A 72089-nucleotide genomic window follows, 5' to 3' on the forward strand; every position below is an offset into this window, starting at 1 on the left:
TTGCGTCATTCTTTTATCGTCATTTTTAGCAAAACAAAATTCCAGTTTCGTACGAAAAGAAACATTTTCCATTCCCGAGATTTTCTACAAGTTAACGCTCTTAAATTCTTTTCTAAGTACCACCTTTGGACACCAGTATAAACGCATAAATTTGTACGCACGTAGAATTTATTTCTACAATTCGAGCATTTTATTGGAAACAAGATGTAATTGACATTCTCATGAATAATGGTCCTTTTCCTCTGCTTACGAAATGTGAAACTATTAAGTGTGTTAATATTCTGAGTGTGTATGCTCATCCATGTACATTCATTGACAACGCAGTACCATTTGTTCTTCTTGAAAGCTTCTGAAAAGGATGCTGGAGATTAGACGTGATCCCAAATTTTTTCTTCTTTTTTTCCACATCAACGGTTTTTGCTGTATGATGTACTTGTCGTGTGGTTTCCAGATGATCTGAAATAGTTTATCTTTGGAACAGTAGACATAACAATCAGAATAATGCCTCAGTAACCAAATCACTTTTTGTATAATTATTGCATCTGGATAAATTATTTTCAAACAAAAAAGAACCGACTTCAAAAACACCTAGGAACTAAAATGCAAAAAGTAATTGATTACACTTACATACCATTTCCTACCCAAATGTATAAATCAAATTTATTTTACAATTCCAGTACAAAAATTAACTAAACTAAGCACCCAATTGTAAAATAGACACTAATTTTAATTACTACACGATGAATCATTTTAATACCTAACTAATTATATACGATCTCTTAATAATAACCATTTGAAGTCGGGGCCTCCTATGAACTACTACCTAACGTAACTGAGTAGGTTTAGTTTTAAAGACTTTCACGTTTTGTTAAATTAGTGTTTAACTCAGGATTTCGTGGATTGTCAGTTACGTTAGGTAGTAGTTTATAGGAGGCCCCGACTTAAAATGGTTATTAAAAACTAAGAGCTCATATATAATTAGTTATATATTAAAATAGTATAGTAATTAAAATCAGTGTCTATTTTACAATTGGGTGTTTAGTTTAGTTAATTTTTGTACTGGAATTGTAAAATAAGTTTAATTTATACATTTGGGTAGGAAATCGTGTGTAAGTGTAATAAGTTATTTTTTGCTTTTTTAGTTCCTAGGTGTTTTTTGAAGTCGGTTCTTTTTTATTTGAAAATAATTTATTTTTTGCTTTTTAGTGGTGTAAATATAAAATATGTACGTAGGGTAGAGTATGTGGTACACTCCTGACTCTTTACGTACATCTCGAGTGAGAAAGCGTCGAGCACAGGAGTCTGAAAACGAGTAAGATGAGCAAAATAGAGAAAGAAATAGTATGCGTTGTGAAGACTTTTTCGCACCATAGTAGCTGAGATTCTTCTTACTGATGCTACAAAGTGTTCTTTAACGAGCAGCAGCACAGTAGTGGTTCTTCTACTTCGGGTAGAAAAAACTTGAAAAAGGGTCTTCTACAGGTGTTGTAGCTCGTGGTCGACCTGGAACAGGTCTTCTGGACCGGGGCCTTCGCGATTCTCCTCCTCTACTGCTCTCTTTTTCTCCGGGCCAAACACTGAGGGGTTGGAGGCACGTGTGACGTCATTCGTTGAGTCGAAAGGTCGAAGAAGTGTCCAAGTTCAAATCGGATTTAAATCAAATCGGTCAGAATATAAATCAAAATGGATTTATATTCTGACAAAGTTGGACACTTTCAAATCAAACAACAACGATAACATTATTCTAGGAAGTAAATATGCGTCTATTTTAGCAAATATATTTCTTAATACAGGCCCGTGTCCAGGATTTCATAAAGGGAGGGGTTTTTGCAGGCCTGTCAGTTCAAAATATTTTGTTTTGAAGGGGAGGGGCAAAGCGTTTGATCGATACATTTTATCTGAAAAAACAACAAAATATGTACAAAAATGCTTAAATTCATCATGTTTGCAGGGATGTGCCAGTTGCGACAAACTGCTCCAAAAGACTGATAAATGAACTTTTCTGCTCCAAAATCGGACAAACTTGCGCCAAAAGTGCGATTTTGCATTTAATGTTGCAGTTCCTTCAACATATTTGGCAGTTTTTTCAGATTATCATCAAGTTTAGGCATTTGGAGCTTGTTTTTACGATTTTTTTATATAGCCCCGATTTTTTGCGCATTTCAAAATCCGATTGCATTCGCTTTTGAAAAATTCAATCGTTTTAAATTATTATGTGATCGTTCCCTTTGAGTTGAAAAATTTTGCATTGGCCATTATTTTCAACCATTCTTATCTTTTGTTTTCAGAAGAGGACTTGTAAGTTCGTCTTCTTGCCACGCCCACTCAAAAATGTCAAATCTAGTTGCATCTGAATTGATTTAAGCAAATGCCATGTGTAAAAATTAATATTGTTCACCAGTTTTTAATCTTGGGTTTCTTAAGATTTTAGGACAGAAAGTTGATCCCTAATTTTGGTTGGAGACACATAAGATAGCAAAATTCGGGGTTATTCTAATGCTCTGGCGATGAAAATGCAGACATTTAAAGTTTCTGAGACTCAAGCATTACTTTCCATATTCTGAGCCTGCCTCAAAATTTTTATTTTTATTTTTTCACATGTATTTTAAAATTCCTTTTCTTATGACATCATTTCTCAAAAGCATTTTTTTTCATTGTAATTTCATTATTAATTTTGTGATTAAATATCAAATAGTTAAAAATTAAAGGTTTTAATGGTTTCCTTTGCTTGATTTTCAGATTTGTTAATCAAGTAGCTCCGTATGTAACATATATGACTATGTGTATAAGGTCAAATGTTAGTAAATAACTTACAGGTACTAAAAAAAAAAAAAAGATTAATAAATAGCTCTTTAAAACTCACTTGTAATTTGTTGAGGTAAAGTTTTTAAATTTAACTATTCTTTTTTGCTTTTCTTTTTTTTTTATTAGCCTTTTTGAATATGTTTTTGAGTTTTATGTATATATTATCTTGTGTCTTTTACATATATGTATGAACTACATAAAGGCAAACAAAATTTAAAAATAGATATCAAACACCAAAACTTAAATGTGAACAAAAGCAGTGATGTATTAAGCAAAGTAAATATGTGAGCTAAATTTAAATGAGTGTAAGAAAAAAGTAGAGCAGGACATGGCTTGTTTTTTGTGAAAAATATTAGACAAAAAAGAAAATAAATAAATAAATAAATATAAAATAAAAATAAACAAATAAATAAATGTAATTAAAAGAGCTTCAATTAGTAGTTGGAGTGTTGGAGTTACGGTTTTTTGCATCCTTAATCTCCTTTTTTATCATTTTATCATTGTCACACATGTTTCTGTGCGTGGAATATACATAGTTGCTACAAATTGATGCAAAATTTAACTTTTCGCTGCTGCAAGCTGCTCCAAATTTGCAATTTTACTGCTCCAGGCTGCTCCAAATTCACCGTTTTACTTCTCCAAACTCACCATTTTTCCTGCTCCCAAAATTGCTCTAAAAGCGAGTTTAGGACGGCACATCCCTGTGTTTGTAAAATCCAGGGAGAGGGGTAGCAATTGACCCCCCGAGATCTCCCAACTGACAGGCTTGCTTTTGGCTTCAATTATTTTCATTCTTAGTTGCATTGTCAGGAAAACACACTTCAGTGAGCAAATAATTCTTCACTGTTTAAGGTCACAATGAGGGGCTTAGCAGTTTGGAGCGGAGGGGGGATGGTTCAAATTCACAGAAGATTAGGTTTTAAGTAATATACTACCTATTCTATTAATGTATTTTACACACAGCAGAACCTCGTTTAGCCAGCGCCTGTTTATCCGGATCAAATTTGTAGAAAAAATATATTTACGTAAATAATCATTTAAAATTATGATTTCAAGAACAGAAGGTTTATATGCGCCAAATACTCGGTTTCATTTCAATTAAGCATGCTACTGCAAAGGACGTACAATAAAGTATAGTACTAATTTAGCAAACAATATGATATACTTTGGATGTAAGCCCAATACTATTGCAGCTGAATTATAACTGATGAAGTAATTGAGAAAAAATGGTATGATATAGTTTTGTTAGAAAGCATTGTTTTTTGGTGCAATGAAAGATAAGTCTGCATATTTAAGAACATTATTGATTATTATTAGGATTTTCGTTTATTAGGATTGCCTTTGGTCCTATCTATTCCGGATAAATGAGGTTGTATTGTACATGTAAGGATCGTTATGAACCCCACCTCCCGGAAGGAAATTTCTCGTTGGGCAAGAAAACCTCAGTATTTATCCATTTTACTGCTTGTTTAGAGTCAAACCTATTATCTGTTTATAGTGCAATACATTGCAACAAGTACTGAGAAAAATTCACAAACTCTTTTATAACATATATTTTCAGGTTTTAATATTGTAAGATAATGCTTAGCAAACTAAATAGGAAGAGTTTTGATGCAGATGTAAATTATATTAACAAACGCAATTACTATGCATCTACAGAGCGACAACAGTTATCGCTTTTTGTGAAACGCCCCAGATCAAAACCCCTTATGAGAAGCAATATTAAACAAAGTATTGACAGCCCATTCAACTGTTCCTCCATTTCTGTTTTTCCAAAGTATGATTTTAGTTGATTAAGAGAAGAAAGTGTCGTAAGTTACCAGGCAACTTCAAAGAGAATGCTTTTTAAAAAAAGTTCTGTACACAAATTTGAACATTAAAGCTAATTTTAAGTCAAATATGCACAATTCTTCATTTATTTTTTTATTTTTTCTCTAATGGGAGGGGTTTAACCCCTAAAACCCTCCCCTTGGACACGGCTCTGTCTTAATAATTATTCTAAGGTGAGAAATGACAGGAAGAAAGCGCAAAATAACAAAAGAAAACTAACTATTTTCACAGGTCAATGAGTTTCAGTTGCAAATGTTCCGTGAGAAATCTTCAAAAAACCAGCATTTCCTCAGTGGGCATTGATCAATATTTAAAGTAATACATATGCGTATTTCATTTCAAACTGTGACTATCATTTATACAAATACAAATACAAATACAAATGTGACGACCAGCAACAGGCTCTGGGCCCAGCTAGGCTGGTCCTAGTCAATTAATTAGTCCCCAATGAAGATCAATGGCCCTCTTAAAGCTATCCACTCCCTTGCTCATTACCGCCTCTTCCGGTAAGCTATTCCAAGTACCCACGACCCTGCTAAAGTAGTAGTTTTTCCTGATTTCCAAGTTAGCCTGATATTTAAATAGCTTAAAACAATGACCCCTTGTCCTGCTTTCCCCGCAAAAAATTAATCCATTTACATCTTTCATTTTGATAAATTTAAATAACTGAATCATGTCCCCTCTGACTCTCCTTTGCTCCAGGCTATACATATTAAGCCTATTAAGTCTGGTATCATAGTCTAAATCTGAGAGTCCCCTTACTAATTTAGTTACCCTTCTTTGAACCCTTTCCAATACAAAAATATCTTTCTTCAGATAAGGCGACCAAAACTGAACAGCATACTCCAAATGAGGTCTTACTAAACTCCTATATAAAGGCAGAAGAACTTTCTTAGATTTGTTTGAAATAGATCTATTGATGAACCCAAGCATTTTGTTGGCTTTGTTACTAGCAATACTGCACTGTTGACTAAACTTGAAGTCCTGATTCATAAAGACACCCAGATCCATAACATTTTCTGCCTGATTTATCACTGAACCCTGTAAACGATAGCTCATACGCTTATTTCCATGACCTAAGTGTAGCACTTGACATTTCCCTACATTAATTGCCATACCCCATTTATCTGCCCACTTAGTAATATCAAAGACCATATAGCTTCGCATAAGACCGGACACTCCGGTAGAGATCAATGCTTTCGCGTTTTCTCCCACTTCAATGAAAGTCGTTGAGCACATAAAAAAAACTTCACAGGCGTGTTGGCGATTGAATTTTGGAGGAAAAAATGTTTTATACTGTGTGCAGCGATTAATCGCCAAGTTCAGCCACTGTGCGTCGTGCGCCGTGTGCCGTGTTTGAATCGGTTCTTCTCCCCTCCCTCTGGCGAAGGGTGGTAATTATATGGGCATTTAAGCCTCAGAGAGGGTCATTAAGAAAAAATGAAAGCAAATAAATAAGCAAAAGGAACACAGAAGTGTGTTGTATCAATAACAGACTGTTTACGAAGATGCAAAGATCTTTCTCATTTCTTTTCTTGCTGTTTTATTTATTTTTATTTTCCTTTTTTACTGCATATTTATTTTTATTTAATTCATTGACTTTGTATTTATTTACTTTGTGAAGCGAATGCAGAGATGTATTTTCATTTTTGTCACAATTTTTTAACTTATAAATTTTATAATTTCTCTATTCACATTATAATTTTTATTTTTTTCATGTCAACAAATCTTGTATTACATTACAATTAAGTTCAAGATGTCAAACTAGCAGAAAGAAAAAGATGAAAATATAATGTATTTAAGTTAAGGAAAAAGTGTTTGAACACAACGTGGGCTTATAATCTGCCGACGGTTAGAAAAGGGTTATGATCCCCATGACTTTCGCCTCGTATCCCCCTGTTTAATACCGAATATTGATCGCGTCAGGGCCGGATTTAGAAGAGGGAAGGCGGGGCAACTGCCCCGGGGCCTCCACAGCAAAGGGGCCCCCACAATAAAATTTTTACAAAATATCCTTTTTTTTTTGGTATTTCTACAAAGAATGATTGCACAAGACAATATTATTATGGATACATCAGAAAGGGGAGTGGGGGCTCCACTCCTTCGTTGTCCCGGGGCCTCCACACTTCCAAATCCGGCCCTGGATCGCGTGAATAACAAATAATTTAAAAATAGAATGGCTAAGTATTTTGTATTCAGTTCAGATAAAATTATCGACGAAACTAAAGTATTATTAATGCATATTTTTTAATTTTTCGCTAATATTTTAGGTATTTTGAAAAGTATTTGCTGTTAATGATTTTTTTAATGCACATTACACGACTCTATTCATAAGCTTCTTGTACTTACTATTAAGGAATCGTGTTCTATCACGTGTTTTATCCTTCCAGCTGGTTTCCAAGTGTAGCAGGAAAACAATGTTTTAAATGGGGTGGTTTCCTTCAGTCAAAAATACTACTTTTAGTCATTGAAATGGATAGAATGAGCAAAAAAAAAAAAAAAAACATGGACCAAACTACACAAATTAAACTAAAAATTTGGATTGTAGATTTTAATTAGGTTTACTGTTTTTAATCGCCTGTTAATCTGTCGATGGGACTGAAAACATTTACCCTTGTGTTTCATTATTTTTTACAGATTAACCCTGAAACATTTAAACATTAAAACGAGAAAAGAGGGTGATGAATTACGCACGCACTATACAAATGTCCCAGTAAGACACCCAACCCTTCTGCCATTAGACCGAGTTTCCAAAAAATCCGACCGTAGGAAGAGGGAAGAGGGAAGAAAGTGTAAATGGAGTTTCAAGATTCCGTAAATACACTAAATAACACCTGGAATCAATTAGGTCTTGTTATCATTCTTGCGGGAACCGAAACGGTGGTTAGTCAGGGGTGGTTACAGCGGCGTACGCAGACAAATCAGTTCGGGGGGGGGGGGGGGGCTGAGCTCGAAAGTCTTTGAGCTGGGGGGGGGGGGATACTTATGAACTGGTAGCTAAGAAAAGTTCATGTATCGCTTTTCTGATATCAATACGAATGTAAGATTTCAAAAATACATCATAAAAAAAAAACTTGTTCTTTATTATAATTTTTATAATTAATTTTGAAAATTTCGGGGGGGGGGGCTGTAGCCCTATCAGCCCACCCCCTGGGTACGCCACTGGGTGGTTAGTATCCCCATCCTTTATTCCTACTTTTTCTTAGGAAAGGAAGCAAATAAAAAAGCAAAAGTATTGGGAAGTTTGTTGTATCAATAACAGTCTGTTTACAAATATGCAAAGAGTAAAACCAAGATCTCTTTTATTTATTACTTTGCTGTTTAATTTATTTTTATTTTCATTTTTTATTGCACATTTATTTTTATGAAATTCATTTACTTTGTATTTATTTATTTTTGAATCGAGTGCCGAGATGTATTTTCATTTTTGTTACAATTGTTTAACTTATAATTTTTATTTCTCTAATCAAACTTCGTAATTTAATACATGACGGCAATTCATGTATTAAATTGCAATTAAGTTGCAATTTATGGAAAGTAGCATTCATGGGGGATTATAATAATTAATTAAGTTAAGTTAATTATATTAAGTTGCAATTATGGAGGGAGGGTCATGACCCCCATGACCCTCCCTTGTATACCCCTGTTTAATACCAAATATTAATCGCGTGAATAACAAAATACTATTATCCCAACAGTAATTTTTTAATTATTTTTTTAATGTCCGATTTTTCAAACAAGGCATGGTCTTGATGACGTCACAAACGATGCTCTTTGGCGCATCATATCACCGCATTTTCAAGTTATATCGTTGCCAATACACGTGAATAAAGATGCGAATTAAGTGTTTAGCTCTGTCAATGGCAACGCCGAATGGCTTCATCATTTGTGATGTCATCTGGCAGAAGCTTAAATAATGAAAGCGCACCGATTTAGGCTTTTTTCTTTTAATATTAAACTTAAACAAATTAGTTTAAAAATTGTTAGATCCTACGTTTTTAAGCATGCTCTTCCAGAAAAAAATACTTTTAAAATTTTGGAAATGACCCCATTGTTGAACTTATAAGTTTTATTTTTCTAATCACATTTTGTAATATAATACATGACGACAAGTCATGTATTAAATTACAGTTAAGTTACAATTACAATAAAGATGAGAAAGTAGCATAATGAAAAATAGGGAAACATAATGTATTTAAGTTAGCTAAAAAGTGTTTAAGCAAAACGTGGGCTTATAATCTGTCGACAGTTTGGGAAGGGTCATGACCCCCATGACCCTCTTCTTGTACACCCCTGTTCAATACCAAATATCAATCGCGTGAATAACAAATAGTTTAAAAATAGAATGGCTAAGTATTTTGTATTCAGTTCAGATAAAATTATCGACGAAACTAAAGTATTATTAATGCATATTTTTTAATTTTTCGCTAATATTTTAGGTATTTTTGATGCATATTTGTTAGAATACGTTAATAATTTTTTTAATGCATATAACACGACTTACTTCGTAAGATTCTTGTGCTTACTATTAAGAAATCGTGTTCTATTGCGTGCTTTATCTTTCCAACAGGTTTCTAAGTACAACTGGAAAAAACAATGTTTTAAATAAGAATTATTTCTGAAATCCGCAGTTACATATGGTTCTTTATTTTCCTTCTATTTATGTTTAATTTCTTACATTCAGTCGAATCGGATCTTTAATCGACAACCAATTGATTTTTTTTCTTATTCCTCCTTTCATGGCATAGAATTCAAGGATACCTTCATTATAAAGTTTAGTAACCTAATTTCGTTCTTTCATGTTATGTCCTACGACTTGGCGAAGGTTTTTCAAAAAATAAATAAAAAGTGAAACAAAATACTAATAATAATCATTAAAATTATCAAACTGCTGTTGTTATAAATCTCATTAAATTAGGATACATAAAGCAATAGAAATAGATTTTTTTCTCATTCTCCATCCATCCCAGCGCCCAAGCGTTGGTATCTGAGCCGTAGAAATGTTGCATTCTACTGTAACAGTAAACGTAGATATAATTCCTCCCTTTATTTAGCCTACCTTTCATAAGTTATTTTTATTTGCAACTGTACAGTTAAGAAACTTTGTTCATCGGCTCTTTGGGACAAATGCAACACTTATACTGCTGAAAAGTATGAAACGAATCTCACAGGAATGCGTTTTTAACGAACTAATCTTGTTACAACAGGTATTTCAGCATTTTAATATTTGAATTAATTTCGAAGAAAAAAATTTCATTTTCAGGATAAAATGATAAAAAACAAAATAATAAATAAATAAAGCATATGTTATAGGAATAAATGATTCAAAAAGAACGTGAGCGAGTACTTAAATGTTTCAATTTTTTATATTATACAAAGATAAATTATTTAAAACGGTGACTACTGCTTATTCAAGGGGACTATAAATTCTATATTTACCGGATTATCAGTATTCAAATGTGTTATTCCGAACTTTATGTATTTCGCTCACTCCTAAAAGAATTTGACCATCAACCCCCCCCCCCCTAGAAATCCGGAACGTTTTGTAGCGTAAAACAGAAGAAAGTTTTTCTTTTTTTTTAATTTCTCATGTCAGTAAAGGAAAAGAAACAATTTTTTTTAATTCTGAATTTTGAAACTGAATCGAGTGAAAATTTGAAGAAACACAGAAAAAGCAATTCTAGTTCTCATTAACTATAAAGCATATTTGAAATTTAGACCCTTAAATAGGACTTTCTGCTATCTTTCCAAATTCAATTTTGGGTCGTCCAGGGTCAAGGCAGGTAGGTCCCTTATCAGTTTGGTAGACTTTCCCTCCTCCAGGAGCGTGCACAGAAATTTCGGGGCCCGTCACAAATGACTTTTTCGGGCCCCTCTCCATATTGTTTACCCGTATTTTCACCCCTAGTCATAAAAATATTGGGCCCTCTTCAGGCTCGGACCAACAGGTGTTCCTTCTCCCCCCTGTGAAAGCCCCTGCCTCCCCCCCCCCCCCCAAACTCTTATAAAACTTACACTGCACCGATTTCGAGCCGGGGACTCTCCAAGGACCGGGCCCCAAGTTTCTGATTAGGCTATTATCTGGTTACCAAGATGTGCCAAATTCAGCTCCTTGATACATTCTGAGTAAAAAATGTAAAAATCATGATTCTCGCGTTTTTGCAGCACATTTTTCCAAGATGATTTTTTGTGACTGATGTGTTGCTATTTTTTTAATATCGGATTCAGTAGTTTGGAAGTTCCTCTGCTATTCCACCACATGGGATTTCAATTCGACACAGGCTCTTAACTTGACAATGTTCTTATGGGATGAGAACACCTAAGAAGTTTTTTTGTGAAGGAAGTAAATTAGTGTGGTCGACGATAAGAGTTTATAGATTCTTTTGTGTGAAGCCCAGGGTAGGAAAAACTCTTCTGCCCCTGCTTCTGCGCTGTCTTCGGCTGCGAAGGAGAAAGGACAATAATAGGAGATAACAAAGAAAAATTGGTGACAATGAGGCAGATAAGCAAAGCTGTGGACAAACGCGGGAAGATTTCACGCAAACGGCTACTGCACTTTGAAATACTGATTTACACCCTGAAGATGAACTCAATCCTTTGAAATTTGAATGCAAGGCAGTTCGGTATGGAGTTAATGTTAGCAAGCGTAAGTATAGAATTATGAAAATAGTTTTGAAAGTCTTGTGATTAAAAAGAAAAAAAAAAAGTAGGTTTCATCCACAATTACGGGGTTGCGTGACATGAAATTTTTAAAAATTTAACTGAAATTTTAAACTTAAAAATATGTTTTTCCAAATTAGATTTATCAACAAATTAATTAACATTTACGCAATTCATGTACATACGTGTGCGTGTGTTTTCCTTTCAAATTTCACGAAATCGTAATTCTAAGCGAAGGAAATTTTTCAAATTGAAGTCGTAAAGTGCGAAAAAGGCCAAAGCAAGCCATCTTTTGTAACAAAGTATAGAAATTCGAAACACTCTTCCTGGCATTCATTTGAATTTTGAGGTCTTGAATTCAAATTACGGCCGCGATAAAAACCATTAGTAGAAACAAGAAATCCAATGAGCAGAGTCTCAAACTAACCCCCACACTCCCTTAGTTCTATTTTTACTATTTTTTCTAAAAAAAAGTCTATGAAATAGTTTTAAAAAATCAAAATTTTTTTGGGAATAACGTTTTGAAATTTCCATCCCGTTCACTGTTGCGCCCCTGGAGAGAGTTACTCCGGCCAATCCCTATTTACGCCACTGTTTACAAAGATTACTTTCACAAATTTCTCAAATGTAAACTATATTATTATACACAGGTATACCATTATTATATCAGGAAACCCATAATTTATGGAGCCGTCTCATATTTTGGCGCCCGGGATGATCCCCCCGCTTGCTCTCCTCTTCGCTGCACTATTTTGCAGAAGTTGATAAGGTTTAAAAAAACTTCTCAGTCATCGACTACATTACTTAATATTTTTTATCTCGCAAGATTTCCCTTCAATTTTCACTGTGAAGTGGGCGACAAATTCGTTAGATTGAATGAATTTACAATTATTTTTTAAATTCTCACTCCTGTTAATTTTGTACTAGGGGGCTCCACTCCCTGCTCGTTTTGTTCGCCAACCTCCGCTCACCACTTGTGGCGCGTAACGATTGGTAATTTTAATGCTTACTCCTTGGTGTCCTCGGGACATACAGGGTTCATGATATTCTCAAGACTGGATGTTGAAAGCCCAAAGCGGAATGGCTTTCTCTGGATGTTCGATATCCAACGAGACCAGTTTCGACCTGAGACATTCCTAATCCAGAGGAGATTGGGTTAAAAGACACACAGACAAATGCGTGTTTACCTAAAAATTTATTTCTCGTTAAAAAAAAAAATGTCTACAAAACTGATTCATTTTAAATCTTAATGTAACTTTCTTGAATTTTTAGATCTCTTCTATTTCAATTTATTTTTCTTTTACTTTGTATATTAATTGGGTTAAAAAAACGAACTATAAGTCAAATAAATACTTATGTGCAAAAAGTAAAATGAGAAATAACAACGCCAAATAGCACACTTTGCAGATTACTGCAGATACGTGTTTCGGCGTTACAAATGAATGTCCTTTTCAATGCAAAAGAAATGAGCTCATGTTTGAAAAAACATCGGAGAAATGGTTAGGTTTCTTTTGTCGGGTGTCTTTTCAACCAAAAGCTCATTTCTTTTGCATTGAGAAAGCCGTCCATTGTAGCGCCGAAACACGAGTCTGCAGTAATCTGCAATTCAGTCTGTTTGACGTGGTTATTTAATTTTCACGAACAAATGGGGTGGTTTCCTTCAGTCAAAAGTAGTACTTGTAGTCACTGAAATCGATAGAATAAGCAAAAACTATAACTTGGACCCAGAAAATACTTTCATTTTCCCAACACTTATTTTTTAATTATTTTTTTTAAATGTCCGATTTTTCAAACAAGGCGTGGTTTTAATGGCGTCACAAATGATGCAGTTTGTCGCATCTTTCACAACGTTTCCACGTTGTGATAATCAAGAAGCGAATTAAAATTGCGCTCTATGCTTGCCATCAACCATATCGTTGCCAATACACGTGAGTAAAGATTTTTGTTTAAAATACATTTTGATATTTGATCTATTACTGCATCTTTTTTTTTTGGCACAGTTTGATTTGATCAAGAAGAAAAAATTTGAACTTAAAATTAAAAAATTCTTAGTAGTTCACAACATCATTTTTTTTCTTTTTTTTTTTTTTGTTTGTTCGCAAAAACTTAAAGCATTAATAAGAAAAAGCGTTGGAATTAAAGAGGCGTGTAGAAAAATTATTTTGTTTAGTTTTAGTTTTTGACAGCCCACTCCAAACGTATTTGTACCTTAGACTTTCTATGGCATTATGAAGAACACATCGCCGCTTAATCAGCGTCCCATTAAATAGATTTTCAAAAGAATGGGAAGAGGATGTAAATTGAGTTTCAAGATTCCGTAGATAACATCTGGAATCAATTAGGTTTTGTTATCATTGTCGCGGGAACTGAAACCGGTGGTTAGTATCCCCGTTCTTTCTCCCCACTTTTTCTAAGAATTCTTAGTGTTGTAACCTTTACGCCAATTCCAAGAATCTCCAGTTCAACTTGGCGGCTATAGCTCTGAATGTCAGTTTTTTTCAAGCACCAGTTTTCATTCTACTTACGCTTGTTTTTCTTGCCATGCGTAAAAACCGGTCGTCGAGTGTCCAATCTTCACTAGTTCTATTATCTTTGGTCGAGTGTCCAATCTTCACTAGATGAGTACTTGGTTCTGAGTAGGTACGAGTAATTGAGATGTCTCAATCTACCATTTATTGCTTCAGCTATTTTCAGTGTGACTATATCGGTTTATTTTCTGGTTTTCCAATTAATGAATGTTTATCACATCTGGCAAAACTTTGACCCATGTTCAGGGGTAACTTCGGGTTCAGGGGTCCATGTTCGGGGTAATCAGTCCAAAGTAATGAGCGAAAAAAGTAGTGTACACGAAATATTTTGCTTTTTGTTGGCAGGCGGTAATGTTGAATTTTTTGAATTGCTCAAAAACAGTTTGAAGTTAAATATTTTTTAATCGCTGTGTTCTTAGTTTAAAATTTGCTTTGAAGAAGTTGATCTGACTGAAATATTTAACTTCATCAATATTTATTTTTTTAAAAAGTAGATTTTTCATTGCTGAGTAATTTTAGGCGAATGTTCCGACCGATACGCATTCTTCGCTATCCCACCCCTCCAATTACTTTTAATTAATTAATTTTTTTAATTGCAAGTCTTTCTTGTATTTAATGGTATTTTTGCGAGAAATTCTCCCAGCGTTTGTGCATATCCGAAAATTATAAAACAAAGAATACTCTAAAATAGGTATCTAGTCCTTTTTACTCAAAGGACACAGTGTAAATTTTAAAGCAAGGCGGGCCAGCAACATTTCAATTCAGATAGTCAAGTCAGTGCCCCCCCCCCCTCCGTACCGACGATTTTTTAATTATTATTATTATTATTAAGCTCTCAGTGGAAGTTTTCGATAATTTCAAAGTCATTTTTCTTTTAAAATGATTTAAAAGAAATACATTATCAAATAAAAAATGGTTTTTTTCTGTTTGTAAGCTTTCAGTGGATCGTACAGAGTCCGTTCGCTGGCCGTAAGTTCGAGACTCCTGCTCTAAAACATACGAAAGTTATTGTAGAACCATTTTTAAGGTTCTGACAAAACCGTTCAGCTGTTTGAAAATCTATTTTTAAGAGGAGGGTTTGCTTTTATACCTTGTGACACGGTGGGTTTATAGATTGTGAGTTATGGCTGTCTATCAAAAAAAAGACGGTGAAGGAAAAAAAATCCCTCCCTAGCCTAAAACTGGCTTGTAATTCATTCAAGTGAGAAGAGGATGCACTAGATAGATACTTTATTCCCGGGCGTCGTTGACAGAAAACGATAAAGCGTGGGCAAGTTTTATTTTTGAAAAGAGGCTCGTTTTAGACCTCGAAAAATGCATGAGATAACACTAACATTCTGTATTAAATTCATCATAAAGTAAAATCATGTTGAATTTTAAAATTGTATAAACCATCAAATGTTATATCTATTACAATGCGCAATGTGACGAACAACCAGAGGGCATAAAAAATTCAGCTAATTGCCACATTCTGCAACAATGATGTATAAACGCTTCTTTAACATTTTTCGATTCTGTCTCAGCTCAGATTGCGGGATGGAAATTTGTAGCTTTATGCCATGGATTTTTTCCGCATTACATAAAAAAATCCATTTCATTGTTTTGGAATAGCATATCTATTTGGTTTCCGCAGGGCTAGGAACAGACTATCGTTTTAGGGCGGGGGGGGGGGGAGATTATTCTGAAGCATATAGTGTTTTGGGTACTAAAAAATTCTGAAACTGATTGGGTATCGATAAAAAGCACCAAAGCGGCCAGGAACAAGGCATCTAGTAGTACATAAACGTAACTAATTAATTTCATAAACAATGAAAGGAAGTAGTATTTCTAACATTTACTCCTAAAAATAATTAATTAGTTGAAAAGATTACTTAATATTCTACTGTTTTACACATTACTTATAAAGTATTTGAACACAATGCGGATGAACAATAGTGCCGATGGTTAAGGGTGATCCCCATGACCCCCCCCCCCGTACGGTTTCCCCATATTTATCCGAAGTAATTACTATAGAGTTTATCACATAAAATGTGCTCTTCGAAAATATAATTATGGCAGAGAAATATGACGAACTACTATTGATTGTACTACTAAATATGACGACTTTACTATTTGAGAAAATTTATTGAAAATGTTAAAAAAACTGAAAATTGCCAAAACTTCTACTCATTTGTGACAAAGGAAAGAACTATACCGCACACCGCAAAATTTTTATGGGAGCTTAGTGCCACCAATGGCACCTAGTCCGCGCAACTCATCATCGAAAATAGAAACTACAATTTTTATTAATTTTGGCTAAAAGCATGAAAAAACAGCATTTGGTCGAAATTTCAACACAACTGTGGAAGATCAAGAAATTGTGCAAAAAAAAAAAAAAAAAAAATCAAATTTTTTATGTGCACTTTGCTCTACCAATGCCACCTTTTCCGCCCTACCCATCATCGAAATAAAAAAAAAGTTGTTTTTCGGCCCACCCTATTAAGCATTTGGGCATCGTGGTTTTGACATAATGGATTTAAAGAATTGTTACGCATTAGGTGCCAATAGTAGAGGGGCTATGGTAGAAAATATAGCCGGAAACTGAATTTTGTGATAAAATCATGAAACTTGGCATGCATGTAGACAATGTACTAACAAACATATTTAGAAGGGGAGGCAATTCAAAATCCCCCCCCCGGCAGCCATTTTTGGTCAAAAATCCAAAACTACTTTTCTTTTTTATTTTTTGAAAAATACCCACTGTATCTTCTTTTGGGAGTTCTATTATGCTTACTAAAGCGTAAAAAGTCATCAAAATATCTCTAAACCTCCTAATTTTAAAATTAATTTTAAAAACTTGATTTTTTGAAACAAAACTTTAAGTAATCAAAGTCTTTAACATTTCTTGAGGGGTCGTTTGAGAAATGTTTTTTTATGCATTTTAAAGCACTATGTTAAGGAAAATCAATTCATTTACAGTAGAACGCAATAATCCGAACCCCAGAAATCCGAAACATCAGAAAATCCGAACCTATGTTTTAGAGTTTACGATTAAAAATTGATACAAAACTAAGAATAAAAGTAGAAATTAAAAACCATAAACAAAGCTAGTAATTTTTCAAAACTTTAAACAAACATTTGAATTGTTGTTTAAGAATAAATACAGCACTTTGATTAGTTAAAACGAAATCAATTTTCATTATCGGTGAAAAAAAAAACTTCAAACACTTGGAAATGAAGTACGCAATTTTTTGGAAGTTTCACCCACATTCTGCAGTTTTATCAGTCATATGTGCACTTAAAATAAGGGGGAGGAGGCACTCACGTTATTTTTACAGAACTCCAATCTTTATTATTATTAAACGCTTTAAAACAAGTTTCAAGTTTTTTTCTCATTCGACGATTTGAGGCGTTTGTTCTATGTTTTAACCATGTAAGAGGAAGAAATATTTAATTGCTACAATAAGAAGTTTAGTGCTATGTTAATAAAGCTAGCAATATTTTTACTATTAATAAAATTGTTATTTATTGAAATATAATTCAATGTTACAAAAGCTACAACTAAATTGCAATACAAATCTGATTAAGTGATGCATACAACGATTATATAAAAGGCAATTTTAAACGTTTGAATTTACAAGTAATTTACACAAGTACATAACATTTTCCATTGTAGTATTAACACATAGGTGTTTAGATAAGTTCATTTTTGAAGCACCCACAAGTAAAATGACAGCAGGTTTTTTTACACTTGCATAACGTAAATTCGCTTTCAGCAAGAACTTGAAAGTTCGGACAAACTCAAACAATTAAGAACGTGCTTTTCATCAGTTACTGTAAAACCCCAATCATAAATTGAAGTTAAGGCTAAATTTTTGGACATACTGCCCCACTGATGTCCACTTTGATAAGCACTAAATAACTTGCCTTAAGGCTTCAGCTGTCGGTGGTAAGTTATTCATTGATCATTGTTCGCTGGTGGAAAAAGTTTCCAGCTTCATTTACGGACGGCAAGTTGCATGCAGACAAGTAGTAGCAAAGATTAATGAATCGCTAAGATATTTGAAATTTTTAATTAGGTGTGCATTTTTTTTAGGTTAGAATATATATATGAAAATACACCAATAACATCAGGATAGTCTTTTCATCATTTCTACATCGTCACTTTTTTCTGACCTGCAAGAAAAGAGGTAACCATGAGAGTTCCGCTGAGAATGAGTGGAATTCTCTTAGAACAACTGATTTTTGCTGACCGAATTTGTACGCTAAGTCTTTGACTAATATAAAATGAAAGTTTTTTCCAGCTCCAAAATCTTCTTTATCCCCTTTTTGTACAGCTGATGGAAGCATCGTTGTCAACAGTTCCAACGAATATGCTCATGTGTCCTCTTATTGCAGCATGCAAAACATGAACGAAGATCCAGAAATTAGCTTCTTCGTGATTTTATGGCACTAGAGATGTCTTATTCGATGAAAATCACCGTCAAATCATTAAGAGCAAAAATAAGATCATATAGCTAGTGCAATCATGGAAAACAATTCTCTTATCTGCGTTTAGTAGAAACTGAACCAGTTCTTAGAAAGCAAACCATTTTCTCTAAAATGATATCTTTCTCTTATTCTTCTTATCACGGGACGCGGGAGCGTCCCGCCCCGCCAAGGAAACCAAACGTCAGCAGCCAACAGAAGCAAATCCACCGCCAAAGACGAAAGAAAATAAAAGCGACCAAGAACAAGATTACGCGACAGAACAAGTTGGGGTTTTTTGGGTTTTTCACCCCTCTGTATCTCAGCCCCATGCAGACCACCGGAGTTGATTTTTGGTACACTCAATCTCTTGTGGCCCCTGACGCCGTAAACCAAAATACAATCCCCTGGACCATCAGGGGGAGGAGGTATTAAAGTTATAAAATCGCTGTTCAAAAAAGTTTTCGCTTTCTTTGACAGGGCTACAGCCCAGACGAAAAAAGGAATCAAGCTGAAATTTCGCACACACATTCCTTGTGCCCTACTGATGGGCTTTTTGTGCCATTTGACCCCCCCCCCCCTCCTCTTTCCCCCTCGTTTTACCCCCCAAATTGTACTTTCCCGGGGTTCTATCACAGCCCCCCGGGGGGCTACGGTAATGATTTTTTGTATATATATTCTTGGGGGGTCATTGAGTACATATACAAAAATTCAACCCCCAGGGACCTCATGGGTCGGAGTAATTGAAGTTTGAAAATCACTAATTTTCTCTAAATTCTTATGTACTTACTCTCAGCTCATAGGGTTTGTTTATCTCGGACTGCAATTGCAAGGTTAGAACAGATCTAACAGTTATTCCAAAGTTGTCTTAGGAAATGAAATTCAATCAAGACTAAAACATATCCAACAGTTGCAACGAGACGTTAAATCGCGGATATCACAAATTTGCCACAGCGACTGCACATGCGCGCAGACTTAACTCATTGGGCTTTCTGTTTTCAGATTCTATGTTGTTTGTTTATACTTAAGCAGAGAAACAAATTAATGAATGAGATTAGAATGCTGTCCTCCCCCCTCCTCCCCCCCCCTCAAAGTTTTGCCGATACGACATTTTCTTCCCCCCTGTTTTTCAGTTTTGATATACTAATGGAGGGAAGAAATTTTCAATGTCGGCGCGAAACTGGGGTTAAACCATTACAATATTTTACGTAACAAATTATATGAAACTGTACGCATATGAATACGGCACATATAACTTTTTAATTGAAAGCGAAAAATAGCACTTTTTTTATTGGTTTGCTTATTTTCTAAATTAATGGATTTTTCACAAACAACACATAATGAATTGAAAATATATGAAATACGTGTGTGGATATCCGTGCTTTGCAGTAATTTGTTAGCTGAAGAGATTTTTGCAATTAATTTAAGCAAGACTTTTAATGAGCTTAGTCCGCGTGCTAGATGCACATTCGCTATGGCAAATTTGGGATATCCGCGATCTGACATGGAGTAAAGTTGCATAGATCTTCTGACACATTCAAATTTAAAATATTTAATGCTCTTTTTTTTTTTTTTTTTTTTTTTTTTTTGCTTGTTGATAACATGCGTTATTTCGTATTTTGAATAGAACTTTTAAACAAAACTAGGTATTAAACAAGACAAAGACTTTATCAAGAAAAAGATAAATCACAAAACAGTAGAAATTATCCCAAAAAACCTAAAATAATCCACGATTTAAGAAAAAATGTAATTAAACAAAAAGTGAAAAGCTAGATTAAAATAGCCCTCAAGCTGTAAAACATTTAAAGAAACCTTCATGAAAATGTTTTAATAATCTGTCAAATAAAGAAACTGTAATAGAATTTATTGCGAAGTTGTAAAATACTCGAAAACAATATAATTTAAAATATAATATTTTATTATCCAAGAAGTTTTCTTTGCAACAGAGAGGATACAAGGATTGCAATTAAATTTAAACCGACCAATTCTCGCAAAATGAACATAGAATCTTAATAGTTAGAAAATAACTTGACGCAAAATTAGGCTAGCCATTATTGTTCCTTAAAAACACAAAACAGCGTTGTTTCAATTGAACATTTTCTGACTTGAAGTTCTCAATTCTGAAAATACAGACAAAGTAATAATATCAATGCAAAAAGATGTGATATCTCATCAAAAACAACCCTGTTGTAAAAATTTCCCCGCCAAGAAAACCTTTAACTTTTCCGCACAAAAAAAAAAAAAAAACCTGCATCCTAAACCCAAAAACCCTCAGCCATAAAAAGTTATGATATCTAGTTTGCCCGCCAAGTATCTGCCAAACTATCATCCTCCCTCTTCTCCTTTTTCATCACAGCTACTTCCATTAGAACCTCCTCCCACCTTCAACTCCTCAGAAATATGGATAGATCTTTTAAATTGTTTATCTTGTTTGGCGGAAAACTTTTCAAAGTGAAGTGGTTGCTTGGTGAGCAAAAAGCTTCCCGCTGGCTAAAATTTAGCTAGATTACAACAAATTAATCACAAAAATAATTGCTACTTACAGAATTTGTAACAGAATCTTTTTTAGAAAACAAGATATTTTATTTGCCATTAATTAATTTATTTTTTTAAGCATGGAAAAAGTATCATTCATGATCTCCGGATTCATTGCCACCATTGAATGAAGGATACGTAACCGTAAATTTTGCCCCCTCCCCCTAGAAAAGTGTTACTGATGTAGAAATAAAACTAAAACTGAAACTTTTTTTCTGTTTAAGGTTCAATTGGTGCCATCGCTGGTGCCGAGTACTATGTCATGATGGCTTTGCAAATGTTCATACGTTCCAGGTTCCAGTCTCATACTGCGTTACAAAATTCTTCAAAATCCTAATTCTTATGTAAAATAAAACCCTGAATCCGAATATGACCGCCGTTTTCCCCCATCTGATTCCAATTACTGAGAGAGGTAAAAAATTTCAAAAGTATGAACATTTGAAGCAAGTTGGGAGAATCACAGGGGTATTTGCCCTTAAAATATGTTTTAATCATTAAAACTGATTTGTTCCCCCTTCTAGAAGTTTGTTTTCCTTTTTTTTTCACTTATTTTTCGAAGTAAAACCTAAAAAATTTTTAAAGAAACATTGGAAGCCTCGTATGTTACATATAGTCATATAGTCACAATCGCATTGCAAATCATCAGTGAAGAATCTTCTCGTATTATTTATATTTATTCAAGATATTTTCACATAATCTATATATACTAATGTTATAAAGTGAGAGGACGAATTTTTGTGTGTTTATATGTTCGAGGTAATCTCCGGAACTATTTCAACTATTTGAAAAATTCTTTGACTGTATGAAAGGTGCCTTCTTACTGAGTAGTGATGTTCCGGATATCCGTATCCGTATCCGTATCTGCGGATATCCGACGGAAAATAAGGATCTGTATCCGTATTCATATCCGTTACTTTTTTGGCGGATCTTAAACGGATCTTTTCTATTCTAAAAATTTTTAAATATTTGAATTAAAGACTTAAATTCCGTTTTAATTAGGTTTTATTCCCTGTCTAAATTGTAAGTTATAATTTCCGAAGCCAATTTACCCCCCGTTGCAAAAAAGAAGGGGTAATAAGTTTTAAAAGTGTGCATCTGTGTGTCTATTTGCGGCATTGTAGCTCCTAAACAGATGAACCGATTTTGATAGTTATTTTTTTCGTTTAAAGGTGACTTGATCAAAAGTGTTCTTATAGCTTGACCTCGTTTTTGTAGAACTTTAACCACCGGAGATATTAATTAAAAACCGAGTTAATGTTTTTTTACAATTATGGTAGTAAAAACTTACCCGTGCGTTAAAAATATTGACCCTTATTGAAAGAACGAAGTTTTCTATGTTTGATATTTATTTGGAACTTCCAAGTTATATACAGTAAGAGCTAGGAGCTATAATCTAGTTAAGTAAATTCTAATGCCATTTTAAGCCTTTACACGCGTGATTGGTAGCGATTTCATAGTCGGAACATAAGGAGAAAAAGCTCGACGATTTAAAATTTCTATCTCCTGTCGGTTCACATTTGTTAACAATATGTAGTCTGACTCGTGAAATTCATCTTAATATGAGGTCGGCTCTCTGGGGAATGTTTTTTTTTTAATTTTTAATTTAATATTGGTTTTTGTTATTGGGCCTATGGGGTTTGTGTAATTCTTCATTTTGGTTTTTCTCGGCATCATTCAAAAAAAGTGAAATTAAATTATCTATTTACTAGTTGTAAAGGTGTTCGCGGCTTTGTTATTTCGTCGGTCGGGGTAAGTTGGGTGAAATGAGTCAACGCTGCATTTACATTGAAATAAAATGCGAAAAATTATTTCTAGCCTGTCCAGAAGCAGCTTTACACTCCTGCTCCTGTATCCTACATCTACTAGTCTATATAGAAATAATTTTTCACATTCTATCTAAGCATTAATGTAGCGCTGACCCATTCCTTCCAATTCCACCTCAATTTTAACGGAGATTTAAAGAGTAAATAATTGAGTTTTGTTTATATTTTCGCCGTAGATGACATTTTTTTGGAGAAACAGTGCCATTACCCTAACGGGAATACTTTCCGTAGCGAATTTTACACTTGAGTATTGGGTAAAAAAAATGAGATCCGTATCCGTATCTGCGGATCTTGACACGAATGATCCGGGTTCGGATCCGTATCCGCGGATCTACTTTTTTAACGATCCGGCACAGTGAGTAACATATACTAATATTATAAAGAGAGAGGACGAATTTTTAAGTGATTATATGTTCGAGGTAATCTCCGGAACTATTACAACTATTTCAGAAATTCTTTCACTATATGAAAGGTGCCTTCTTACTGAGTAACATAGGCTATGATTCGAAAAAATCCGATAAATGGTTCTTTTTTTATTCCAATTTAGGCCCAAATTTCACGTAAATTGTCTATTATTGGCTATTAAAGGGGTGAAAAATTACTTGCACATATTAATATTATGTATCGTTGAAAAATGTAGAATTTTCCACGTTTTAAACAATTTGTTTCAATGGTCTAATTTAATTACGGCGGGAGTGATTTGCGTTTTTAGCTCGAACTTTTTTAGGCTTAGCTGAAATTTAGGCACTACTTTCTTCATTAAATTTATCAATAAAAAGTGAAGGAATTGTCCCACAATTTTCTTTTTGACAGCACTGGAAAGAGCGGATTTTTTTACTCCAATTCTATCTCGACCCATGGTCGAAAATTTAAGCTCCTATCTCCAAGGGGGAAAAGTTAGAGCCTTTTTAAATAAAGTTCGGAAAATCTCATATCAATTCAAATTGTTAACCATTTTATTTTCACGTTTCCAAGGTTACGCTTTTTGAATCCATTGTTTATTTCCTTATTTTGCATTTACTTTCCCAAACTTATTTTATTTCATGTTTAAATGGTTACGCTCTTTCGCATTTTAATTTCTTAAAAGTATTTTAATATCTGTCGTCATTGTTTGGAAGGGTAATTTTGCATGGTGTTTTTTTTATTTATTTAAGACTCATTGTTGACTATATGTCACCTGACACAATTTTTATTCTCAAGGTAGACCGGGCAAAGCCGGGCAACACAGCTCTTAATATTGTATAAAGATTTGAAAGCTACTGTTAATGTGATTTTATACCTTTTTGTTTGTTTGGCGAAATATTTATTATTGCCAAAGAAAAAACATCCGCTTCACTCGCAAAAGGGCTGGGTTCCGGTAGCGTGGTCGCTTAGCGCGTTACGCGCTGAGCAGTTCAGTCTAGGATTATTGTTTTAAGGCAACCGTTAATGTAATTTATTGTTCTGGCGATTTGTTTTGAAAGAAAAGAAACTTTTGATTTGTTTTTATCCGAGTGAAATGTACGACATTTTCTTTTTCTTTTCTGACGACGATTTTTGAATGTTCCACGGGATGTTTTTTTTTTCTTTAGACGGATCGATTTTGATAGCGTAGTCGCTGGGCAAGTTTTGCGATAACAATAGAGTTGCGGAATTGTTTTTACATATGAAAGATATTATTTGGTGTTTTTTTTTTTTTTTTTTTTTTTTGTTTATTTGGCGAAATATTTTAAATTGAAGTAAAAACCGTTTCACTCGCTAAATAGAGTTTTAAAGCAACTGTAAATCTAATTTAATGATTTGACGAAAAGTTTTAAATTCCAAAGAAATTTAAATAGTTTTTTTTTTCTTTTTTTTTTTTTTCTTTTTGAAAAGGTGTGTACGCATTTTATACAAAGAAAAATGATCATTTCACATCAGAGGATGAGGGGGCTTCAATTTTTTTTTTTTTTTTTTATTTAACGGACTTACATTAAATTTTTAGCACGGGCATCGCTGTGCGGGTATTGCTATCACAAATAAAGGCAAAATTAACTAGTGTGTTGTGGCTGTCAGGCTGTCACGAAACTTTCTTTCATGTCAATATTTTTTTTTGCCACACATTGTTTTGTTAATTTTCAGTACAAATCTAAAATTGTATCCTATCGATCAGTGGCGTACACAGGAATTTTGCAAGGGGAGGTTCCAGAGTTAAAAATTCTATTTTCATATCATACCCCCAATATGCCGTCAAACATATTCACTTAATTTTATCGATTATAGAGAGCAAAAAATATTGAAAAAGAAAAATTGAAGTATGGAATAAATATTTAGTATTAATTAATAAATTATTAATACCAGATAATTAATTAAATTACCAGAGAACACAAGAATTTATACATTTACTTTCCTAAAAATTCAAAAATGAAAACAGCGAAGCAAATTCAATTATAAGAAGCACCAATTTTTAAGACCGAGATTTTAATCTGTAGTTACAAAACTAAAAACATGATTATTTCAGTGTATTCACCAGTCTGCCTCTATATGATTACAAGATATCGTAGAATAAAATCTATTTTTCTAGTTCTTTTTCCGATTTTATTTATAACTTCCTCTGCATGTGATGGTGACATTGCTTGAATTCAGCAGAGCAAGAACCCATTAAACTTTCATTATACATAGTACTCCTTAAGTATGTTTTTAGCCTTCTCAAAGTCGAGAAAGATCTCTCGATTGGGCAATTTGTTATAGGAAAAGTTTCCAATTTTTAAAAATCTTTTAATTGTAGCATTTTATTTTTCCCTATTAGAACTGAAATTATTGTTACCCTTGTTTGGAATTATTTTACGTACAAAATACATAGAATCATAATCAATCGAAAAAACTTGCAAAAGCTACGGGAGGAGTTCAGAGCGCGGAGTAACTAGAACCACGGTCCTAGTGGTTCTAGTTACTCCGCCTAGTTACACCCTAGTTTTTACATCCACACCCCCTTCCCCTTATACTTACTCCCAGAATGGTTGCTGTTGCTAATGCTGATTTCTTGGTCCTATGTTACACTTCCCATGGAGGAAAGGAGGTACCTACTCCGTAGTCAAACTTATTCAACAAAAACAAAAACGTTTTTTGAGCAATCACGATTGCTTATTGTTCTCACTTGACAGTCCTTGATGTTCCGGTTCCTTTTTCAGCTTGGACCAGGGCTGCAGCACCACCGTCCACCGGCGGCGGCGCGGCTGGTCCTGAGCACTGTCCCCCGGAATCCACTTTTGCTGGGCCATGTCCTACACACTCGCCTACGCGCGCACGCCTTTACACACATACACACGCCTACGTACACACACTTAAGCCTACACACACACGCACACAACTATATACACGTACGCACCCAGGAGGAGGGACATGCTTGGGCGGGGGAGCCATTTCTAGAAACAATAACTCTAACTAGTAGAGTCTTGTCGCAACTCGTGATTGCGAAAAACATATTTTGAATTCAAAGTTTCGGAATTCAAATTAGAGGTTTTTTTTTTTTTTTTAATCAGTTCCAATAATCCTACCCCCCTCCCCCTGCAGTCGCTGGGCCCTGGCTGCTCGGATTGCCTATCCCTGAGCAGCCAGCTGCCAGGGATTTTTACTGGTGGCGACATCTGCCGAAGAAATATTATATCTAACGCAGAATTAATAAACAATATTTTTTAAGGTTTAATCTAAACAGCCTATATTTAAATGAGCATATGCGGATTTCCGGGAGTGCTACGGGGTGGGCCACACACCCAATATTTTTGTTTGAATTTTGAAAAGGTATAAAATCAGGAAACAAAGTTTGAAAAAAAAACTTATATTTTTCATAGCTACTATACAAATTAATTTACTTATGAAAGCAAACCTAAAAATACAATAAAATGCAATTTATTGTGTGACCCTTATGTGTCAACACACATCACCAGAGCGAGATAAGTTGTGCTGCGTATTAAGAATAAGAGTATTTTTTCCCATTCGAAAAAAAATATATAATAAATAATTACATCAAATAAACACGTCTCTATAATTAGTAACTGTTTCGCGCTGCATTAAAGTATAATTGCAGACTCTGTAATTATATATTTTTTGTTACATCATTGTAATTTCTTTTACTTTGAAACAACCATGGCTAACAAAGTTTTTTTTTTAAACAAAACATTAATACTGTGGTATAATTTATAAGAAACCATATAAACTTTTTCAAATTCTTGTACATCATTCCTGATAGAAAATTTGCTCTCAAAACAACTAATAATAAGCATTTCCAAGTTCGGGAACGCATCGAATCTTAATTCTTCACAAGTCATGAAAGATTGTCTACACCTTCATGTTTAGCTTCATTTTTGAGATTCTTTATATATTTATTTTGTACGCTTATTTTACGTGGTTATCTAACCAGATTTGCATTTTTTGTTGTTTCACGTAAAAAAAAATCACGTCATTAAGGCCAATTTACAAAATGTGTTTTAATTATTCATGATTTAAAAATTTGATAGAAAGAGCCCATAAAACCCTCATTGTCGGGGGAAATTTCACTTTTGGATTAAATTTCCAATTTGTCCAGTGACACTTTCATACATTCACTGAAGGTTTTAGAACACATTAGACAAAAAGAAATCATCTTATCCACTCAATTTTAAAACGTTCAAATGCATCATATTACATTACCAAAATAAATTTGAAACTATCCCTAGGCAACGGGGCTATGAAAAACAGAAAAAATAAGCAAAGTTTCCCCAGAGCAAAAACATTTGGAAAAATCTGATCAGGTGAACATATTTTTTCTTTTCTTGTTTGCACAAAATCACCCGAAGCAGTATAAATAGCAATAAAATTCCGCTAAAATCATTCTGTACCTGCCAGGGCTCGAACCTGGGACCTTCCGCGTGTTAGGCGGATGTGATAACCACTACACCACAGGTACACAAATCCTGAGCAACAATACTAATTGAAATCTGATTTCAATATCTAATTATTCGCCCAAAAATGTTATGTATTTTACTGCTTTATTGTTTCTACAAAAGAACATTTACTTTTTTTGATGCCAATTTATTGCGCATTCACTACTTCATTAATGGAGCTGATTAATAAATAAATAAGCAGAGAATGCTAATCCATGTTATTTGCTTTTTACTGAATGGCAACAATAATTCCAAATATCTAAACAAAACAAATAGACGATGGATGTTTTGCGAGCTGAAATTGAACGCAAAAAACGCCAGTTAGCTGAAAAGAATCTGATAGTAAGTTGATCTTTCTGCAAATGGAAACATAAAATAAATCAAAGTTTGTTAAAATGCGCTTTCAAGATGCTTTTCTATCTGGTTTATGTTTTGTCTTGTACGAAAACATGTACAAGTGTGTCAGGGTTCTTAACGTGTAATCGTTTAAAATTCTGATATTTTTTTGATTAAACATTATTATATGATTCGATTTTGAAGTAAGATGTGTTATTTGTGTTGTTACGTAGTTAATAAATGTTACCGTAAAACACATTTATACATTTCTGTAAAAAGCTCCAAAATCCGTACTTAGCACAAATTCTACTTTTATACCTACTCATTAGTAAAATCATTCAGAACTGATTGCTCAAAAATGTATTAGAAGTTAGCATGCTTTTGGTTCGATGATTTTAAATAACTATTGCTTTCACACATAGTCATAATTTAAGAGTTTTTTAATAGGGAAACATCAGCCTGTTGGGGGGAATGTGGTTTACTCTTAATTGAAAAAATGCACACATAGCATTTATTTCTAGTTGAAATTTTGCATTTCAGCGTAAAAAACTTGCTTCTTTTCTGCCTGTGTCTTGTGAATTGAATCAGAGTAATATTATTTCCAGTATTATTAAAATGCACAATACATTTAAGTTTTGCAAGTGCAGTACAGTCAAGTCCCGGATTGCACAATGAATATGTTCTAGACCAACGGTTTTCAACCACAGATTTTTGCTCACCAAGTTAAAGAAAATTTCTTTACTCAAAATAAATAAATAAATGAACAAAATAAAAAGGAGAATAAGCATTTAATAATATTACTCATGCCACAGTTTTTAAGTGAATTGTTTCATGATTTCTCACAAAGGAATATATATTTAAATATAGTATGATAATGATAATAATTACTTGTCTTCACATTTAAATATATTAGTGATTTATTCTTCAACATCCTACCAAGTAAAATGTTATTTATTTATTATCAGTATTACATACTTTGTAAAAAAGAAAATTCTGTGATGATGTTTTTCGTTAGAGTAGGTATTTACTTTATTTTTCACATGTATTTGGCTTTTTTTTACTACTTGTATTGCACATTCATTCAATTTACTAACATAATTAAAATCATAATTTAGATGATATAAGTGGCTTAATACTAATGACACTAATATAAATTGTATTGGTCTTTTATAATAAACAAATGCTTTATAAAGCATGTCACTTATATGCTGTTGAATATGGAAGTTTGTATAACTCTAAAATGATAATTTGTTTAATATATTAAATTGGTCTTTTTTGAACTAAAGATGCTATATAAAACCAAATTTTCTCATCCAATTACATCATTTAAAATCTTTTTTTTTTCTTCCATGTGACTTTGTCTCATTCTTTTTTTTGGGGGGGGGGGGGGGCTTGAGCTTGGCAGATATGCATTTAGAGGAAAGTGTGGGGATCCAGGACATTTTAATATTACTTTTAAAAAAGTTATTACAGATGCTGGAATTACACCAAGGGACACTATCTTTCAGATTTATATTGCCTGTTAAAATAAATGGCAGTGGCAAAAACTTCTCTGATTGTAGGTGGATAAAATAAAATGTAGGAAAGATTAACGCATATTAATTTTTAAATGCCATGTGTATTAACGCACATAAATTGACCCTCTAATTTTAGGAGAAAAATCAAAAATCCACGCATAAGTCTACCCTTTAACTTTCTGAAAAAATCAGGAACATTTTGCCTCTATTTTTTATTATAAACAGTATAAAAAGGAGGAAAGTAAAATAATGAACATTCTTAAAGAACATCCATTTTTAATTTTTTTGAACAAAAAGGGTTCATTTATCAGATTTTTAATTTTGTAAAGAGTTTGGTTTCACTATTACAGTTTTTGTTATTTGTTGCTTTTATTTTGAATTAATATGCATAAATTTTGCTCTGTTGCCATATTACTTTTTCAATGAACATTTATTTGCAAGTCCTGCACTTTTTGCATAGTTGATGTTTCCTGTAGTTTTAGTCTTTATTTAACACTCAAACCACGTAAAATTATAACGAAATGTGCGAGTATTTACTTCTTTAGCATTTGTTTGAAAGGGTTAGACTAAAATTGAGATAAATGTTCACCTTTACAAGTGCTTTTTCCTAGAATGGTTCAGGGAAAATATTTGAAAATTCCGCCCCGCATAAGTTGACCCCCTAACTTTTAACCTCTTTTTTTTTTCTTCTAAATTTCTCAACTTATACGGGAGTATATGCAGTAGGTCTAGTCTCATTTATTAGTTTTTAAGTTATTTTATTATACAGCAAATATTAAATCCTTTCTTTATAATCCATGGCAATGTTTGACGTTTTGTTGCAGACTGAGAAACGAAAATACTTCAAAAGAGGAGAACTTTTAAAGCAAGAAGAAGAAGAATACTGGCAAAAGCACTATCCCAAGAATGACGAAAGTGAAAGCAATGAAGTATTTTTTTTTTTTTTCCTTTTTTTTTTTTTTTTTTTTTTGCATTCTGTTAATTTTACTTGAAGTACTCTACCTAACCTAATCTTCAAACAAAGGTAGAAATTTTTACAATATAGTCTATTTTAACAGAAATATTTTCTCTATATCCATATCCAATATTTAATTTATTCTCTTGAGAGGATATTCCAATGACTTTTGTCTGAATTTTAGACTTTAAAAATATTGGGAAAATTTCAGATTTTTAATCAGGTAAAAATTTTAACTTTCATCCATTTTATTTTCTCCTCTTTTGTAAGCAAAGTTGCATAAACCAAGGCAGGTTTAGCCAACATAAATTTCTAAGCATTTCATCAATATTAAATTTTGTCAGTTGTCTTAACCCTTTAAATGCTGCTCTATGATCCAAACATAAAAAAAGAAGTTACTTCATAAAAATAAGATTGATAGGCATCCCTATAAACAATGAAAGAAGAAATTTTCAGAAAAAAAATTTTCTTACTTTTCAGGCATGTTCCCATCTGGGAACATTGGCGTGTTGCCTGAAGTTTTTTTACTAAGGCAACTAATGGATTATGCATAACAGTTTTGGTCAAAATAAAAATAAGGTGCATGTGCAGAGTGTTATTTTTATTTCCTCCACTTATTTACAAAATATAAGTCACACTAGAGTGTTCAGTAAGTTGCCGCCCTATAGCCAGGGCTAAGGCAGAAATATATGAATTGACTGAGCTGGCGGTGCATTTCATACTAGAGTGGTTGGTATTGAAGCATAAAAATAATGAGCAATGCCCTCTAATAACCTATCTGCAACTGCATCCAGAATAGTACAATAGACCAGTGGTCTCAGTGCTTGCGCTCGTTTCAAGGGTCCCATTTTCACTTCATAATTCAACTGGATCCCTAAAGAGAATAGAAAAGATACAGAGTGGTCCAAAAGTGGGCGTTACCCCCTTTTTATTTTCAACATTTTGTTAGTTGTGGGTGAATGTCTTTTATTAACAGTTATCTTGGAGACCTGTTAAAAGTCATAAACATTGGTAGATCACCATCTATGTCATAACATAGCTGAATTCTGCTCCATATTCTCGCAAATGTTTTGCAACAAAACATTGCTAAATACCCGAAACTCTGCAAAATATCTGTGAGAACATGCTGCAGAATTCACCTGTGTTACGAGATAGATGGTTTTCTACCAATATTTATGACCTTTAAGACCATGTAACTAACTATGTATAACAATACATAACATTCCACTATAGCTGGAAAAATTTTGAAAATAAAAGGAGTGGTATGCCCATTTCGGAACTACTCTATAGAACAGTGTTTTTCAACCTGTGGGTCGCGACCCCCCAGGGGGTCGCGAAGCCTTTGTAGGGGGGTCGCGAGAACTCAGTAAAAAATCAATAAATTTTAAAAAGGTAGATATATTAAGAAAAAAGTCGCGAGAACTCAGTAAAAAATCAATAAATTTTAAAAAGGTAGATATATTAAGAAAAAAGTTTACAAAATGATACTCGTTATGTTATTTATCAGTGGCGCCGACTCCATGGGGCTTGAGGGGGCCCGAGCCCCCTCAATAGTTTGTTTTGGGGGGCAGAGCCCCCTCAATAATTTAAGAACATTATTTGTCATATTATGGTTTCTAAAATCACAAAATTATGTTGCTATTTTTTACTTTTCGTGTTTGAATATAGTTACATTGTAAAATACATTCAGTAATGAATTAAAACAAATAACTATTGCTGTAGTAAGCAGGTTAATTGAAAACGAGTGGTGTGAATAAGGATAGTGTTACGGTGCTGAGAGCACTCATAGAATTTATCCCAGTGCGCAAACCTTCGGATGAAGTCTCGCTGGCGGAGCTCTCATGTAAGTGTTGCTGATCTGGAAAAAATATATCAGGGTTTGATTTGTATATTTAATGGAAGGCGTGATAGTTTTCTTTAATTATTAGAGTTAATGAAGTAATCTGTTTATTAACTTTTTTAACTCTATTAAAGCATTAATTTTGAGACATTATTTTTATTTAATGAACTCTGGGCCTTATTCAAAGCAAGCTTAAATTAGTTATTTCACTTTTAGTAATCAAAGTGCGACATCAATCTTTTATGCTTTATTCTTTTAATGATAGTTTAGATTTATTTAAATATCATTTCAATCTTTTCAGAGCTATATATTCACTGCTAATAGACTAAAAGTATAATTATTATTGTAAATTAAATTAGCTTTTCACAAAAATACCATTTTTTCTTTTCTTTTTTCCAAAGTCAAAAAATGTGTCGTCTTGTCGATTTTCTCAGAGTGTCGATTTACCGAGAGTCGAGTTTTTGGGGTTCTAATGTTGATCCTATGACTCTAAAATGCTTAAAAAACTTTAAAACTCACTATTTTTTATCTCAAATTTAGAAAATTTCCCCTGGCAAGGCCCCCGTTATGGTACCCTCCCCCCAATAGTTGTTTTGAATCGGTGCCACTGGGAATGCCTTTCCATGCAATTCAAGTGCACTACCTTGTATAGTGCCGTAGCCTAGCTATGGTACTGCACGTCTCCCCACAAAATGGAACTGTAAAATTATCCCTCACTTAAGGCAAGTGACATGATCTAATTGAAGCAGAAAATTTGTGTACCAATTTTTAGATTGTTTTACTTTGAAAACGCCCTGTCACATATGTTTGTTTGTATAAATTATACACACCAGAAAATATGTAAGTTGGCATTTTCAAGGCACAAAAATCTGAATTTTTTTCGGGGGGGGGGGGGGGGGGCTCCGTCCTTTAACATACTCCTTAGATCCCGGTGACATCCGGCCCCCCCAATAATTTTTCCAAGTCGGCGCCCCTGTTATTTATACACATTACACATTAACATACTACACATATCACACATTACCAAAAAATAAAATCTTCGAGTACTCGTTCATTTTAATGTGAAGGTTGCGCTTGATTTTGTTCAATCAATTTCTCCCATCGTGGATCCGTTTTTGCAACATTAAGTATTAAATCGTTTTCCAAATTTAAGCGATTCCTTAGTTTACTTTTTATTTGGGCCATTGATGAAAATGTCAACTCGCACAAGTACGAGGTAGCAAATGGAATCAAACACTTCAAAGCCTCGTTTGTTAATTCTGGGTATTCTGTTTTTCTTTTTAACCAAAAGGTATCCAAATTTTCAGACTTGAATTCCAATTGTAACATCCCATCGGCAGATAATTCTAGCAGATTCTCTTTGAGCTTAGTTGCTAAATTCGCCTCATTTATAGCTGCATTTAAAAACGGATTTAAGATCCATCTTTGCCCAGTGCTATCCGATATCTCTTGCACTGAGAAGTAATGACATAATTCTTACTTCAAATTATCTAACACCATTTTCATACCAGATATATATGAATTGATGTTTATCTCGCTTCCGACTTCTTCAATGAAAGACTGTGTCGACGAAAATGAATCAAAGTTGTTTTGATTTATAGATGATGACCAGAATTCAATTTTTTTGATAAAGGCATGGAGTTTGTCTTTTGCTGTAATGACATTTTCATCCCGCCCTTGAAGACTTTTATTCAAGTTATTTAAATGCTCAAATAAGTCCGAAAGAAAAGCCAGTTTCAAAAGGAATTCCGGGTCAGAAATGAATTCAGAGTAATGTGACTTGGCTTGCTGTAAATATACTAATAGTTCAGCGCGAAGTTCCATAACTCTGGTCAGTACTTTGCCTTTCGATAACCACCTAACCTCTGTATGGTAAAGCAAATTTCGGTGGAGAGCCCCCATATCATCACAAATGAGTCGAAACAATCGAGTCTGCAACGCTTTTCCTTTAATAGAATTTACAATACTAATAATAATATGTAGAACTTGACTGTATTCTTGTGGCAAGGTTTTGGCTGCAAGAGCTTGGCGATGGAGAAAGCAGTGCATCCAACAAGCGTTTGGCATCTGTTCTTTCAGTCTAGCAATAAATCCACTCTTCGCACCAGTCATGGCTTTTGCTCCGTCACTACAAATAGCAATGCATTTTTGTGCCCAATCGATATTCATATCTTGCGTAGCTTCAATGAATATGTCATGCAAGCATTGACCTGTAGTATTTGTGGGAAGTGTCTTGCAAAATAGTATTTCTTCAATTAATTTTTCATTGGATTCAAAACGCACAAAAGCTACAAACTGCGCACAACCCGCAATATCCGTTGATTCATCAAATTGCAAGGACACAAAAGAACTTTTCTTTATTTTTTCTATGACTTGATCACGAACATCAGTCGCCATATTGCTTATCCGGCGTTGAATAGTATTGTCAGAGAGAGGTATACTTTTGAGCTTTTCGATCTCTTGCTTGCCAAACATAATCTCTGCTATATCTAAAGCCGCTGGTAAAATCAAATTTTCGGCGATAGTGTGAGGTTTTCCTGCTTTAGCCACACGAAAAGCTACTCGATAACTAGCAAGCAACGCTTTCTCATTTAGGTTGGACATTTGTCCTATAGCAGTTTTTTGATGTTCAAGAGCTTTTAATTTTCGCTCAAAAAATTCCACGGGTTTATTTTTTTCATTAGGATGTTTTGTGTTTAGGTGGCGTACCAACTTCGATGGCTTCATGCTTTCTCTTGACAAAATTTCAAAGCAAATTACGCACTGCGGTTTATTGTCAATCACAGTAAACCCAAATTTCAAATAATTCTCGTCATAAAGACGTTTTTTCTTTATTCCACTACTCCCGCTAGACGTTGATAGTTCTGATGATCTTTTCAGAAATTTATCCATTTTCAATGAAAACAAACAACACAAATAAATACGTAAAACAAGTGTTTGATATCTTACACACAGTCCGTATAACACCGTAGTTTCACTTCCGAATCGTTTTCACGTATCGCGGTCTTGCTTCCGATTTCACTTGCTTTGCGCTCATGCACTCAACTGCAACTGCCGTAGCCGACCGCCCCTTTTATAGGCCTGCGCATTCTAGCGAGAATCATCTCGAAGCGTAACGAAACGTCTCGAAACCTGTGGACCTTTCGCGCGGGGGACTACCAGTGCCATCTGTCGGTAGCACTCGGAACCTGTACTGTTTTACGTACTTAATTATATATTTATATTCGAATCCTAATAACGCAAACGCCTAAAACTTTTGTATGGATTAAATATTTTTAACATACATAAAATAAAAAAGGTCGGGGGGGGGGGTCGCGAAATATTTTTTGATACTAGGGGGGTCGTGTCATGAAAAAGGTTGAAAAACACTGCTATAGAACATTAATTTAAGAGACACATGAAGAATGTAAAGAATATATATATGTTGTGGCATGTTAAGATTGATATTAAATCATAATGCAATTTTAAGTCTTTTTATGTCTTGTCACCTGAATTGATCCTTATTGGAGCATTTATTGCAGATTGGAGCATGATTTCTTGATTTTTTGTTTTTAAATATTTCTGTTTTGTTTCATATATTTCCATTTGTTTTCATTTAGAATGAGAAGAAAAGAAATGAAGATGAGTCATTGAATGCTAAGAAGTCTGAAGGAATTCTGCCAAGGAAGGAGGTCAGTTTTAAATCTAATAATTGAACCTGCACATAAAATGTACCACTCATTCTAAATTATTGTTGTGTGTATCCAGGAGGTTGTTTTTCTTTCATCTTCCGTATTATGAAAATATTTCTCTGTATATTTTCAACAATTCTTCAAAGTCAAAGAAATCACAACATAAGACCAGTTTAGTTAACTAAGAAGAAAAAAATCTTGTAATTAGGGATTTTGTCAAAAACTATCTGATTTGGTTAAGTTGTAAGAAATGCTTTTTTTTTAGGAATGAAGGTTCTAGTACTAAAATCACATAAATTTGGATAGACAGTGGGTGCCGCTTAATGTTATCAAAATTGGGAAGTCCCGAAACACTTGTATATTAACGTGCGTTAAAAAGTTGGATATTGTAATCAATGTCTTCACTTATTGTTATCACTTTTAAACTTTCAATATTTTCCCCCTTTTTTGTTCTTCGATCAAAAGAAATACAAAGGCAAACACTGACAAATACTTTCCTTGAAAACAAGTTCCCTTCTTATCAGCAAAGCAAATGTTTCTCTCTGCTTAGTTATGCTAAAAACTTCACTCTAAACTGTGGAACATTTTAGCCATGGAATAAAAACGCAATGATTTAACTGTCAAGGAAAAAATTGACATTTTAATACGCTTTGACAGTTGAACTATGATTAGTCAAAGAAATGCTACAGAACAACTAAACATTTCTCAGCCATTACTTTGTAAGTTATTAAAAAATAGGGACAAGGTTGAAAACAAAGGAAGCTAAATCAAAATTTAAACAACAAGCGAAACCTTGCTGGAAAAGCTGGTAAAGTTGAATCTGCTCTGAAACTGGTTTACAAATATCAGGGAAATGTATGTGCAAGTAAACGGCTGTTAATGCTGCAAAAAGCAAAAGATCTTGCTTATAACATGGGCAAAAAAGACTTTGTAGCATTGGATGAATGGGTTAATCAGTGGAAAAAAGACATTCTATTCTGCTAATTTATAATTTAAAACTGCATTTATATGAGTCATTGCAATTTTGATTTGCAGTTATAAAAATAAATACTATTTAAATGAAACTATCATCATTTTGAGTGTCCTGGATTCTTTTCATGTATTGTTATCATGTTATATTTATCTCAAAGTTATCATATTAGGCGGCATTTGCTGTATATCAAGGCCGTATGAAGAAATTTTTTTCAGAGCTGCCCCATTTCGCACATTGTCCTAACACACACACACACATATATATATATATATATATAAACTCACAGAGCCAGATTTAGAACGGAGCTTTGTGCTATTGCAGGCATGTTTTTCCCTTTTGCGGTCCAGACATTTTTGCCACAGATGAAATAGACCATTCCCCCCCCCCCCCCCCCGTATGTGTCTTTTTTTACTGATACAGTTCTCGTTTTTTAATGCTTTTTATTTTAATTCATCTTTTAGTGGGAAGGATAACATCAGAGCAGCCCTTTCAGTGGAATAAAGAATATCTATATATTTAGGGGGGCCAAGAGTTCCCCCAGAAAAATTTTTGATAAATAGACATAAAAATCTGCATTTTGAGGCCTAATATGATGGTAATTGAGACTATAAAAATATAAAAGAAATAGGCAAAAAACCCATCAAAAGTTATGCATTATTTTAAAAGTCAAGATTAATGAAAATACAAATTGCTTGTTTGACAAATTGTTGACATTTATTTGACAGAGAGGAAAAACGAGGGAGGAGAAAAGAGAAGCATATTGTCACTTGTTCATATCTGCTTTTAGTGTAGTTTGTTTTTATTTCATTTCCCTGACATTCCCCCTTCCCCATTTCATTCAAATGCCCTATAATAAAAATTGTACAAAATGCTTTAAAAGAAATGGTATAGAGATTCAGAAAATGAGAAAGGAAAGAGTAATATTCTGGACATTCGAACAATTCAGACTTTATTTTCTTGATAAGAGGCAAAACTGAAGCACATTTCAAATAATTTCAAAAACTTAAATAATTTATGAAGACTCTAGAACAGTTGAAATTATTTAGAGCATTTCATTTGTACTTCCCAGAAGTAGATCACACAGTTTTACAAAATGATTATAACTTTATAAAACACACCTGTTTTAAGTTAATTAAATGTAACGAAAAGTTTCTCAAAACAAAAAAGTTTTTTCTTCAATGACAAGTAGTGCAGAAAATGAAATCGAGTAGACAGTAGAGTAACTATTACATTTTTTCCCATGCTTTAGATATTAACAGTTTGCAGTAGAAGAAAGAAAAAAACAAGCAATAACAAAAGAACTTATGAAATACTGAATTTGGTATTAAATAAATGGCATGTCATGAAACATATGAGTCACAAAAATGTATCTTGAGAAATACTTGTGTGCATGTGCTACAAAAATGCGAGAATCATGATTTTTGCATTTTCAACGGAGGAGGAGTTGAATTTGGCACAACTTGGAAACCAGGTACTAATCTAATCGGAAACTAGGGGCCAGACCATTGCGGAGTCCTCGACTCAGAATCGGTGTAGTGTAAGTTTTATAAAAGTTTTGGGAGGAAGAGGGCAAGTCTACCAAACTGACAAGGGGCCTGCCTGCCTTGGCTCTGGACAGCCCTGAATTAAAATTTGGGAAAGAGATCAGGTCCTAATAAGTTTCAAGTATTTTTTGCGGCAAAAGAGAACTAGAACTGCTTTTTCTATATTTCTTCAAATTTCTACTCGTTTAATAGTTACGAAATTATGGATAAAAAAATTTTGTTATTTTCCTTTTCTGACATTAGAAAGTAAAAAAAAAAAGCTCCTGCTGTTTTACGTTACAAAACATTTCGAGTTTTGGGGGAAGGCACGTAGGGACCCCCCCCCCCCTCTGGATACGGCCCTGCTGTATATGTTACGGAAGAGGAGAGTACATATGAACATGGTATATTTTGCTAGGATTACATCAAGCAAGAGATCTTGAAAAATTTTCAAGTAATGGCAGAAGGAGTCCTACTTCTTGACCAAACTTTTAGAGCAATGAGCCAGTTTATATTTCTGTGGTGACAACTTTTTTGATTTAATTGATGTTGTGTATAATTTTACCGCTATCTTTCAATAAAACATATTTTAAACTAAATAGTAAGCAGGGATGCTCCCTCCCTAAGGGCAAGGGTGCACCCCCCTCAATTGTGAAGGCCCCTCAAAAAAGCAACGCCCCCCCCCATAAAAATGAGAAAAATACCCCTTAAAACAACCCCCATAAATTCAAGTAAATTTTTTACAATGTTTAAATTTTTTAATTGAATTAATTATTCTATATTTTTGAAAATTAGATCTAAAGTAGGTGACAGGGCACTTGTGAATAACCCATATAGGGGCATATTTGAACAGTACCCCATATCCTCCATAATATATATGTTAGTGTAGAGTTATTAAAGGTGTTTAAAAACGTGTAAATATTTATGATTTATATTTCGCTACAATCAGTTTTTAAATTTATTGTTGATTATTATTACATTATTATAAATTAATTATTTATTTATTTTGTTTATTATTTTATTTTTTATATTCTTCTGTTACTAAATAGTTGGCCAACAATTTAGTGTTATATAATATTTACACGGAAAAAAAAGACAAAATATTTTCCCTTAACTGAAAACTGAAGCTTAAAATAATTTTTAAATTGATCATCATATTCTGCATGAAACTTAAACACAGTATATAACCAGAATAAACTTAGCATAATAAAATTTTCTTTGTATTGTTTAGTATTATAAGTTTTTTTCCTGTCAACCCTATGATTAGAACATGCTACAAAACTTTAAAACTTGACAGTGGGCAGAGTTAAATAATTCGGAAAAAGTATTTTCTTATTGACAGTTACTGAACAATTTAAACTGACACTTGGTTACAAACCTTTCAGTGTAATTGGTATATGCGTTGTTCCATATTTTTCAATCATGTTCATATGTGCTCCAGGCTTGTGAACAATCAAAGACAATTTTTTAATCTAATAAAGTAAAGAAATATTATTTTTAAAAATATGAAAAAAAATCCTGGGCACAAAAAAAAAAGACTATTTACTTATGGGGACACTTTTGCTCTGAGAAGTTAATAATTTTTTTAAAGAAATTTAAAAAAAAAATTGTTCACAGGTAGCCCCCTTTCCCCTATATGTACTCACTTCTTTAGATAATTCTTTTGGCCACTTCGGAAGTAATGTTAATCTGTAAACCTTACTGCCAGATCTTTAAAACTTACTAAGAGTATTCGAGAAAAATTGCTAAGAAAGCAACTGTGCTATTGCTTAAATGATTTATGAAGAATATTCTAATCAACTAAACAAGGAGAGTTTAATAATTTTATCTAATAGGAAACACTGCAGCACAACTTGCAGATTTTTTTTTATAGCAATCACAAAGATTGCTTATTAAGCTCACTTTGACCGACCTGAGGTTTGCATTTCTCACTATGTTGATTTCTATTGTCTTTAAGACTGGACAGACCAGTAACACGACTCTAATTTTGCTTGATATTAAGTCCAAAACTAATCACACAACTTTGATTTTCATGTTAAAATTCTTTAGAAATCTAGCCTGATATTCTGACATTTAAAATTTTATACACAATTCCAATAATTTGAAAAATTAAACAATTAACTTTGGCAGAAGCTGCTATCATGTATCCATAGCGGCATTGTAACAAAGATGAACTTTAGTCTGTGATATATTTTATAAAACCGTGTTATAAAACCATTTAAGAATATTTGATAACTCAAAAAATTTACAAAACTCAGTCTGTCAACACATCCGAGTTTCAAGAAAATATCTCAATTTGTTCAGCAGCTATTTTTAAATGAAATCACCTGTTTATGACAATAGCACTATCTTTAGCCAAAATCTTCTTTTTCCCAAAAATCCACTTCATGCCAGCAAAGGAACTTGCTTCGTGTCAACAATGTAAACCGCAGCAAAAAATATATAATGGCTTGTGCCAATCCTTGAACATCCTATGAATGGGTGACAAATGATCCTATCATTTAAATGGTAAATGGTCCTAAATTCAGACGGACCAGATTGCTAGTATTTGGAAGTGCTGCCAATTAGTCATTTCAATTCATTTACAAATTAGTTATTATTATTACTCTTACGTGTTGGCGAGCTTGACTTCACCTCCCTACAACGATTAAGTGCAAATCATTTTTTAATGATTAAGCATACTGTATGTTGTTGTTGTGTCCATAGTTAACAATAATGAAAGATAGGTGCCATTGCCTTGAGAGGTTGTACTTCTTTATTTATGTACATATAAGACAACATAAGAAAGATTTACAGCATATAGAGGAGGAAATAACACCCAGGGCACTGGTGGCAATCGAACCCACGACCTCCAGCATATTCAGCCAAGTTTCTACCACAGAGCCATGAAAGCCCCAGCATACTGTACACTGTATGCATATACTGCAGAACCTCAATTAACCGGAAGAATAGAGACCAGACCTCCTTCGGTAAATCGGACATTCTAGATAAGAATGTACTCAAAAATGGCTCTCGAGAGACAATAGAAACTTTACTCTGACTTAAATTATGTTGATAATTACAAAATTAAAACTATGCATGATATTTTTAACTTGATAACTTTAATTATGGTCAAATTTGTTCAATAAATGTGGCACAAATCCAGGGGTGTCACAAATGACTTTTACGGTCCCCCTCCATATACTTTAGCCCAATGTCACTTCATATATTTCACCCCTCATTTAAAAAATCTTGGGCCCCTTTAGGCTGGGGCCCAGGCCAACAGGTGTCCCCCCCCCCCCATGCACGCCCCTCTGTAAATTTAATAAGACATAATATAGTAAGTTTTATTTTTACTGTGTTGTTAATAATACAATCAATAGTATGTTTTGTTCTTTATCTTTACAAATACTGCATAGTTAAAAAACAATTTCTTATCAAAACAATACATTCACTTCAAATTGCTCTCAAATTTGATGGCATTTTAACGTATAAAGTTATTTAGTGCTCCAAAAATTCGCTGGTGGGTTTGAAAAGAAAACAGAAGCAATAGGAAATGCATGAATAATTTGTCTACTGTAGAAATGGCTGCCTTCATTGACCTTGAAGTAATGCTGTTTATTTAAAGCAGAAAAAAAGGGGAAAGTGAATAATTAAAGTAAAATAAAATTGAAGTATATTATTCAATAGGTGGACTAGGAAGTCATATGATGCACATTTGGTTTTTTTTTTTTTTTTTTTTTTTTTTTTTTTCTGCAAACTAGACTTTATTGTATCTGGTATTAGGCAAATTTATTGATAAATAAAAATGTCATAGGACGTTATTATTGGCTTTATTTATATGTACATGATTTTTGAAATGTAAATCGACTTTATTTATAATATATATATTTCAAGTTATTACATTGAGTTTAAAGATTTGTCAAGTAACTAATTTTAATTATGTTTTAGGTGGTTCGAAGGTTAAGGGAAAGGCAGGAGCCCATCCTACTCTTTGGGGAAACTGAAATTGAAGCTTTTCAAAGGCTCAGGAGGTTAGAAATCTTGGAGCCTGAAGTGGACCGAGGGTTCAGAAATGATTTTCAAGAAGCCATGGAAAAGGTTGACCAAGCTTACTTGGATGAAATTCTAAAAACACAGGGCACAACAGAAGATGGAAAATCTGTTAATGATGTAAAAGTAGAAGATGAAGGCACATCTATGGAAGAAATAAAAGTATAACATTTCACATTCATTGTTTATATTTAGTTTGTATGTAAAGTTTTTATATGTATATTTTTAAGTGTTAAGTTGTGTATTTTTAAACAAAATTTATTGTTCAGAAAAATTGCTACCCCTTTTATTAGAAAAGAAAACTGATATTCTTCGATTTTATGCTAACATTAATTTTATTAAGAATTAGAAAGTCGCCCATCATGGTATGACGGGTGAAAATTTGCTTCTATATTTGAACGCAGCAATTGCCTGATTCGTAATATTTTGGAAGATTAAGTTTTAACTCTAGCTCTAGTGGATTAATCCTATACAGTAAAGAAATTACATAGAGAGGCCCCATTATACTAAGAAATTGAAGCCAGAAGTTGCACCACTGTATCCCAAGATCCTTTACTTCTTGCTAAATATCTTAAGATGCATTTTGATTCAAAACATTCCATTACTGAATCTCAATTTATTGTTAATTTAAATTTAGATATTGTTGAAGTTTATGAAGCATGTTTTTGGAATTGCATTAAAACATGAATTAAAATGCAAACCAATCCGCCAGCCATTTTATTCGGTTCCTTTGCGTGATCGGTGAAAACTATTCTCGCGAAGCAATCATGTTATCATAACCCCGCTCATCATTGCGCCGCTGTATCCTATAATTCTTCCCGGGCTTTAATTTCATCTCCTCTCAATGAAAATTTCTTTACTCTATGATTAATCCTTAACTACAGCAGATAGAGGTCATTGTTGATATTTTATGTTTCTTCATTCTCCTAAAATGAGTAATACCAGTAAAACAGTTAAGTCACCGGATCAAGTTCAGCCTTGTCAGAATAAAGAATTTCCCTGCATTTTAAACTCTACCAAATCACTGTATCAAATTAGTGGCGCGAGTTTCATTGTTGAAACACGCGGGTTACTTTATCATCGGCTATTATTTATGTGAGAATTAGTAGCATTGTATTTTAAATCTCTTCATTATAAAATAATCCAATGTTTTATTTTAAATGCAGTTGCGAGAGAATGTTCAATTAATTATCAAATTTGCTCTTAATAGGTAAAGGTAGAAATTAAGGATTATTTTAAGAAATCAAATATTTTCAGAGTATTTATTGGGCCCTGATCCTGTGCAAATTAGGAACTGATGCACACATATGAATAACATCTGTTGCTTAATAAAAATGATACAACTTTTTTTGGGGGGGTGGGGGGGGGATCAACAACTTTAAAGCAGAGGGAAAGCTTGTCTTGTTCTTTGACTTTTTTTCTCCTCCAAAGTCCAAGAACGTCCTGAAAAATATAATTTTAAGATGCTAAATATTTTCAAAGTATTTATTTGGCCCAGATCCTATGCAAGTAAGGAACTGATACACACATATGAATAACATATATTGCTTCATAAAAATGATACAACTTACCAGGAGGGGGGGGGGGACAACCAACTACAAAGCAGAGGGAAGAGCTTACCATGTTTTTTTGACTTTTTTTTCTCCCCTAAAGTTCAAGCACGTCCTGAAAAATATAATTATTTTTCCTTAAAAGTTACTTGAATTAAGGCAGTGGGAAGCGAAGGGATGACGTAAGGTTTTTTTCATGTTAAATATTGAATTTCCATTCATACGTAGGCTTTCATTGAAATGTTCAACACCTTTAAGGGCTGCTACTACTACCATCTTTTGCCCCAAGATAGATGAAAGTTTCTCCCACCATTTGTACTAGTTCTCCTAATTTTTAATTCTTGCACTTGCTGCACTGCTTTGCTTCTAAGTGCTTCAACTTAAACAGCTCAGAATATCAACAACCAATTAAATTTCTCAAAAATTTGTGTAACAGCAGTTTGTACGTCAACGTGGAGGACTCATGAGGAGGGATCATGAAAAATGTTTTAAACAGTGTAAAAGAGTGCCTTTTCAGGCTGTAGTCTTTTCAGACAACTACTTATCGTCTTATGAACTCAAAGTTATCTGATGTGAAAAATGTGTGTGAGGAGTCAAAATAATCAGTTTTTTTAATAGTTTTTTTTATAGCTGCGACTTTCCATACATCTTTGTGCTTTTAATACCCTGAAATATGTAGCTATTTTATTCCAATATTATTGAGAGTCTGCTGAAAAGAGGAATGGTTTTTAATACATTTGTGTATAATCAGTGCTGTGGCGGGGGGGAGGGGGGAGAGCAGGAAATGATTTCTCCTAAAATATTTGTTTTTAATTGTGAAAAAATTTTGAAAAAAAAATAGAACCGACTTCAAAATTGCTCTAAAAAGTGAAAAATAATTTTATTCTTTAAACACCATCGATAATGCTTTTAAACATAATTTTTGAAGTTGGCGCAAAAACAAAACGTAAAATCCAGTGTAATCATGCTTCGTTCATATTTTTTTTCAGAAAAGCATCCAAAGTTACGAACGAAACATTTATATCGCTATTCAAATATGCTGTCATCAATGCATAATGTATGTGATAGTGAAGAAACTGGTCCTGGTTAAATTTATAGTTGTATTTGACTTATGGCTATGAATGATTTTATCTATCGTTTTTGCGCCAACTTCAAAAATTATGTTTAAAAGCATTATCGATGGTGTTTAAAGAATAAAATTATTTTTCACTTTTTAGAGCAATTTTGAAGTCGGTTCTATTTTTTTTTCAAAATTTTTTTATTTCATTCTTTTTAGTGTAAATGTAGGTATTTCAGAAATAATAAGAAGTTACCGTCACGAAACTTCACATTTTTTTCTTAAAAATGCTCCATACTAAAACAAAAAAAAAAAAAACTATTGACACGCGTTAAACTTTAAGTGATTGACACCAAAAACTTATCTTTGTTCCTCTCTGGAAATCATGCGTAGTTAATTTAATTATAACCATTTTAGTATTACGTTTTTCCTAACTAATTTACATTCCACAGCGTCTAAGTTGCTCATGATGCAATCCTGTATTTTCTTACTTAGCCCCGATCATCTGTTATCGGCATAGATGATAACGATAAAAATACTACAGAGTAGTTGAGTCAAACCTAATGGTAGCATTGTGATGGCTAAGCAGATCCTAATCACTGCATCACCTCGCTTCCAGGTTAGGTTTACCCCTACTATGGAGCAATAGCACTGAAGAAAGGAAGATTTTGATAATTCACATAGGGTTACTATAAATCAGCAGGGTTACTAAAATAAAATTATTTACGTCAAAAATGAGACCACAGCGCCAGATTCCCCATTATCGAAATATCCCTTGAAGAAATTTGATACTTGCTTCAGAGAAGCCTTCATTCAAAATTATCATTACAATTACTATTAATGTTACTGTTATATGGCATCAAACTTTTATAACAATGAGTTTCATATTGTCGCGTAGATGAAGATAGCGAAGACAATGTGAAAGCCAAATGAAGCGAATACTCGTTAGTCTCAACTCGAGATCTTTATTCAGAACTACGAATGAACGTTACATCTCCTTATATACAACTTGAGAAAGTGCTGGAACTTTCCAGACTTGGAAAGATACAGAAATTAATAGAAGATTCGAGAAAATACGGGAAACAGTAGAAACGAAATTTTAGTAAAATTCACTTTGTCCTAGTCGGGATTTGAACCCGGGTCGCTCGTGTGGGAGGCGAGAATTCTACCACTGAGCCACCGTTATCCACGGATGTAAAGTGCGAACTTCGCTACAATATCATTTTAATCATTTAATAGGGAAACTGCATAAAATTTACTGTTTTTTGCCCATAACTTTTTTTCAAAAGAACAAATATGGTCAAACAAAGTAATGGGACCTAAGTTGAGCCATCCTCTATCCATTAAAAAAAGAATCATCAAAATCGGTTCACTAGGTGAAACGCTATGAGTGGACAAACAAAAAAAAACATACATACGGTATGAATTGATAACCGCCTCCTTTTTGAAGTCGGTTAAAAACAATGCAAAAGTAATGTAAATCGGTTTCAAACTACCTTTTTTTTTCATGAGTTTCCTCAAACCTTGAGGTGAGTTCTCTCAAACATTTTTTCCAACTACAGCACTGTATATATTATTATTAATTAATCTGGGTGTTTTTATTCAAATGATTGGAAACAATCTATCTTTAAACTTTCAACTCATTTTGCTTTACAAAGTCGTACAAATATTTTTTTTTTGCAGTCAGAAGCTAGTGAAAAGCTGGGAAAAGGTGTGGATAGTGATAATGCTAAAGTTATTTTGAAGTTTTTAAGGGTGAGTACAGCGTTAGATATTTCTATTGAATTTTAATGCACTAGCATCAACTTATTTTATAACTATACTGACCTTTTTTTTTTTGACTTTGAATTTTAATCATAATCTTGAAAGATATTTTATACTACTCATTGAATATCTGATCCTAGTACTTTGTTACTTGAGTGTGTTACTTGAGTGTGTTCCAAAAATTGGGTAGTTGCACTTTTTTTTTTAAATGTTTTTTCTGTATAGAAACAATCGAACAAAATACATATAAAACATTTGGTGACAGATAGGGCATGAAAGATAATTCCCAATATAGCTCATATATGTCATAAGAGACAACTGAAAGAAGTATGTTGAGGAAGAGGGGTACGCCTGCCACCATGAGAGAGTTCGTGTATTTGTGTATATTGTCCAAACCTGTATATAAATATAGAGACCTGGACCTTTTCAGGTTGGACATTGGATCTACTACCCTGCCTTGTAAGAATATCTCCTTTTTCAGAAAAAGCTATTCAAATTAGTTCTATGAGGACAAATCAAAAAGTCTTTGCGCCTATTTTTTATTTGCCAAAAAAAGATACATACAAGTATTTAGAGATGTACCGAGTACTCGGTAACTACTCGGTACTCGGCCTACTCGGCCAATTTGCCGAGTACTCGGTACTCGGCCAAATTCTGATCAGATACTCGGCCAATACCGAGTAGTTGCAAAAAATTGAATATTGTCCAAGACAGATACTAAAATTTATAAAAAAAGAGCAAGCATTATATTCTGCAATCATTTACAATTAAAATTTATAAGTCAAATTTAAATTTTGAGAATAATGAAGTTTGTAATGCTTCAATGGAATAAATCTTTATTTTAATATCCCCAAAGTTAATAAAACTTATTTATTAAAAATTACGCAAAAAATGTAAGTATAGAAAATATGGAATTTTTATATTAAAAATGGATTTTTGCTACAAACAAAAATTAGTTATAAAAAATGTAAAAATACGTTTGCTTAAAAAATAAAACAACCTTAAAAGTACAGTGCAGGAACTCTGCGGACACGTGTTTTGGCATTACAAGGAATTCCTTTTTCAATGCACAAAATGGGGGCTCGTAGATTTAAAGGCATTTGACAAAAGTCGTATTTTTTTGTTGAATGTCTTTACATTCTTTAGCTCACATGTTATGCACTGAAAAAGACGTTCCTTGTAACGGGGTAACGGGGGGGGGGGGCAGAAACACGTGTCTGGAGTGTTCCTGCACATTTGTTTTATCTGCTTTTAAAATTTTTTTATGTTTGGCAGATTAGAACTATAATTGATTGGTATACTGTGAAACCCCTCCTAACGGACACCCCTCAAAGGCGGACACCACTCTTATGCGGACAATTTTTAATTCCCCAGTTCCAATGCAAATAACATTATTAAACCCCTGTCCTGCGGACACCTCTATGTTGCAGAAAAAAAAATTGTCCTGTTAGTGTCCCCATTAGAGGGTTTTTACTGTAATTTGTTTTAATTCCAACTTGATTAATCATACCTTTTATTTATTTATTTTTAATTTTAAAAATTATTTTTTTGTAAAATTTTTGACACAAACAAAATTGTATATATATAATGCATAATTAAATTTCAGCAGGATTTTAGTTTTAAAAACTATTATATGGACAAGGAAGTTTATACTACTATTCCAATAAGTTCAAAATTCATCACATGTGTGTCTGTGGTGGTTCTTAAAACATAATTGGTACTTGGAACTCGGCCGAGTAGTGAAAGGCCGAGTACTCGGTAACTCGGTACTCGGCCGAGTAATAAAAGGCAGAGTACTCGGTACTCGGCTACTCGGCCAAAGTGCTACTCGGTACGTCTCTACAAGTATTTACAAATATACATGGTAAACTATGTCTTTTACACTATTTCTCCACATAGTCACCACACCGGTTCAGACATTTGTCCCATCGCAGCACTAAATTAGAGATCCCCTGTTGTAGAATTCTTCCGGCTGCCTGTGGAATCACTGTCGGATCGTGCTCTTGGCTTCTGTCCTGCCAGAAACTTCTTCAGTGGACTGAAATCATAAAAATCATTAAGGGGAAGGTCTGTACTGCAGGTGCATTTCCCTGTGAATTCCTATGGGCTTTTGTGCGTTGCTCCGTACAAAACGAATAACATTTCGCTGCTCATAAGCTGTGGACGTCTGAAGAACAACCATCATTTTAATGACTGATAGCAGCTTCAAGTTCAAGGAACTGTCACTGTTGGGAATGTATATGTTTGCTTTGTATTCACAGCCGTATTGTGGCTAAAAAAATAGGCACAAAGGCTTTTTGATTTGCCCTCATAAATGCACTCAACGTTATGTGGAAAGAATAGAAACATTAATTTTTGGTTGTCATATTGAATCTTGAAATATACAAAAAGGAGATAGGGATGCCACCACGATAATGATTGTTTATTTGTAAAAGGAAAACATTTCGTGAGTCAAAGTTTTTCCCGGAAGTTAACCTGTTACATATTAATCAGCTACAAGTTGAAATTGGAAACTGAGAAAGGTGGGGGGGGGGTTAGTTAGAATGTTGTCATTTAAAGAGTGCTCAATTTTTTACCTGTGATGTAAAAATATTCATTGATTTTTCTTCCTAGTTTTCGCTAGGTATGTTGACTTTTAACAGCTTCTGAGCCATTAATAACCAGTAAAGCAGAAATTCTTAAACTTATGTAGTCCACAAACCCCCCTTTAAGGCTAAAAACTGTTTGTAGGATGGAACACAAAATCTACAAATGATCCCCTTACTCCTATTTTCTTCAAATGTTCTATTTTATGTTGCTTTACATTTTGTAGTTTTGAATTTTTATAAAAAAAATTATGAATAACTTTGTGTTTTAGTTCTTGTTACAGTTATGGGGACAGCAGCTGAATTCACGTCCAGAATCGGATAAAACTTCCATGAAAGGAAAGGTTGCATCAGCAACTTACACACAAACTCAGGACTATATTAGGCCCTTGTTCAGGAGGCTAAAGAAAGAAAATGTCCCTGAAGACATTTTGGAACATTTGGTTTTGATTGTCAACTATTTACTTGACAGGAATTATGTTAAAGTAAATATTTTATTCTTATTCCAAGGTAACCAAACCAAGCTTCACAGAAATTTTTAAAAAAATTGATATTTTTACATTGGTAAACTTTTTGCTGAAACAATACTTATATTCTTTAATTCATGTTTATAAAAGTAGTAATACTTTTAATTTTTAAGTAACTGCTTTATAATAGCAGTTTTACATTTTTTGCTTTAATAAAATATTATGATACATGTGTATTGATTGTTTGATAATTATTAAACAATAATTCATGTGCAATAAATTGTATTGAAGACTTAAATTTTAAAAAGTTTGAAATTAACTAAACAAAAACATGGTGAATTGAGAATTAATAATTTATTATGTGTAGAAAATAAACTATGATGCCTTGTCATTGATTATTGTTAGTGACAGCTATGTATAAAGCTACGTCCTACAATAACTAAAATTAACATTTTTGGATTAAACTCTGTCCATGAGCATTAATACTCTTGTACCAACACTTTTGCCACTGCTGAAACAGTGCTGGAACTTTTGAGTTAAGATACAGTTTGAAACAGAAAAACCACTGTTAGACCTGTGATTTCACCAAAGTATCATCCTTAATCACTTGCCAAAAGCATCCCACTCATCTTGGTTACAGTATTCTGGAACAAACGCAACTTTTGCACATGCTTGGTTCCATGTGGTTGGCCATCTCACTAATCACCAAAGGTTTGAGACTGGATCTCACTTATCATAGCATCACAAACAAGGCATTTCACTCCAGCTCACTCCCTTCTCCTTATATCTCCTAACAGCCAGGGTGGCGTAGTCATGGAGTCAAAGTGGGATGGATTTTGGAGTAAAGGATTCAGAGCCGGGAATTGAAAGCTTTAAAATTCTAAGAGTCATAGTCAATCTTATTTCCTATGAATCTGCATCCCTGCCAGGGCTGTAGAGTCGGAGTCAGACTGATTTTGAAGTAAAAATGTCGGAGTCGGAGTGGAAAGTTCTAAAATTCTAAGCTGAGTCGGTAATTTTTCCTCTAATTTTGCAACCCTGCTAACAGCGCAGCTCATAACTAGGAAGTATGTGCGTAGCAGTTTTGTTCCAGTTATTTTTGGATCTGCTTCCTTGGTATATAATTTTTGGTGTGTGGTCTATATAGCCACTTTTGATATTACTCTTTTCAGGTTAAAAAATTGAACCTAGTGAAGACGTGATGTAACCAAGGTATTTTAAAATAACAATTTATATAACGTAAAAGGAAATGACATGTTCATCTGCTAAAAAAATCACTTGATTCTTTTCTCATTATGACTTTCTTAGTAAAAAATATCACAAGAAAATTAAATTTACTAACCGTTTTTATATGCAATTCCTAAAAAATTAATTAAAAATATTTTGGGCACGTTTTTTTGTTTTGTTTTTTTCTATTGAATCATTACATGAACTAAATTCATCTTTTAGGCAAATGATGCTTACCTAGAAATGGCAATTGGAAATTCTCCTTGGCCTATTGGAGTAACAATGGTGGGCATCCATGCTCGAACAGGAAGGGAAAAGATCTTCTCCAGAAATATTGCCCGTATCCTTATTTTAAAGCAAATTTATGGAGTCAAATTAGCTATGACTATTTAACAGGTTTTTTTTTCTGATTATTTGAAGTTGAAGTATTATCATTTCAATCTTTACCTACACCAAAGGCAAAAGAACTATGTACAATATTGTAAATATTGATGACTTTGTGAACAAATGCCAGTGACATATTTTGCAAAAAAGCAAGTGCATGAAATGAGAAAATAACTAACTTATCTGTTACAAATGATTGCTATTGTTAGACTTTTGTGAAGCATTAATATTAATAACACCAAGGTTTCAGAATTATTAAATAATTAGTTTTATTTTATGCTGCACAAAGCTTTGGAGTAGTTTTACTGAAATGTTTGTACAATTCACATATGACATTCGGTTCAGGAAGGTTTATATAATTTTTGCCAGTTTTTGCCTTACAATTTGCCAGTGCAAAATATTCAGAGCATCAGGAGGAGCTGAAGAAAACAATCACTCTACTTGTTGCAGAAGTTTCTGTGAAACACTACACACTACATATGCAACTGACGAGAATGTGACTAATGAATGTATATAATGAGAGAGGAAGTTAGATAATTCAATTGCTTAGATTTTTTTTATCAATATTATTAGTAATATTTAAATGATGTTTTAAATCTTCTGTTCAAATTATTCTTTTATTTGTTAAATGCTGGAAATGTATTGACCTTAATTTAAATATAGATGTGCTGAATGATGAAACACAAAGAAAGTTCATTCAAGTATGTATTTTTAAATATTTATTATGAAGCAAGCATCTTATAAATAGTAGTGCTAGTTTTTCATTGTTGGGTTATTTCCTCGTAACTAGAAAACCTGTGTCATGCCTTTTCCAATGATGAATTTAAAATGTTCTGTTATTTTTTCTGTATTCTGATGAAATATTTGTGACTAGCATCTTTAATGCAGGGTTCGTACGCTCCGGGAATTCCGGGAAAACCGGGAATTGTCAGGGAAAATGACACTGTCAAAAATGTCAGGGAAAAGTCAGGGAGTTTTTAAATTTTGTCCTCCAAAATTTTTCTTTCCATTTTTTTCCCCAAGGAATTAAGTACCATGAGATCTAATCTTCGTTTTTATTGTGATTTCACGAAAAAAATTGTAAATTTTTATCTAAACCGACGCTTAAAAACTGCAATCGAAAAATGAACTTTTTTTTCACAACGAAAAATGCGCCAAAAGAGCGAAGATTTTCTTACACTGAGTTAGTGAGGGGAACGCATTTCTTTCTACTGCCTAAAGTTTTAGATGGGTTGCCACAACATTCTGTTCGTTTCAGGGTTCGTACGCTCCGGGAAAACCTGTAATTATCAGGGAAAATGACATAGTCAAAAATGTCAAGGAATTTTCCAAATGTGTCCCCAAAATTTTTCTTTTCCTAATTTTTTTCCCAGGAAATTTTGTTTTATGAGATCTAATTTTCATTTTCATCGATGTATTTAAAAAAAAATTGTAACAATTTTAAAGCAATGAAAAAAATGGCGACCCAAAAAATCTTCAGCAGCCGCCATTTTTGGCTCTCAGTAGTTCCCAAGAAAAAAAAAATCAGGTGAACAGGAATTATGCACAAACTCAACAGTTGAGAAGACAATTTACTGCTTCGGAAGCACAACCTGTAGATGGGAGGGTCGATCGGGGAAAATCGTTTTTTTTTTTCTTCCTTGATCGGAAAATCATTTCAGCTACGTGTGAAACGTAGTCGCCATCTTTGGTCTTTCACAAGATGGAAGTAGATACGATCCTAAAATGGCTGAGTTTCTAAAACAAAGCAGAATTGGATGTTTTCTTTAATTGAAAAATGATAAAAATAACAGAAAATGGTCTGCAAATTGTTTTTCTATTATTATTATTATTTAAAATAATTTTCTTGAGAAATGAAAAATTTTGTTCAAAAGTTATTCTTTTCCTCACTGCCTCGGACGCAAATGTGATAAAAAATTTTCAATGAATTGTAGTTTCATGAAGATTTATTATTTTTTAATTGTCTTCATGCGACAAATTAAAAAAGTTATTTCTTATTTTTGGGCATAGCCGCCATATTTGGTCATTCCCAAGATGGAAGTACACAAGACTTTTTTAGTGCCTAAGTTCCCGAAAACGGCATTGGATGTTAATTGCAATGCTAACTATTGAAAACAACACAAATTGTGCCTTTTTTTCCGGATAATTTGTAATTATTTTCTGGAAAAATGCAAAATTTAATCTTCATACCATTTTTTTGTTTAAATTGATTTCGACTCTTATGTGCTAAATACTGACTATTTTGCTTTTATTGTAGTTTTTTAAGGATTACTAATTATTTATTACTACTTTTATTACTACAAATCCAAAAATCAACTTATTATTTTAAATTTTTTACTTTGTCGCCATATTTGATCGTTTGCACAATGGAAGTAGACTTAAACTTCCAGAAACAGAATTGGATGTTTATATCAATGTGTACTATTGAAAATAACATTAAAATGTGCAAAAAGTTATGAATTTTTGAAAATTGACTATTATTTTCTGGAAAAGAAAATTTGAAATTTTAATGTAAGCGTCCTTTAATATGTGGAAAAAAAAAGATTATTGGCATTGGCCTAAAGATCGGCGTATGTTGATTTTTGTTACTATGCATTATATGGTATGCCGATTGATGCAACAAGTTAATCATATTTATACTGAAATTTAGCTTTGCATTTTGCTCAATATGTTTTGTGTAACCTACTAATAAGAAAATAAAAAGAAGTATTGTAAACCAAAAGTTGATGCTAAAAGGTTGCTGCAGGACTACAGCAAAACGCTATAATATTACGCATGACATCAAAGAAACGCTAAAATAATAAGTTGAAAGTACTCTGTTTTCAACAAATAGTAAACAAATTAAAACAATTTTGAACAAAATGTTTAAAAGAAAACTTAAAATTTTGACAGACAAAACAAAGGAAAAAAAATTCCAATTTTTATTTAATTTCATATCTAAGGGGAGAAGTTTTAGTTCTTCTGCATTGCTACTTTAAACAATTTTAATTATTTTGAAAATATTACTATTTAAACTTAAATTTTGAATGAAGCGAGTAACCTGGAATTTTCTAAAAAACAACCTGGAAAACCTGGAAAAGTCAGGGAACTTTTTTTAATCAAAAGTGTATGAACCCTGTAATGATAACTTTAGTTTGTAATTTGGTAAATTTACTTGCTGATTTTCTTTACAAATGAATTGAAATGGAAACTCCAATTTATTTCATGTTTGTAATTTTCTTTTTAATTAAGCTATTTAAGCCAAAAAGTTTTCCTGACATTGTTTTATTTAAATCGAAGATAAAACAAGTTATTGCAACAGAAAGCATTCTTTTATTGTTCATTTTAGATATTGTCAACCGGGATGACTTTGCCATATACAGGGTAAATTTGCCCTCTTTCCAAATATTAGTTGGCATTATTTCTGAAGCTTGAAATCTTTTTTCGTTTAGATAGGAAAAGAACTGCACTGAATATGAGCTTTAACCTTGAAATTTATCGTAAAGCGCCGGAAATGATACAAATTAATGTTTGAAAAGTGTTAAAATTTACCTCCTATATGACAAAGTAACCCTGGTTGATGGTACTTTTAACGTTTCTGATTCCTTTACTATCCTTTTTTCCCCCTTCAAATCCATTTAACCTCCCTTTGCACAGCCATTGGATTTAGGGTTCAAATTTGTCAAACTTAGTTCAAATTTATTTGCTCTATCAGAAAAAGTCATTTTTGACCTACTTTCCCATAAAAGTTTTAAAATGGACAAAAACCTGAAAAAAATGCTTAATGTGTTGAAAAATATCATTTTAAAAACAAATCAAAAATAAATTAAATAAATATTAAAAAATATTCTTTGAAAGTTGGGTATTCAGGTAAGGAAATATGTGTTTGAGTGTTAGCCACCACAATAACTTTGAGGGAATAATCTGTTCCAATAAATCGTGTTTGTTTGACAATCTCAACCAAAAGGTCCCATTCTCCAGTGATATTGTAAAAACTTCACCTAATGTTTCGATTATCCCCTAGCTGAGACTCAATTTAGAATCTCATTTTAGGTGACAAATCCAACTTCAAGCTTAACATTTTCTTTATAACGCCATTTGGTTTAATTCTTGGCTATTCTTGCAGCACCTTTTTGTAAACTCAAAAAACTACATGAAAGAAACTCCAACAGTTAAACCATATTTCCAGTGCTGAATCTACTCTTTTTCCAAGCTGGGACAAAATCTTGAAACTTCCCCCCTTTCCCATCTTTGCGGGTTTTTTATATCATGTTTCAACAAAAAGACTAAAAAGGGCATTTTTTTGCCTTTTGGAAGCTGCTGCCCGGGGCAAAGGCCCCAGCTTGCTCCCCCTAGATACGACACCACATATTTCTTATGATTTTGAGTCAGTTTTACACTTATTCATTGATTAACTGTTAATTAATTAAATGTGCTTTGGAGGATTTGTACTACCTGTAAAGTGATGAGGTTTTGTGAGCTGCCTTTTTTTTTTACTCTGTGTACTTGACTAGATCTGTAAGAGAGTGCCTCTAGGGATAGTTCATGAAATGTAATGGACAGCAGTTTAAAAGCAAAAGTTGTATGGAAAAGTAAAACATTTAGTAAATAAAGGGTTTACCTGTGTTAAATATTACTCTTCGTTTACATTTTCTCATCCTTCCGGGTATATTGAAAATAACATTCTCTGCTTTGTGTTACATATTCTATAGATGAATTTAAAGTTCAAAGTGAACCGTTTGAAACTTTCTTTTGTCCATGCATTCTAAATAATCTATGATAGTAAGGATTTTTCATAAAAATTTTAAGTGATTGTTACATGCTCACTGTGACAATTTGTGTGCCAAGTATATTTCAGTGCATTTTCAATCACTTCATTGAAAATACTAATTAATATAAAATTTTGAGAAGTCAGAGTATCTAGGAATAGAATTTTTTACCTGTGGGGGGGAGGTGATTTTAATAGTAACAACCTTGTAATAAAAAACCTTGCAAGTTAAATTCCAAGTGTGCTTCAGGGTTGTTAGTTTTTAATACAAGTTTGCTTATAAATGAAAAGACATCTAACAAAGTTTTTTTCATTGTTGTTTTATCTACAAATATTTATTTTCTACACTGTCAAAAGGGTTCCTTGTAACCTCAAAATATGTGTTTTGCAATTCAATTAGCGTAATTGTGCATGATAATATTATTACTGCGCTCAAGAGTTCATAGTGAGAAAGCATGCCTACTATTTTTAGGTAACTTATAAAAGTTTCAGTGTCCTTAGTTCTTCAGTTTAAGTTTAATTTTGAGTGAGAAATGATTGAATTGTTTTTGAATATCCAAATGTTTTTTTTTTTCTTTAGGCTTTGAAACGACTGATGACTCAGTGTCAAAGATTTTTCCCCACTGACCCTTCTCGTTCGGTAGAATATAATGCATGAAGTTGTTGTACATCTATAATCGATCTGAAGTGTAAAGACCATTGTATATAATAGAATAAAGTGTATTTTTATTATTTGCAAAACATTCTTGACAGCTGAACATAATTTTATGTGCAAGGAATTTTATTTCGGTTCTTTTTCCTCAAAGGTATGTCACTTGCCGTGTTTTTAAATTTGGTGATTATTTTTCGTTTAATTTCTGCCATGTTTAGTCAAAGTTACATAGAAACAAATTACTCTATAATCCTGTATTTTATGTTTTGATAGATTTTTGAATTAAAAAAAAAAGTCTTTATTTTTCATAATCTTAATTTCATTTTTTTTTTAAATATGTGATATCATACTTCTTATTACCACCATTCCCTTCTCACAAACTTTCAAATTTTCAACCCCCTCTCCCCCTTAAAATGAGACATTATTTATGGACAGCCCCTTAGAAGATATGCAAATTGATGCTTAAGGAAGTGCTAAGAAATCCTTAAAATAGTGACACTGAAAAAAAACAATGTTTTTTTGTCTTGACCAGCCTGCTATAACATCAACCCAAGGAAGGCGCATAGTCTGCAGCTAATTATAAGATAAAAAAAAATTATGGGCCAGATTACAGCTTAGAAAATAACTTAATTTGTGCAAGTTCTTGCTATAGACACTATCTTTTTGTTGTTGTTGTTGTTGAAAGAATACAAAAAGTGTTTGTAAACAAATTTGTTTTGTTTTTTTTTAGTATCATTATTGCTGTCACTAAACAACTTTTTTCCAACTTCCCATTAAACTTAATAGCTAGCAACTTCGTGTATTTTGGTAATTCAAAGTTTCTTCTGTTATATTATTTGTGTGTTACCGACGAACAAAACGAAAGCTACAGTAGAATTTTTACAACAAATGTTTCCCTCCCCAACAAATGTCCCCTTTAAAATCCATGAAATCTCTCAAATATGTTTTTCAAATGGTATCAATTTTCAAATGTACTTGGTTTGAAACAGACATATTTGATTCATTTGGAAGTTCTGCCATGAAGTTTTTTTAAAATAATAGTTAACGCAATTAATTTTGAAATTCCCTCTAGATTACTAAAAATTCCCTCTTCCAAAAATATATTTCTGTTCTGAGTGAGAAATTTTTTATACATTTGTCAGAACTTTGAAGAATATAAAGTACTCTTTGATATTTCATTAATAGCTTTGAATAATTTAGTATTTACCTATGATAATGTCACTTTTAGAAATGTTTGAAGTCGGTCATGCAAGCTTAATTATCAATGAGCTGTAGGTTGGAGTTACTCGCTCCCTCTTACTGTTTCTGTGTGTGAGCAAACAAATGCTGCCAAAAAATGATGTTGAAGGTATTCTGAAACATACTTTTAGTTACTCTTTTCTATTCCTAAAAATCTCTTTTAAATGAGTTTTAAAACTTATTGCTGTTATTCATTGAAAAGTTCTATTCGCTTATGAATTATTTTCTTTATAAAAAAATACCCACATTTGTACATATTTTATTTTCTGTTACATTTGGAGATTTTCTTCAATTTAAAAGATCTATGCTCACTTGAAGAAGTTTTTCAAGTATTTCCAGTTCCAATTCATATCAGCATCCGATATAATCTGCAACTCTTCCCTCATAGCCATACCAATATTGGACTGATTTTTTCATACCTGGGGAAAGCTGCAGGGTGCATTCAACATCTTCTAATAAGTGGCTAGTATAATTTTTGGAAAGATGTCCCTGCAATGGAAAAAATATTACATATTTCTTCATTTTTCAATTTGTTGAATATACAGACTATTGTGTAATATCAGGCAGTGAGAAGTAAAGGGATGTAAGTGGCAAAATTAAAAATTTGTAGATAACCAGTACAAATGGTAGGTGAACCTCTCCTCTGTCTCGGGGCAAGAGATAATACTAGCAGCCCTGGTAGATTCTGTTATACAGCATGATTTTGAAAAAAAAATTTCAATGAAAACCTACCTCGGACCTTATGTTTAAACAAGTTTTACTCAAAACACCACTTTATGTCTACTTACATCCTTTTGTTTCTCACTGCCTCATCATCATTATTATTGTTATTTCAGGGTGATTTAATATTATGGTTTATCCCCAGTTTTGCTGACATTTAAATTCCCCCTCCGCATTGGCGCCCATATAGGGGCAAGTGGGGGATGGATACCCCCCCCCCCCCATTAGAAATTAGAACTTCCTTGCTTTTAGTACTTTTTTCTTTGCAAAACTATATAAATATTTCTTCTCTAGCCAAAAATGAATAAGTTATTAAAAATGTCAAATTTTAATGACTCGAATCTGTCCTGAAATCGTTTTTCATGGGGAAAATGTCTGAGACCCCCTGCTACCTTACAATTTTGCATATGGTCGCCTATGCTCCCCCCTCCCCCTAAATATGTCAAAAAAATACTGAAAAACGGGGAAGGAAATTTCGTGTCAAGGAAATTTGGGGGGCTGGACACCGATATTATTCATGATTAAAATAGGCAATTAGAATCCGCTTAAAAGTAAGAAACAACAAAGCAATTGACAAACAAACTGATATTGAACCCTTCAGTGTGAGACCCGCCCCCCTCCTTACAATTTTGCGTATGAGCGCCCATGTCTCCCCCTCCCCCTAAATGTGTCAAAAAAGTACTGAAAAACGGGGAAGGAAATTTTGTGTCTAGGAAATTTGGGGGGACACCGATATTATTCATGATTAATACGCAATTAGAATCCGCTTTAAAGTAAGAAACAACAAAGCAATTGACAAACAAACTGATATTGAATCTTTCAGTGAACAACTTGGTAATTCATATCGATAAATAATTCACTTAGCGAAAACATTGGGTGGGTTTTGTGTTTTGATCTTATAACGACGTGTTACAATGTTTGAGGCACGATTTTGAAGTTGTATGAATGTAAAATTTCTATTCCTAAAGATTCTATAAATCATTTGAACTGCTTGGTACTTTCAAGATCAATCGTGAATTTTGCCAGTCCGATTGAGGCTCAAGAAAACGAATTCTAAAAGCTTGCTTTGAAAGCACCTGAAAATGTCTTTTCAAAGTAATGGAGTCTTTTCTGAAAGTCTGTACATTGCACTTTATATCAGTTAGACAGAGGGTGTAAAAAGAATGCTTGGAGTATTTTGCCTAGCCTGCAGATTTTGTGACTTTCCATTTTTTGTGAAAACAAAAGTAGTTTTCCTGACTTTATTTATTCATTTTGTAATTTTTGTTTGAGTGACTTATCACATCTAGTACTAATAACAAAATTCAAATATTGACTTAGTGCAGAGGTGTTTGTGATCAGACAATTCCAAAAATTTTGGGCAGGCAAAACGTTCTAAAACTGATAAATTATTTTTAAAAAAAAAATACTTTTAAAATTATTTCTTTTAATGATTTTTGTATGCATAGTTGAATTTTTTTTTCCGAGCTTAAGGGGGGGGGGGGGTGAGCTTCCTCATATTTTCCAAAATTTTCACATTGGCTTCAGAAAATTTTACTTGAGTCCACTTGCACCACCTAATTATTATGAAAGATATAAAAGTGATGAAGTTGAGGCAAATGAGGTGGATGCTTTAATGCAAATCCATTCTCCTAATTTGAGACTTATCAGTTTCTACACCATCGTAAATTTATGCAAAGTGTATGTTTTTCTCATTGTAAGTTTTGCAAAGTATGCGTTTTTACAATTGCATTTTTACAATTGTAATTTTTGTGAAAAGATTGTTTGTTTAGTAAAAATGACCGGCGGTTTTTTTGGTGATAACTGTTTGTTTAGTAAAAATGACCGGCGGTTTTTTTGGTGATAACAAGTTTTGTGAGTGGTTCATTTTGCAATTGCGGTTTTGGTGAAGGGTTCGTTTTTATGATTGATGTGCCTTTTGCAGTTCGGTTTCATAGTTGATAGTTTTGTGAAGATTTCGTTTGAAGCTTACAAAAAAAGTTTTAAATAGACTTTTAATGTTGAGCTGTGTTAGTTCGTCTGCGATAATATGTTCATCTAATGAATCAACCTTTTCGAACCCTGTCAAACGGATGTAAAGAGAGAAATCGTTACCCTTACTTGAAACCGATTTGCATGTCTAAAAGCACTTTAATTCGAATAGTTTTGACCTCAGTCATAAAAGGCCTCCGTCTATGGAAGGAAAATTAACATGAACCAGAAAGTTGAAACTAAACACTTACCCTTAGCATCGCAACAAGCCAACAGAGCTTCAGCTGCAGTGGTAGCCTCTCTTTTGGGCTTGGAGTTGTGTTGGAGGCCAATGAAAGCTATTGAAATGGCCCTGGAGTTATATTTGTAGGAATGCCTTCCCTGCGAATTCCATCCACGACCAACATACACTCTCCCATCATTTCCGACGAGGAAATTGTAGCCTATGTCTTGCCATTCTGAAAGAAGAATCCGGGTTTATAATTCACATATTCTTCAATTACTTTTCTGTTTGAGAATGGTTCAATAAAAGTAATTCAAAAGCTTTATTAATTTACTTGTAGTTATGTTTTGAAATTTTTTTTTTTGTAAGTAATTACTTACCCAGTACTTCCATGTGATAGGTGCGTAAAGTCTTTACTGCTTGACAACACTGATACAGATTGTAACAAGGTTTTCCTGAAGTTCTCAGGAATAAGACGTGGTCTGGAACACTCAGGTAGGAATGCAGACTTTTTGAAACGTGTCCACAAGCAATTGGGAAAATAATGTCCAGATTTTCAGCAATCTGTGAAGAATTTTTTCAATACTTAATAAATAGCAGTACCAAGGGTAGGAGTTGTCCTAAAATTCCTAAAATGTCAAATTTTGTCCTAAAATTTCGAGTTTTGTCCTAAAATTCCTAAAATTTTCGTTATTTATCCCTATTTTTGCAGAAAATAAAATTCAACCTAAAAATGAAACTTTTCATTATGATATGCCTATATTTTAGGATAACATGAACTTTGCAGACCCTAAAAAGTTTTTTGTAAAAAAAAAATAGAGGAAAAACCTATGCTGCTGCTGCTTTTTTTCTTGAGAAGGGGTTAACCAAAACACATGCTCAATATAAAGCTGTTTGTTTCATCTATACTTCGTAGCTCTTGCAATCATTCCTCTTCTGCAAAAAAATACATAAAAACCAAGTAATAAAGAAAATAAAAACAATTGTGCAGCTAATTTTGCAAAACAAGAGTTGGGGAAAGGAATATGATCTGATATTTTTGATTTCTACCCCTCTTAAAAGAAAGAAAAAATATGTTAACCATGGGGAGGGGGGTATCATAGACTAACTGAAATACAATAAGTACATTGTTTTGAGTTAGAACCCAAACGTAAACACTTAGTTCAAAAAATTTATTTATAGCAAAATTCAAATGATTAGTCCCCAGGTGGGAAGTAGTAATTAATTTTTATAGAGCTTATCTTGTGTGTGGTTTGAGTATTAGTTTGTTCTTACTGTACAAAGAGTCAGTTTACTTTGTGTTTCTGTTCAGTGAAGTTGGATTATTTTCTGAGCATATAATTTCAAAATTTAGTCTCTAACTTTTTGCTTTAAAAATGAAAACGATTTGTTTTATTGAAATGCGACGGAAAACCAAATTCTCTTCCTAGTGCTTGGGAAAAAGCAGGCAGAAGTAGATGCAAAATCAGCACCTGGTCAGAAAAAAGATGAATTTAAAGCCTTTTGTTCTGTTTGTTTTGTACATTATCTTTCCAATATCGAATCAAGGATTTTCACAGGTAATTTCTCATGCTGATGGGGCGATACATAAGAGTTTGACAAGTAGCTTGAAAAATCAAAATTGTATTTTGAATTCCTTGACCTTCTTCTTCTACTGAAAGCAAATTTATTATTATGAAGCAATCCAAAGCTTTTATTCCAAATTTATTCCAAGATAAAATTTCGAAAGCGGAGGTTTTCTTAGTTTTAGTTGCCGTAAAAAAAATATTCATTTGCATCTTTAAATGATTTATCTGTAATTTACAGGGAAATTTTTGATGATTCTGCAGTAGCAAAAAGTATCCAATTATCTGCTAAAATTAAGTGCATAATAAATTTTAAACTTGCACCTTATTTGAAATCCTTCCCTATTAAGGATATCATTCTTTGTAATTCACTTTGATAAAAACAACAAGGCAAGTAAAGTTGCAATTGGACATACATTTATCCTACTAGTATGTGGTATATACTTCTACTTCATAGTGTGTCACTGTGTGTTGAAGAATAAACGATTGAATGCATTTTATTGTACTTTTTTAGATTGAATTTGAGACGTTTTATCATCCATTGGGAAAATCAAGCTTATAAATTGCATATTTAAGTTACAAAAACTTAATTTTTGTTGTCCTAAAATTTTATCAAAATTGTGTCCTAAAATTTTTGAAATCGCTACTCCGACCACTGCAGTACCCACACATTGTTGCTCGTGACAGGGATTTTAGAACATGTCATAGCTGCCAACTCTCCCTATTTGATCGGGAGACTCCCGAGTTTTGATGTCTTCGCCGAAATGAAGCAAGTATCTCCCAAATTTTACCCAAAACAACGAAATTCATGAAAAAAAAAAAATTGAATTTATCAGTGATTAGAATTTCTCAAGAAATTCTCATAGTAAAACGATCGCAATCGGAAAAACGAAACCTTTTCATACACGAGTATGAAAATTCTCCTGATGGAGTTCTGAACTCTAAATTTCAGGTTCTGTACACTCTCAATTTATGAAATTCCTACTTTCTTTTAAAAAACTTTTTCGCTCAAACTTTTCTCGCTTAGTTTTGTTATTCAAAATCTTCCTATTTTGGCTCTTCAGTCTCCCTAAATTTCATTATTCAATGTTGGGAGCTATGATAAATTACGTGTAGTGGCAAAAATTTATTGTTCAAAAATTAAGTGAAACAAAGTGCAGTCGAAGACGGTTTCAAATAATAACATTAACTTTTTAATATCATAAACCAAACTAATTAAAAATAAACTCAATTAAGAAATGTTAAACGAAAGATAATCAACTTAAGTGATAAACATGGCTAAATGATACTAAAATTCGAACAAAAATAACATAAGTCTAGGGGCGGTGATTAAATCCCCCCACCCAGATTATAATTTCCTATGTAGGATCTGTTGGGTAGACCACGGCTAGTTGACCATAGTGACACGTTGGTCCAGTCGCCATATTTTAAAAATATCCAAGTCATAGGGCTGTCTGTTTAGCAAAGTGTGTGCAGTTCTAACTCAGTCCTCCTACATAACTTAACCAATTTGTAAAAGCACCGTCAATCCAAAAACCAGCCAGAATTGTGAACTTTCAGGTAAGTTAATGTCATCTCTTACAAATAATAGAATTTTAATTTATTATTAAATTGTTTTGACAGTATTCACAGGGTTCGTACAGGTCATCGGAAATCCTGGAAAGTCGTGGAAAAAAAATAAGCGAATTTCAGACCTGGAAAAGTCATGGAAAATTAAAATTTTCATTGAAAGTCATGGAAATTTATTTCAAGTCATGGAAAAATGTCCTGGACAAAGGGAAAGTAACAGTAACTAAAGGAGCATTAGAAATGTTGAGTGATTTAACAGTATAGCACATAAAAGCTGTTAAAAGTGGAAAATTGAACGATCCCAAAATCAAATCTGAATTTTGAAATCTCATTGCATCCACTTCTGTTGCAGCCGCTTGCATTTTTTTTGCGATGTGATTTTACTGCTTGGACATCATTTATTTTGAATTTACTGTTATTTTCGACACTTCTTGTGTTTCATATTCTGCAGTAGCAAAATTTCACGTTCTTAGTTTTGCCACGCCCACTCAAAAAAATCAATTCAATTGCATCCGAGTTCAATCCCATCACTTGTAAGAACTTTATTATTAAACTTATCAGAGTTTATCTTAATTTGTTGAAGGTTTTAGAAAATAATCTTTAATTAGGCCATAGAATACAGAAAAAGAGTAATTCTAATACTTTAAAACAATAGTGCCCAACATACAGCCCTCAAAACTAATCCATGCGACCCACTGCTATGTTCAATGTCAGGGATCAAACATGTTCTGAAATTTCTGCACCTATTAATTTATATGCATTTGAAAAAGTGCAAATAAGTAAACAAAACAAGCATACTTTTGAATCAGAAGATTGATTCATTACTAAATGGTTTTTTCAAAAAAGATCTGATTTAGAAACATAAAAAAACTAAACTATGTGGCTTTATTTAAAGAACCAAAATTCTGTCAAGTAACATGGATGATTAAATGCACTGTTGACACTAAAAGGCAACTTTTGGAGCAAATTTATTGAAATTTAATGATGACTCATTCAACCTTTGTCCCATTCAATATCATTCTGCCTATTTATAAATAAAATATCAGACATTTAAGCATCATCATATTCGTTTCACTGCATTTTTACTTTACTTAAATTATATGATGATGACAAATAAAAATAGTTTAGTTTTTTTAAGTGTACACTTATATTTTTTCCATTACAAGTAAGTGCTTCAATGAGCGTGGTGGCATTCATGTAGACGTTTTGCTAATGCTCATTTCCAAAAATTATCAAGTTTGAGATTAAATAGTGCTATTCTCTTCGAGTAACGAGGTCATGAATATTTTCATTGAAGTCATGAAAAAGTCTTGGAAAAGTCATGGAATTTTTCCATCCAAATAGAGTATGAACCCTGTATTCAATTCAGAAAGATAACATTGAGAGGCAAGAAAAAAAAACTCATAAAATACTGCGAACACCATTCTTGATGATTCTTATGTAGATTGACCACCTTTTTTATCTATCACCCATCACTTTTCAGAGATTACGTAAGTTTTCCCCCCGCTCCAGACCTTTTTTTTTTTTTTCAATTTTCGACAGATGTAGCTGTGGGAGACACCGAAGAAGGGGGAGGAGTATCGTTCCTTAAAATATTTTAAAAACCATCCAATGCTATCTTTTTTTCAGGAGCTTTTTTTTTTCTTTTTTCTCGATGTGAAGCCAAAGTATCGGCCACACTATCCTGTCGTATGAGCCCCAGTCCAAAAACACGTTTTTTTCCACTTTTTTTTGTAACAAATCTTAGATGCATCGCATGTTATACACGCATCTCAAATGTTCAGTAAAAAAACTTCCCGTATTATTTATGTTTATTCAAGTTACATTCACAGACAACCGAGATAGCAAGGAAGATTAAGTATGCTCTTATGATATAACTTTAATGTATATGATGTATATTTCTGGGGATGCACCATGAAAAATGTTCTTCTAGTACTTCAAGGTAAGTTTAAATAGTATTTTTGTGCTTTTTCTGCGTTCCGTTTAGTCCCCTTCGTCCCTAATTTCAGCTTAATGGTGCCCCCCAACACAAACATAAAATTGTATTGTTTATTATAATATTTAACAGGTGTACGGTACCAGAAATTCATGAGGTGTCCACATCAGATTTTTTTACCTCAGTTTATTTGCCGTGCAACGACAATTTTATTGCTAATAAATTAGTACCTTTTCGAATAAAATCATCAAGATCACATTCTGAAAAACTTAAAACAAATGTGGCAAAAATAAATACTGAAAAAAGGAAATTATTCTGTCGAAAAGACATCTCCTTTATTTAAAAGCAAACCACTGAAAGATTGCTCTACTTGATTTTAACTAAATTATAAATGTAAACAAATCGAGATATCATATCATTAAGCTTTATCACTAAGGCTTAACTCAATCTTATCAAGTTAAGCCTTGCTATCACATATCGATGGCTATAATACAAGACCATGGGCGCCCATATGCAAAGTTGCAGGGGGGGGGGGACCCAAATATTTTCCCCATGGAAACTGATTTCAGGACAGTCATTAAAAATTGGCATTTTTAATAACTTATTCATTAATGGCTGGATAGGAAATGTTTTTACGTTTTTGCAAAGAAAAAAGTACTAAAAGCAAGAAAGTTCTAATTTCAAAGGGGGAGGGGCTCGAGCCCCCCTTGCCCCCCCCCCTATATGGGTGCCCTTGTACAAGACTACTATCGCAAATCCACATAAAGAAATTACATAGAGATAGGCTCCTCTATACCAAGAAATTGAAACCGGAAATTGCATCGCTGTATCCCTAGATCCTTAACTTCTTGCTAAATAACTTGAGACACATTTTGATTGTAAACATTCCTTTACTGAATCAAAATGTGTCTCAAGTTATTTAGCTAGAAGCTAAGGATCTTGAGATACAGCGGTGCAATTTCCGGTTTCAATTTCTTGAGACACACTTTGAATGAAAACATTCCATTACTGAATCATCTCCGTCCTCGTCAATCCTCCCAATTCTAAAAAGCCGAGGCAATTTGTTAGAAAAAGTATCTTCCATGGTCCAAGTTTTTAACAACTGGGACTAATTTGTTTGTTTTCCTTTCGCATTTTCAAGTACCTGTTTTCACCCCTCTTTCCCATGCATCTGCGTCCCCCTTTAACTGTTCTCCCTTGGAACCGCCAGGATCTCTTGATCGGCTTTCACTTCGGTCAATCACAGCTATGCTTCCTTTCGGGGAAATTTTAACAAAATATATCACACAAGTGAATTGGGGGCTTCGCCCCAGGTGCCACAAGCACGAACTTTATACTTCCGTGGCATTACTGAATCTCATCTCGCAAATCCATTAAACTGTAGGAGGCGCTGCAGCCAGTCTAATGGCGGATGAAAAACGTAAAACAAACAAATGCCTTAACTTATAACTTGCTTTGACGCTCAGTGAATGACATTAATTTTTCATCGTGTTTGTGGGAAGCTTTCTTTTCTATTCTTCTGAAACTACATTACAGCACAAACTGTCTGAAGCCTGTAATTTACGCCCAAAGAAAACACGTGGAACGGAATATTTTACCTTTTTCTTTAGTATTGTTAATCACCACAACGTAGCGTATTCGAGCTCTGGAGGAACCAATCAGCCAGCTACTTTATTCGGTCCCTTAGCAAGATTGGTGAAAATCATTCTCGCAAAGCGATCATGTTATCATAACACCGCTCATCATTGCACAGCTGTATCCCATAATTCGGCTTCATTTTCATCTCCTTTTTAACATAGACGGGTCCTCTCTATGTAAATTTCTTTTCTCTATGCATATCCATGCATTAGCTGTCTCGGAACAAAAAAAAACAACTTTTCTAAAAAGTAACGTCAAAGAAAGTGTGAAATTATGTCTGTGACATAGAGTAAAGAAATTTACATAGAGAGGCCCCGTCTATGGTTAAAAAGAGATGAAATTGAAGCCGGAATTATGGAATACAGCGGTACAATGATGAGCGGAGTTATGATAACATGATCGCTTCGCGAGAATAGTTTTTTCGCCGATCTCGCAAAGGGACCGGAAAAATGGCTGGCGGATTGGTTTGCATTTTAATTCATGTCTTAATGCAATTTCAAAAACGTGATTCATAAACTTTCAACAATATCTAAGTTTAAATTTACAGCCAATTGAGATTCAGTAATGAAATATTTTTAATCAAAATGTATCTCATAAGATATTTAGCAAGAAGCTAAGGATCTTGGGATACAGCGGTGCAACTTCCGGCTTCTTAGCATAGCGGGGCCTCTATGTAATTTCTTTACTCTATGGTCTGTGACAAGCCTGCGTTCAAGCTTAGAGTTGCTCATGAGGGGGGAGGGGGGGTTATGGCGCAGCCTGCGCTAACGAAATTTTTAGGTAAGTTACTTTTACATAGTTTTCATCCCATTTTTGGGGAGTTGTTGTTCTTGAGGTCAGCTCCGTTGAGGAGGTGCGCCATTGGGTGTTGGATAAGCACCCCAGGCTATGTGATTTGCTATGTGTTGTAGAATCAATATTGAAGTCAATTTAGAGCAATACTTTTGCCCTCTAGGCAGACTAGTTTCATTTTCAAGTGCGCATACATCGCGTTTTATTCATTGAATTAAATGTGAAATGAGCTTTGTGATCATTTCAAAACTGTAGGGGAGAGCGGAGCAGAAGTTCCGTTTTTTAAACAAGTTCAAAATTTGTTATGAAAACGTAGTTCTAGAATTATTACTCTGAGATTAAAATAGAGTAATATATGCCCCTATGATGTAACAAGTGTTTTTTGTGTAGTATTTCGTACGATTTTTTTATAATTAATTTTAAAGTACCAAAATTCGAGAAGGAACAACTTGCCCCATCTTGGGGCTAGTTGTTCCGCGAGTGGGGCAAGTTGTTCCGATATCAACACGGCGATGTTAAGCGATGATAATTTCGAGGTGAACATTGTTTCGAGACAAGTAATTTTTTAAAGGTCTAATTGGTGATTAAAAAAATAATTGTTGATTTCAAACAAGTGTTTATTTAAAGATTAATAATCAATATCGTCCGAATAATTAAATGTTTTTTCTTAAATTTAAAAAAAAAACTTGTTACATTTTAGTACTGATAATTCGTACTTAAAGGTTCAATTATTACCTTTTAAGTACAAATACACATATCAAGGCACAGTTAATAAGTATAGCAATATTATAATACACTGTTCGACATTGAAAATGCAACACCAAGAAGGAGTAGTCAGAAAGTGGTGAAATTTGGAAAAAAGACAGAGACAGCAAGGAATAATAAATGATCTTAATTTCAAAATGATAGGCAGAATACAGAGCGAGGACGGCGTCGACTCAGTAGGATGTAGGACCACCGCGGACAGCGATACACGAAGAAAAACGTCTAGGCATAGATTCAATAAGGGTGCGGATGGTGTCCAGAGGGATGGCTCTCCATTCCCTTTCAACCATTTGCCACAGTTCGTCTTCTGAACGAGGCAGGGACAGAGTCTGCAAACGGCATCCAATCACATCCCACACATGTTCGATTGGTGACAGGTCAGGAGAGTATGGTGGCCAGGGAAGCATCTGTGTGTCTTGGAGAGCATGTTGGCAGTGCGAGCACTGTGTGGTCGGGCGTTATCCTGCTGAAAAATTGCATTAGTAGCCATTGAAGGTAAGGGATTGCCACCGGCCGTTGCACGTTATCCAAGTATCGTTGGGTCGTCATAGTGCCCTGAATACGAACTAGAAGTGATATGGAATTGTACACAATTGCGCCCCAAACCATTATGCCACGTTGTTGTGCGGTAGGACGTTCCACAGTTACTGCCGGATTAGATGTGTCTCCACCTCGACACCACACACGTATGCGGCGACTATCACCGGATAAACAGAAGCGAGATTCGTCTGAGAACACGACATTTTGCCATTTTGTCATCCACGTCGCTCTAGTCCGGCACCCTACTAAACGTTGCTGTGTATGTTTGTGGGATGAATGGCAGTCTTCTTAGCGGACGCCGTGATTGCAGACCACGTGCGACCAAACGACGGGAAATGGTTCTGGTTGACAGGGGAACATTCAGGGTATCTTGCACCTACTGCAGAATCGAGGATCAAGTGACTTGTGAGTCTGCTACAGCTTGTCGGTGGATGCGGCGATCCACGCGTTCTGACGTCACTCTGGCTGCCCCTGCTCCCTAAATTTTGCCGCATTTCGTTGTTCCAACCATCTTCGGCATAGCCGATGAACCGTGCTCGCATCCATGTGGGTATCAGCTACGATTTGACGTACGAACCTAGCGACGGCCACGACCAGCCTCCCCTGCTCAGTCCGATCACCATACCCCTCGTAAAATCTTCTATCTACTGGAAGTGCCTTTGTTGACGGCGGCCTGGCTTTCTCTCGTGTTACACGTATCTTCCAAGACAAGAACAAAATTTCTTCGATAATTTTCCAGTCAGAAATAACGACACGAATATTGCCCATTCTGCAAGTTCCTTCCCTTATATCTTACTTCACGTGCTTCGGAGAGCTGCGCATTTCACATCATTTACATAACTCAGTGATGTAAGTCTACTCTAAAATTTGCATAAATTTCTGAACACTCTTTCTTGGTATTGCATTTTCAATGTCCAGCAGTGTATATCAACATAGTAAAATATAGTAGCAGGGCCGTATCCAGAGGGGGGGGGGGGGGCCCTGACGGCCCCCCCCCCCCCCCCGAAACCCGAAATGTTTTGTACCGTAAAACAGAAGAAGGTTTTTTTTTTTTTTAATTCCTAATGTCAGAAAAGGAAAATGTCAAAGTTTTTTTTAATTCTTAATTTTGCTACTATTCAAAATTTATAATATTTTGAAGAAATACAGAAAAAGCAGTTCTAGTCCTCATTAGCTGCAAGGCACACTTGAAATTTAGACCTTTAATTAGGACTTCCTGCTCTCTTTCCCAATTCAATTCAGGGCAGTCCAGGGTTAAGGCAGGCCCGTTGTCAGTTCGGTAGACTTTTCAAGTCTACCAAACTGACTTCTGTGCACTTCCTCCTCCAGGGGCGTGCACAGAAATTTTGGGGCTGTCACAAATGCTTTTTTTGGGCCCCCTCCATATTGTTTACCCATATTTTTAACCCTAGGTTTAAAAATATTGGGCCCCATTTAAGCTCGGGCCCGGGCCAACAGGTGTCCCTTCTCTGTGCACGACCCTGCCCTCCTCCCTCTAAAATTGTTATAAAACTTACACTGTACTGATTTCGATCCGGGGACTCCTCAAAGGCTGGGCCCCTAGTTTCCGATTAGGCGAGTATCTTGTTACCAAGATGTGCCAAATTCGGCTCCTTGATACATCCTGAGTAAAAAATGCAAAAACCACGATTGTCGCGTTTTTGTAGCATAATTTTCAAGATCATTTTTGTGACTGATATGTTTCTTGTCTTGCATTTATTTAATGCCGAATTCAGTATCATGGAAGTTCTTTTGTTATTGCTTGTTTTTTTTTTCTTACTTCTACTGCATACTGTTAATACCTGTGGTATGAGAAAATAAATAACACTTACTCTACTCTCTTTCATTTTCTGCACTACTTGTGATTGAAAAAAAAAAGTTTGTTTCGAGAAATATTTCGTTGCATTTATTTTTAACTTAAAACGGGTGTGTCTTACAAAGTTATATTCATTTTGTAAGACTGCAATCAACTTCTGAAAAGTGTAAATAAGGAGCTTCAAATAATTTCAGCTGTTCGAGAGTCTTTGAAAATTATTTAAGTTTGTGAAATTCCTTGAAAAGTTCTTCAATTTTGTATCTTATCAAGAAAATAAAGTATGAATTGTCCAAATGGCCAGAATATTACTCTTCCGTTCTTATTTTCTGAATGTCTACACTGTTTCTTTTAAACTATTTTGTACAATTTTAATACTGTAGGGCATTTAATGAAAAAAAAAGGGGGGGGGGGTAGGAGGAGTGATCAAAAACAAACTTCACTAAAAGCCGATATGAGCAGATGACAAAGTGTTTCTCTTTTCTCCTCTCTCGTTTTTCCTCTCTGTCCATTAAGTTCCATGATTTTTCG

The 72089-nt window shown here is 33.7% G+C and overlaps 1 protein-coding gene and 1 non-coding gene across 2 annotated transcripts; one reads left to right on the forward strand and one right to left on the reverse strand.

Moving 5' to 3' along the window:
* Positions 1 to 27457: 27457 nt before the first annotated feature.
* Trnav-aac (transfer RNA valine (anticodon AAC)) lies at positions 27458 to 27530 on the reverse strand. Its single transcript has one exon. It is a non-coding gene; the product is annotated as a tRNA-Val (tRNA).
* A 195-nt stretch (positions 27531 to 27725) lies between these two features.
* LOC129218083 (pre-mRNA-splicing factor 18-like) lies at positions 27726 to 56870 on the forward strand. Its single transcript, XM_054852280.1, has 9 exons — positions 27726 to 27849; positions 30185 to 30289; positions 35755 to 35826; positions 42253 to 42516; positions 46645 to 46716; positions 49583 to 49795; positions 51227 to 51344; positions 52052 to 52089; positions 56716 to 56870. The coding sequence occupies exons 1-9, from the start codon at positions 27787 to 27789 to the stop codon at positions 56791 to 56793; spliced, it is 1023 nt and encodes a 340-aa protein (XP_054708255.1). The 5' UTR covers positions 27726 to 27786; the 3' UTR covers positions 56794 to 56870.
* The last annotated feature ends 15219 nt before the right edge of the window (positions 56871 to 72089 follow it).

The sequence above is a fragment of the Uloborus diversus genome, chromosome 3 (genome assembly GCF_026930045.1).
Source record: "Uloborus diversus isolate 005 chromosome 3, Udiv.v.3.1, whole genome shotgun sequence".
NCBI classification, from domain to species: domain Eukaryota; kingdom Metazoa; phylum Arthropoda; class Arachnida; order Araneae; family Uloboridae; genus Uloborus; species Uloborus diversus.

What these genes read in the sequence shown, in the direction of transcription:
- LOC129218083 (XM_054852280.1), top strand. Translation starts at nt 27,787, where the DNA reads ATGGATGTTTTGCGAGCTGAAATTGAACGCAAAAAACGCCAGTTAGCT. An exon ending in GAATTCTGCCAAGGAAGGAG is followed by an intron (nt 35,827 to 42,252) that starts GTCAGTTTTAAA and finishes ATTATGTTTTAG; the next exon opens with GTGGTTCGAAGGTTAAGGGA. An exon ending in CACAAAGAAAGTTCATTCAA is followed by an intron (nt 52,090 to 56,715) that starts GTATGTATTTTT and finishes TTTTTTCTTTAG; the next exon opens with GCTTTGAAACGACTGATGAC.